At 42.0% G+C, this 72,089-nt stretch overlaps 1 protein-coding gene and 1 long non-coding RNA gene across 2 annotated transcripts in view; one reads left to right on the top strand and one right to left on the bottom strand.

Moving 5' to 3' along the window:
- Positions 1–1,300: 1,300 nt before the first annotated feature.
- On the bottom strand, positions 1,301–17,406 carry LOC121233410. Its single transcript, XR_005932755.1, has 4 exons — positions 16,826–17,406; positions 15,409–15,488; positions 14,370–14,443; positions 1,301–5,109 (listed from the first exon to the last, which is right to left on the bottom strand). It is a non-coding gene; the product is annotated as an uncharacterized LOC121233410 (long non-coding RNA).
- Positions 17,407–71,394: 53,988 nt separating this feature from the next.
- The window catches only part of TTC34 (tetratricopeptide repeat domain 34), a 20,905-nt gene continuing 20,210 nt past the window's right edge, over positions 71,395–72,089 (top strand). The window contains exon 1 of the mRNA XM_041124460.1: positions 71,395–72,089. This exon is cut by the window's right edge and continues 1,641 nt beyond it. The gene's annotated coding sequence lies outside the window, so the exon portion shown is untranslated.

The raw sequence follows: 72,089 nt of genomic DNA on the forward strand, positions 1-72,089 counted from the left end.
ACCTGCAACCAAACTCTAAGCACAGCCAGTTCTGGGACTAAGATTTAATGTATCGCTTCTACCTAAACTACCACCCCTCCTGCACTTCCTCCCCATTACATTTCTTTATGCATCTCCCCAGGAGACAGACTCAGTGTCTGACCCATGTTTCAACAGTGCACAGTCCACAAGCAAACAAAAAATAACAAGCAATAAAGAGAGGGACCTGCAGCAGCGTGCAGTCAATAATACATGCCGCCGCTTCGCCCAGCTAAGTGAGGGTGTTTCTCCATTGCATGTGTCAAGGCTCATTTAATTTCCCAAGCAGCTAGTGTCCTGACAGGCGGGTGAGTAACACCTATGTGGTACTTGATGTATTTAATGGGTGTCTATGAGCTGGTGGGAAGCTGGGGTCCTCCCAGAACCGTATGATCTCTGCCAGAAATAAACATCAGTTGGAATGGAAGGGCTCTGATAGGCACAATCTGTTAGCAGCAAATTGAACTGTCACCCTTGTATGTCATGTTCATTTGGCTGATTAAGGAGATATTAATCTACTGTCATTGTTACAGTATCTGTCATCCTGGGGAAAAAAAAAAAAAACAAGGATATGCAGGCAGCTTTTCTGGATATATATACACACAGAGAGGGGAAAGCAGAGGCGTGCAGAATACAAATGAAACTCTAATCTGCTACAAATATTGAACCAACTACAATTGATTACAGATGCACATATAGAGCAAACAATGGGTCCCGCTTCAGGTAATACTGAAGCTGGCTTTTGGCTAGTTTTGACCACCCCTCAAAGGCAGTAAGGCGAATTCTGTGTAGTCATGCTTTGCCTCCTCAGAATACAAACACGTTTAGCCATCTGTATAATGGGTATGATCAGGTGTTGTGGTAAGGAGTTTCTGATACCATGTGTCATTATTTCAGAAGGCAACATCAAATACCTTCAGTGCTATCTTTGGTAAAGAAGTGCAGAGACGCCAATTATTTTCGCTGAGTGGCTTCAAGGTAGGAAGCTCTTGAAATGGTGAGCAAGCCTTGCATTAAAGCCTGTTTTGTCCCTCAGATCCCAGGACCTGTTTCTGAAATATGTGGCACTGAATGCACATAAAACATACCCAGAGCAAACTGCAGCAACACTGCAAAGAACAATCTCAGCTCGTCCGCCAGACAGTTTCTTCCTTTCTTCTACTTTTTTGTGCCTTTCTTGCCTGTTTGTCTGCACGTCCCCCACTGAAGCGACTCCTCCATCCTGTTCTCAGCAGCATCCTTTCCACCATTTTATCTGAAAGAGATCAACACTGAGCTAGATTATTATTTTGAAAGTAAAGGTTTGACTGTACAAAATCTGAAGATGCCACATCTGCTATAGAATAACAGTGCACCAAATGAGGTCTGAGGTTTAAGCATGAAATGCCTCCAATTTAGGGTAATTAAGAATAGTGTTGACTTACGGCAGCACATAGTTAATAAGAGTGAACGCTGACTACAGATCTCCTCAGAGAAAATTATAAAGGAACAAATTCAGGTCTAGAACACATAGATACCACTCCCACTGGCTTTCACTTGAAAACTCTGGTAAATAAGTTGAAACTTCTGGGCAGTTTCAGATGGAGATAGTTCAGGATATCAATGTCAATGCTGGTTAGCAGAATCCTTTAATGAGAGGCAGGCTGCCACAGCTTTTATTTAAGAGCACAGCTGCCATTAAAACAGGATTTTAATGAATACGCACACACAAAATCTCGCCTGCATAGGTTCTTACTCATTTTTGTAGTGGGAACATTAATACAATCTGAAAAGCTCAAGAATACATCATTAAAAATAAGCTGCTTCTTGGATGAGAAAATGTATGCTAAACCTCTCCATCTCCCCTTACTTTTGCAACAGTCTTCATAGTTTATATCTGAATCAATAACTATTTTAATATGGGGAGTTTAGAAAAGTTTGATTCAAATTCCTTTGACACAGTTCCATCAACATCCAGTTATAGAGCCATTCTGCATATGACTCATTAAATATTTAAAAGATTCCTATTATTGAATTAACTATTTATTGATTTATAATTTAAAAGATTTATGCTTGGCCATTAAAAAAAATTCCAAGCTGACTTTCACTTAAAGAGATGTCAGGTGCCATTTGCTGCTAGTGAATGTCTAATGTACCCTTTTCACCCCTAGAGTGAAGAAAGGACAATTACTCAAGGACCTCTGGTTCAATATTCATACTGTTTAGATGCTGAGGTCTGTGGTTGCTTTTTTTTCCTGCGGCATTAGGTCATGCTCAGCAGCGTCTATCCATCCCACAAAATCTCAGCCTCCATGGAAATGCACAGCTTGTAGTTTCTCTCCTGTTACATTTATTGATTTGCATCCCGGCTGAATTTTGCAAGCCTTATGAGACTTCCCGATTACATTCCTGTGGCAATGATGTTCTTGCTGAGATCATAAATGCAAAAGGCTAAACACACATAGATACATACATGCACAGTTGATCCTTCTCTTCTATCGCTGCTCTTACGGGGACTGATTCAAAAACCTTTTCAGATTGGGAGCCTTACCTGTGGCAAATAAAGGGTCTTTCTAAAATTAAGAATGGATTTAAGAGCTCTGCTGAACTGGGACCACAGAAATTAAAAAATACTCTGAGCACTGTAATATCAACTCCCAACTTTAAATCCAACGTTTATCAGGCTGTTGCTTTGCTCTTTCTATAAGGAGCTGGAGTAAAAAAATATTAATATATTGCCTTTATTTAGCACCTTTAATCTGAGGCTCACAAACTGCTTTAACAACATTAATTATTTAAATCTGGAAGAGCCCCTGAGGGGTGTCTATTATTATAATACTCCTTTTACAAATGAGTAAACTGATGCACAGGAAGGTTAAGTGACTCGCTGAAGGCCACACAAAGAGTCCACACCAGAGCCAGCTATAGTCTTTCAAAGAGAAGAAAAAAGCGGATAGAGCAGAATAAATGCACTGTCTGCCCTAACTGTACAAATTCAAGATATTTCCAAATACAAACAGAAACACTACTTGGATCTAAAGAAAAAAAAGAAACAGAAAACACAGGAATTACTTTTTTCTGTACACAGCTAGTAAGGGTCTGCTTCAGATAATGATCTCTCACTGTTTGTTTTACTTTTGACTTTGGGGACCTAAGTTTTAGTGATACACATTTTTCTACAACCCATTCTTGGCTCTATATCAAAACCACACAGAGTAATTAGCACAGGTCTGTCAGACAAAACTATATGCATTATACTGTAGAAATCGTTGCTCCAGTTTCTCCAATCCGTGAATTATAAATAAAGATCTCTATGACTTGAAAAGGCGGCTTGCTCCAAGTAGTAACTATTTCAAGTCTGCTATATAGCTTTCCTAATGATATTGCTGGGGGTTAGGGATTAACCCTAGGAAAATAATTTTTGGAATATCAGGCACAAAACTGTAATAAACTGAGTTAAAATTGATATAGTAAGGAAAAAAGAGAGTATTATGGAGCCAGAGAAAAGGAAGCTCGCTCCAGTGTGATATGGGAAAATACTTATATATATATATATATATACACACACACACGTATATTTATATGTGTTTGTCTTATCTTTATTCTTCATAAATGGGCACTGGAAAGTAACACTTGGACTCCGGCAAAGGTACAGAAGGTCAGCTCAAATTAGAAAGAAAAAAGGTGAGGCTCAGACAAGTGAACAGCATACTTATTCATTAGCAATGAAATCTAGAGGTGTTATTTCAGTTATAGTTGTTCAGATCAATGCTTTGGGATGCAAGGCGCCATACTCTATCCCCACTCTGCTGCAGAATCCCTGCTGGCCATGGACAAGTCACGGGCGGAACAGACTTTGCCACTCGGATCCCCTTGGATTAGCCTGCAAGGTCCCTGTTGAATCCAGACAAATTCTGTGCAGATCTACCCTTTTCTTTCTCTGCTGCAAAATGGGAATAGCAGTTCCCACCGAGAAGTCCAGTATGACCTTGATTGGTTTATAGATGTGCACTTTCTGTAAATGAAAGGAACCGTATATGCCCAATACATGACTGCACAAAATAGTTCCTGACTGGCCACAGCTGTCGGATTTTTGCTTCCTTTTTTCTTTCATGGGTGATGGATACAGAGCAATGCTGTCTGCTGCGGCATTTCTTTCCCAAGCAGTGGGTCAGAGCTGTTCACAACACAGGCTTACAAGTCTTCTTCTGACCCACTCAGAAAATGATAGGCAGTGATTTATTTTAAGCACCGACATTCCCACTTGGGAAGAGGTTTGTTTTAGAGCTGCCATTGCCTATGAAGTGGCTAGGAGGGGCATGTGGGAGAGGGCTTGGCAGGGCTGGGATGCTGTGATCCAGCTCCCAGCGGAGTTCTTCCTCACCTGGTGCCCAGCATGATCCAAAAAAGCATGAGCAGACAGTCCTGGTATGAGTACAGGAGGGGATGAAGATTCACCCCTCCGGGGACACCACTGACAGACAGGCTTTTTATCAGCTATGTCACTTGTAATGGACTGGAAACTGAAAAGCCCACAACAAGGAGTCAAAACGAGTGTCTGCCTCTCTCTGCAGAGCAGGAACTCTCAGGCAGCCAAAGATAAACCATCTGCCCTGCCAGCCCTGATTAGGAGCTGCACGCTCACAACTTGTTGGCTGTCCAAGGCAGGAGAATGCACAGTGAACGGATTCCCACTGGAATTTCCATAAACCCTTGGCCATTTAGTCAGTTCCACTGGCTGTCAGACTACCTTGTCCTCCAGAGCCATACATCAAGCAGCCTGGCCAATGAATCCACCAACACTGAGCAAAAGTTTTTAAATGTGAATGATACATATTCTAGAGCCAGACCAGAGCTACGTGCAGTTTAGATGTCCGTGCAAATTTCAGATGCTTCTCAGAACTTCTCTGACAAATCTGATCCGATCAGGAAACAGGCTCCTTCCCTCTGCTTTTCAGATGAACCTGTTACAAATGTTCTTGAGCTGCAGGCATGTTATCAATGATGCTCAGGCAATTTCAGTGCTGTCCATACCCCTCAGGGAATGCCATCCCTAAAGGCAAGTGCCTCCTCCTGCTCATAGGCTTTGCTTGACCTAGGATCCAGAAGTCACTGCCAAGGTAAAGGTAAGATAAAGTTGTGAGTATGTAACCTGATCTTTGGCAATATACATCACTGCACAAAACTTACATCTGAACATTGAATAGCCCAAAATACTTGTTCTGTAATTTATAGCCAGGCCGAAATGATTTGCCCTCAATTGCAAGTTTTTTTAATATTAATTCTAGATAGCCATCACAGCAGCAAATACAATGTGTCATGTTTCATCTTAAAATCAAATCCTGAATTTTATGGTACAGTATACAATGCTTACTTATACATATGCAATCACACAGAATAGTCAGGAACATATGCAGGGAGTAGTAGCTATATTGCTTTGATATTTAAGTACCTGCGAATTACAACATTGCTATGTAAATACATGCATGCACAGAGACAGGCAGACTGGAAAGGATACATACATGAATAGGCTAATTCAAAATGAGTGGAGGCAAAATGAATTATTCACTCAAGGTTTTTTATCTGCATTATTCACAGGATGCATTGGAACACAATTATCCACTTGGTCAGTAGACCTCTGCCCAAAGTTTACTATGTTGGACTTGCTGAAGAGACAAAACAAGGTTATTTCACAAATTGAGGTTCAACCCAGCTCTGCATTTAACAGTAATCACTGCACACCAAGATTAATAGAACATCATTCAGTGACTGAGAAAGCAAGTTATGATGAAGAAGCTGTTGAAACAGGAAACAGTTGATTTCCCACGAGTCCCGTAAATCCACCTCTGATGTCCTTTCAAATTCTCTGTTATTGCTGCAAAAATTTTAAACACCGGTAAGAAGGTGAAACGGCTGACATACTCATTTACCACGAGAAGAATTGTGTTCTGGGTCTGCCTTTGGAAACTGGTTCAATGTGCTTAGCAGATACATCAAAAAAGAGAGACCTCCTCGGAGGGGCTTTGGAATGCGTGATGGTACCCTGGGATCAGCCGCAGTTCAGCACCTCCCTGCCTTTTTTTTGCCTCACCGTTACCACTTAGCACCCTCTTGCTCTCCCGCAGCATTCTTCCCCTTCAGCATCTTATTTTGGGGTCTCCAAACTTTCACATGCCTATAATGTCGTGAGCCGGGAAGACCCTGGTAAAGGGCTTGCTAGGCACTTCTGCACTGTACATTCCTTCTAACATTCTAGCGACAGCATGCCGTAAATCTCTGCTAGGCATGCAGCAATCCAGCCAAGAGAACTCTAATACCATAGGATTTATTTTATTTTATTCTGTTTATTTTAAGTCAACTAATTTTATACTAAATTAGGTCTGATGCTGTTCTGGGTATTTTGCCAACTTTTAAATTGAGCCACCCAAGAAGGGAAGGCCAGGTACCATCTCACAGTGAGATGCCAGCTTCGTTTAGCTGCAAATCAGTTAAAGGCAGATCCAGAAACAGAAGATAATACTACATAGAGTTATTTTTTTGTTTAAAAGTCTACTGATTCTCCGCACGTTTCGTCATCCATAATTAAGAGCCACTGCAGCTGTCATCAGCATAGTAGCCCATCAAAACACTCAGGAAAATATGATTTTCACAATTCAGACCCTACATTCCCTCAGTGTAGGGAATCTGGGTTCAATTTTCAGCTCCGTTACAGATGCACCACCTTTCTGTAGACAAGTCACTCTCTCTGTGACTTGGTTCACCACTTGCCAATGATGTGTGCACAGCTTGCTTTGTTGGCCATGTAACTTATTTAGACTGCAAGGTAACACCACGGCAACTATTTTCCACAATAAGGATCTCTTGACATAAATGCCTCACCATGACATTAAAAATGACAGTGTTGAGAAACTGATAACCAGCATGTGATTCTTGAAGAGTCACAGAAAGTGGAGGGTGCAGTGTCCACACATGGACTTTGTTTGCTATTGTGCTGAGAAACTAATTTTTCAATATCAAAAGTTGCCTTTTCTTCATGTGTGTTGAAGCATTATTAATTTTTCACTGCATTCTTTACTTTTTCGCTAAACAAGAAAGAACAAAAACCAGATTTAAATCCACAGTTGTCTCAACATTTTTGTTTACATGCTTTCCTCCCTATATGTCACTTTTACTGAAATATTTTTGTGCATGAAAAAGGGCACTGTGCTGTTTTCCGTAACAGTATCAGCAAGTCAAAAGCACTACTCATCAAGGACTAAACTCCCTTTCCATGCATCAGACTAATATGCTTCCTGAGAGGATGACAAGCACCTACTGTATTTCTCTGCTTGGGAAAGAGACACTTTTAAAACCAGCTTTCACAGCCAATGCTTTAGATTCAGTAAATCCGAGTGAACAAGAAAAATGCTTTTTGCCCTTTCCATTTTATTGTCATTTGATGGAGATGCCATCAGTTCTCCGTATTCAGTGGTCCTTGAGCGCGGCATGAAATCTGGTCCCGGAGCCAGCTGCTTCTGCCATTAAACACAGCCAGGCTCCATCCTTATTGCTGGAGTTTAAGAACGCAAAACACATTTTAACCAACAGGTCACATTTACCAAATCCTAGCCATGCATGACTTTACTATGTGAACAGCCCATTCTTATGTTTCTTCATCAAGGAGTTTTTCTTCCTGCTTTCTCAGCTGTACAGTGTCTCTGAATTTTTTTCTTGGCTTGAGGTCTCTGCCTAATTATCTGTAACCTTCTGTTCGAAGATCGCTGTCCTGGCCTGATAAAAACCAGTAACTTTGAAAACAAACTGGGTCTTAATTTTCCTTGACAGCCCTTCTTTAAACATGTGGGCAAAGCCCTGGCTTAATTAAATGCACATTCGTATTCCAAACAAATTAAGTACAATTAAGGACTCTGAGTTATGGGTATCTATCACTCGGCGATGTTTTTGTAAAAATTACCACATTTAGATCAAACACAGAGGACCCTTTGCTTAATTGCTTCATTAGGGCCCGATGCAATAGGCTTCATAAATACAGGGTCTGATGTCTCTTTGGGAATTGCCCAGAAGACGGCTCTTAAAGTAATTGCTTCCACATTTCTCCCCGTGCAACGTTCATGTGCTCACTGATGAAAATGGGATGGCTCTCAGACATGTAAGTGAATGCGGGTCCCGTCTTGTCTTCCAGCATCATGACTCTTGCACAGCTCGCGGAGGCAGATAGGTTTGGGCCCCTGGTTATTACCTGTTCAGTTTCTATGAGGAGTTTGACAATTCAGACAGGATAAGGCTGTCTGCAGTATGCTGGTAGCACAGTGCTTTTCTCTATATATCACCTATAGATCCCACAGACTGAGGTAAACAGGATGCTTTGGGATTTATTTTTCCAGAAGTTGCTCTGCAACACTAATGAACTCACAGAAAACATCAGATAGATAAGTCTTCAGGTCTTCTACTAGTTTTATCCCTTTAGTTCTTACAAATGCAGTTATTGTGACCCTTTAAAAAGAAAATCTATTTACAATGATTGCTTTAGCTGACCACAACCTACTTTTGATTAAATTAAACCTTCCTTCAAACACACCTAGACTAAGGAATCCAGTTAGAGGGAGTCCAGATTTAACCCTTGCTCAGATTAATGCTGTTCAGTGCATATGTATAATGTGGATGCAGAAAGGGATCAGGGCACAGGTTTTTTTCTCACGAGATGTAGAAAGAGCAGCAAAAGAAGATACACCATTCTTTCCTTTTTTGCATTTGTTTTCTGGCTTACTTGACAGACTTAGGAGTTCTGCGTTTTCACTGTGGAAGCCAAAATAACTAACTGGTGTGCACCCAGAAGCAACAATAATGATTGCAGCAGAGCTAAGAGGTAGTGGGAGCTACCTTGACAGAACAATGAGAAATGGCATGTCATTCTCAAATCAAATGTTTGCAGCATTTTTGTATTTTTGTTCAAATATTCCTGTTCTTTACCAAGAAAAAAGTGTAACTAAAAGGTCTTCCTCTCCAATTCTTTCTCTTCTAGCTCCCTTTGTAACTATCCTCTTTTTTTTTTTCTTTTTCATTTGCTCTTGAAAAAAGACAGGGAGCAGAAAAATGGAAAGAAATAAAAGGGAAAAGGAAATCCATCTTCCCCAAAGAAAATGCTTCCAAGTTTTTATCTCGTGCTAAAAATACACAGAAAGACATTGTTTCTTTGATGAAATATTTTAGTTTCTAGAAAACTGCAGTTTTTCCTTTGAGATCATCACTAGTTGCACAGAACTGCTAGCAATTTAAATCTGTGCAAGTGAAAATGGTTGTACAGGGGTTGAGCTGTTTCATTTATGAATAATATTAGTTCAGCATGTTAACGTAATTTCATCATGGCCACACTGACAAGATCAGTGTTGACAAAACTGGAGACAGATGCAGCAGAAAAAGTAGAAAACAGGCAACAAAACTATTAGCGCTGCTGCTGTAGCGATAGGAGTTCTCCAAACATCAAGATAAGATAAGGTACCTCTCCCATATTGCCCTGCTGAAAGTAATTTAAAATCATACAGAACACAGTTTTCCATGGCCCATTCTCTCCAGCTGTCTCAATCAGCTGACGAAATTTTGGGTGGGAGATACCCCTCTCCCACAAACAAGGTGGAGACACCCTTGCCCCTGACATTTCATTAAGCATCCAGAGGTTGGCAGCTCAGCCGTCTAACACCACTGCACCGCCATCATTGACCTAACCGTAACATGGTGTCTGACCATCAATCCTTTGAGCCACCTAAGCCTCTAGATCTGCAGAATTTGCAGATTTATCCTGCAGATAACAGCAGGATAAAGAACTTAGAAGTCATAAAGAATGCACTAACAGCTCTTCTGTAAAACAGAAGTCAGCCTGATTTCCACAAGTTATAAACGTCCATCAACCTCCAGTGGCCAAAGAAACATAGCTACTTATTTTCTGACTGCTTTATTCTCCAGACCAATTTTCCTCAATGCTAAAGCAAAAAAATGAACGGCAGATTGTCCAGTTCATGACTGGATGGCTGGCAACAGAAATCCTATTTCCAAACTGACCCCTGCTTTCCAGCATGGCATTCATTAATTCCACAGTCTCACATTTCTAGGAAGATGTCAGTCATGTATGTGATTTTTCTATCAGCTATTAATGCCAGATCACAAGGTGAGAAAGCAGGGGTTTTAATCTCAAGACCCTCAGGAGATGGAGCTGCATACATTTGGTGTGAGCCATGTGTCTGGAAATGTCAAGGACAAATATTTTTAAAGTAAGGAGTGTTCATATCCATGTGTAATCTTAAGTACTACAGAAGTGATCCAAAACACAGCCCTTTTCTCCTTGTTACGATTGTTCCGCTGTAGCAAGCCTACAGCTGCTACTTCCCAGGAATTAGGTTTAGATCATCTAATTAGGCACCTATGCATTTAGGAATTTGCGTATTTAAACTGAGCGACATTTTAAGGCTCTCCTAAAGGCTTTGCCCAGGGCAGAGTGTTTCGTTTTCTACATGTAGAAAGGAAAAGTTTTACTGTAGGAACAATAAGAATTCCGTATCTGTCTCCAAAAATTGTTTGTTCCTTCATTCTAAATTGAGATTAGTTCCTCGCCTCTGTATTTTTTGTCATTCCCCATTAGGTTATTTTCCCATGGTCTGCAAAATCAGGCACTGAATTTATTACAAAGTCCCTGATTTTAGACCTAATTACAGATTCCACCTTCCTAGGAAATGCACAAAATCCCCTTTTCTTTCCGTCCTTAGCTCAACTAAATGATAACTTTGAGTCCCATTATAATCTAGGTGTCAGACAGCATACAAATATGCTACTACTGCCAGAACAGAAGTAAATTACTGAGAAATATACATAAACCCTCTTAAAATGCCATTTATGTACATATATTTCTAACATAACACACAAAGAACTAGCACTGTGCTTTACCTTTTCTCCTACAAGTTCCACTGAAAAATCTAACACTGTGAAAGGTTCCCTCAAAACTGTGATGTCAGAAAAGTAGAAAAAAAGACCAAATTTCTCCAAATTTTTTGTAAATTATGGACTTGCTGGTTACCAGTTCAAGAAATGCCACAGTCGAGGGTAGGAACAGAACCTTACTCTAGCAGATGAACTCTTGCCAGCAGGGCGTACTGATGCCTGCCACAGGATGGCTACAATGGTAGACTGCAGCGTTAACACCCCTGTGAATCTTAGTGGGAACACAAGTGAACTGGGAGAAACAACAGTTCCGTCCAACAACAGAAAATCCTCTGCCTCACCAGCCCATAGCGTCATCAACAGTTGAAGAAAACATTCGCATGACACCTATTTCACATGCCATTGCCCATTGCTGCAACCAAGGAATGTTATTTAACTAACAAAGAGTGTTGCAAATAGTTACTCATTTGCCCTTCACATGCTGTCACCAATTTTCTTTCTATGGGCCTACTTACTTATAATCATTCAAGTTCAAGACTAAAGGGTGTAAAAATTGTCAGCCTTCCTATTGATGTGAACCACGTGTGGGCATTTGTGTGTTACCATGTAAAAAGTGAGAAAGAAAGAGAAATCTCTGAAGAAACATTGATGGCGTGCACCCTTTTGAAATCTTTTCCTAGATAGCTGCTCTATTGCTTGAAATACAGCTCTGAGTCTGCTTTTAGCTGCTAACTGCGATATAACATATTATCCTACTTATTGCATACAGTTACAAACATCTTGTATCTGGAAGCAACACGGGAGAAGGCTCCTTTATCAAGTCAATCTCAAATCCCATTATGTTCCTCTACAACAGTTTCCGTAAACATTCAGCAATTTTCAGTGTCTGAGTTGCGTCGCTGAAGAGGTGCATAAACAGGCTCCACTGAAATGTGAAGATGACTGATAATGTACTAACATTGAGACCCCTTGCTGTGATTATTACCCCCTGAGTGCTCCTTACAGAATGTGCCTCTTATCTCACACTGACAACGCTAATAGAATATGCATAGCCCTATTAGCATACAAGATAATAGCACCCTGGAGGGGACAGAGCCATAAAACTTTAAGTAGAAATCAAAACAGGAGGAGGAAGAAAAAGGGAACATTGTCACAAGCCAAAAAGAAAAAAAAAAGGGAGCCTGAGGGCAAATTTTGCTGCAGAAAACACACATAGTCATAATTCTTGTGCTAGTCACCATGCAAATGGTAATAGTCTTTAGTCCCATGAATACTATCAGTGCCATGTTTGCTGTGAAACATTAATTGAGATAATGTGCCCCTTTCGGATGCAGCAGGGAGTCGTATGTCAAATTGTACCACAACAAAATTATGGCAACATCTGCAAGAAATATACAACAGCAATTGGGGTACCTTGCATTGGATAAGTCCAACTGGGTCTTTGCCTTTGCAGATGGAGTCTGTGGAAGAGCTAGAGCCTGCAAGGGGAGGCAAGCAGCTGTTACTTCAGACGACATGTGTGTATACCTGTAGCTTACTACTTTTCAGCTGCTGCCCAGTTAAAAGCTTTGCAGGTTAGACGTGTTATCTCTTGACCCTACTGCAGTCACCGGATTAAACCTCAAGCAGTTCTTTGAATGCCAAAGCCTTTCTTTAGTCACGTCTGCCCACTGCATTCACATTTGTTCCATGTAACCGTCCATTGTACCAGACCTTTCACTGCTCACCCATAGCTGGCAGACAGCCATGCATTCATATGCTTTCCATCTTACAGCAATAGCCAAAGTAAATCTTTCAGTGCTTGGCACAAGAGTGTGAATTCAATAAAAAAGGCTTCAAACAAGTTTGAGATGGCTTGTCTCTAAACAAACGAAGAACAGTGAGCTTTTTTAATGCACATTGTGGTTCAGTTCCTGCCTACAGCTAAATCCAGATAACCCCCAGCAGCAGTGACAACCCTGTCTGGTAAAATAGCCACCTGTCAAGTGGGCATGAAAATATCCACACATCTAGGCTCAGAGGGGTTGGAGGGAAGTGACCTGCTTCTTACCAGGAGCTTCAACAGGGACAATCAAAGGTCCTTGTTGTCGTCTTTGTGAGATCTGAAACTTTCCAATATTAGTGCTGAATGCATAGGACCCCAGGGTAATCGCTCCACAGAGCACTGTATGCTTTTTCCTTTACAGAAAGATGGTGTCAGGAGGTAACAAGCACGGGATCCCTGTGGTGCATTTTGAAGCATCATGCAAAGTTTTCTGGGATTCCTCCTAGCATTCACTGTGGTTTCTATAGAGCTAAACTCTTTGTAAAGTGGCTTTGTGTTGCAAAATTTTGCAGCTTGCGGGAGTCTGCCTCGCTTCATTTTGGTTGATGGTACTTTATGCTGACTGTTTCAGCAATTAGAACACAGCTGGAAAAGACTCCGGTAAAGAAAACCCAGCCATTTTGGAAAAGGAAAGTAGAGTGAAGATTAGAGGAACGATTCCTGAATGTACCTCTGTATGTGTCCATGTGTGTATGTGTGTTTATGCATGCATACACCCTCTGCGTCTGTGTTATCACAGGCAAAACAGCTCATCTCAAAAACATACAGATTTTTAGAGACTGCTGAAGTATTTTTTTTAATGTTCTTCTGCAGTTGATACAAACTCTGGAATAATTCCTCATTTTCTCCGGGAAAGATAACAAAACACCAGCATATGTAGTATAGGAACTAAAGTCACCTCATGTGAATCACAGGTTATCTCCATCCTAATTTTTCAGACTCTGACTCTCTGACTAGTCTTATTATCAGGAATTAAACAAGGAAATGCTACTTCCACAAAAAGGCATCCCAGCATTGGCTAAGGCTAATGAAATGCCTGGGTACCTACACCTGAAGAAACAGCACTTTGTGAACAGCTTCTAAATCTGGGTCCAGATGAGATCTCTGAGGCATGTCTCCAGGAGAGTGATGACTCCTATCACTCAAGCACAGCTGGGAAATCTCACTGAATGTTGGTCAATGCTTGGCATATGTGGGAGGAATATTTTGTACATTGTGTGATTAGCAATTACCTGATTTAAATTGCTTTCTGTACGCAAAAAAAGAAATTCTAAAGATGATAAAAATTTGGCAAAAAAACTTTAGAAATGTTGAACTATGACAATGAGAATAGAGAAAAGTTTGTGCACTTGAGATGAAAGTGAGTTACCTCCATCGCAGCTTCTATCTGTAACTTTTTGCTATTTCTCCTTTCGTATCTTTAGTGAGGCCCAGCCCCTGTATTTGGACCTTGCTGTGCTCACTTACTGAATCACGCCTCAGTTCAGCAGGGCACCTAAACACAGACTTCTTTCTAAAAGTTTAGCCTACAAATGTCAAGGTTTTGCTTGTGGACATTTCCCGGCTAGAACAGTAGACAGCCTCCTAGTAGAAAAATTGTTAGTTGCATATTACTTACATATTCATCCAGAGAAGTATAGGTGCTCCAACACAGCAAGGTTCTGGGTATGAGAAACGCAGAGCATGTGTGCACTTCAGAAAGACAAACAGGGAGAGACAGGATTATCAGCCAGCTCATTTCAACAGCAGCAACAGCAGTCATTTAATGCACAAGTAATTATTCCAGAATAAATAAGTATCTATTTTCCCCATACTAAGGCATAACTTTTATTTAGCAGACATTATCTCCAAGGATCCTTAGCAGCTCAGGACACAGCAAAGTAATACAGTGCAGTCTGGATGTTGTTATGTATTTATTAAGTTGTATCAGGGCCCATTTAGTAGCAGCTCTGCAGTTTATCACGTAAATATCGAATGCCAAATACAAAAGAGAAGAAAATAGCAACATAAAAAATTTATCTTTGCGGGGAGGAGAGGGAGAAAGGGAGAGAGAATGGTGCTGATAATGTGATTGTGCCTTCAGCAATAGTGGCTAATATCCTTTTGCAAGGGGCGCGGTGTAAAAATATTCCAGAGCTGGGGGAGGAGAAGTGAAGAGAGGGGAGCCTAGCTGTTGTTTGTTTGTTTTAAAGTGTATTCTGGTTGCAGGCTAGGTCAGCGGGTGGCCAGACTGAGAAAATGAGTCCCCCGGGCTGTAATAATTGTAACTGTCAGGGAAAAAAAGTCAAGGTCTTAGATAGCAGTGGTCTGCTCTGACTTCTGACCATGGAGAAATATATATGAAAACTATTGCCTGGGGCACTATGGGAAGAAACCAAGAGGTTTTAACTCATGGTGGCTTGCGCTTATGAATTGGAAAACTCATTTTGCACCTTGGTGGTTTGTATCTTTATGATTATTTTCATCTGCAGTATAAATGAAGCTAGAGGTATTCCTTTTCCTTATGCCCAAATTTGTGATGCAATGAACCCTTGCTAGACTAGCTTTGCATTTCTGAGTCCCAAACAGCATAGAGCATTATAACTGATCTTTTAACAGTGGATATTCACAAGGAGAGTCTGAATTTGATTATCTCTTGCAATGCGCTCATCATTTACCTGAGTGGTCCATAGCTGCCTTCAGTGGATTAATCCAGAATTATGCACAGGTAACTTCACTGACTTCACCAGAAATATTCCTAGTATAAAAGCAGTGCAAGAGAGGGAGAAGAGGTTGAAGAATTTAAACCACACAAGATTAAACCTTGCAAACGGGGCAGGGGTGAGGAGGGTGGGGAGAACCCATAAACCTGGTTTCTTTTTTCTTTTTTTTTTTTTTTTATTATACAGCCATGGACTAGCTAGCTACTGGTCAGGCTTTTTGTGAATCAGCAATTTGCCCCTTTATTTAAGGAAGTATGGGAGCTCTAATGAAAAGTTTGCTAACAAACCTGAGCCCACAGGGTAACGTTTTGGTTGTCTACTATGCAGTAGCAGGCTGGGAGCCTGGATGCATCCTTCCTCTCTCATTTTGCATCTTTGCACTCCAAACCAAAGGGAGGAGAGACAAAGCTGCAAACCTAGATCTGCTGGTGAAAACAAACTGACATGCATTTCTTTGAATATTCCCTCCCCACCATGCTCTCAGATTCCCATGCACCTTTGTTGCATTGGCCCTAACTTTATATCATCCATGGGGACTGAGTAAGAAAGATATAGTCAAAAGCAAATGTTGGACAGTCAACCAGCTCATTTGGCAGGTATATGCACAGAGCAGAGGGACATTTCTGAGAAGCACCTTTGCCTGCACATCTCCTCAACGTTCCTGAATGCGTTTCTTACGTACCATAAAGACAACTGTCCAAAGTGGAAAAAATTATGCGGAATCAATCGTATTCGTTACTTATGCTGTGAGGTAGGCAAGAATGTAGCCCAGACGCTTTCCTTCTTTTGGCAGGGGTCATCTGAACACAAGAACAGCTGGAAAGCAATACTGTGACACAGCATTGAAAGGTTTCTTGATCCTGGACACTGTTTCTATTTGCATGGGGTGAAAACAAAACCATCTGAACAGTTGCAAAATTAAAGTGTGTCAGGTCATCTGTCCTGGAGCTTTCAGTGTGTCCCTTTGTCTTTGGCTGGAGAATAAACTCTGATGCTGAGAAGCTTCCTCATCAAAATCCATGTCCCTCTGCAAAATGTTCTGGCTTCAATTAAATGTTATTTTTTTCACTGTAAAATGCTTTGTTCAAACATCCCAGCTTCTCTGATAGCCTTCTAATATGTGTTAATTAGTAAATATAATTCCTTTAATATGAATTAATAAGGGGAATTGAAAATATTTATATACGTAGTGAGACCCAAATAAACTCTATAAACATCAAACGGCAATTAATCCCAGTTTGAGGGTGACAACAGCATGTAAGGTTTTGCTGGTAAAAGAGGATAATTATTCCCGGAATGTGATTTACTTGTTGAAAGTCACCGTAATAGTGAGCTGGATAACTTTTACGGGCCCCATCTGTACTTCACTCACCTTCCTTACGGCCTGTCTGTGTCTTGTGAGGGAAGTACAGCGTGTGTAATGGAGAAAGAGAGAGCAGTAATGTTAGTAAGGAACGAAGTCCAGTGGAGCAAATAGGCATACATATGAGGAAAGAATATAACAATGGTACTCATGTGTTTCAGCATTACATAAATAGCTCCCCTGCTTTGTCTCCCAGTAGCCCCAAATCTCAGTAATTCACATTTCATTGTTCATTGCATTTTACAGAGGCAGCAGAAATAAGAGACATGGCTTGTGAAAAGAGGGACACTAATTTAGGACCCTCTTAAAAGTTCCTTTTCCTCTGTAACAAGGCAGTGCTGAGAAGAGCGTAGCAGAAGCAGAGACTCAAATACCAAAAAGAAACACCAGCTCCTCTGGCCTGACCAGAATAAGAGAGCCCAGACACTTTCTCCCTCTTACCCTGCACTAAACCTAGCAAGTTATGTTTAGAAAAAAGTATATTTTCCAAAATGGCATCCAGTCTCAATTTAAAGATTTCAGGCACAGAAAACCTACCATTTCCATTTGATAGTTGTTTCAGCAGCTAAGGACTTCCAGTGATAAGAATAATTTACCTTATTTGAATTTGTCCTCTCACCAGTGATCTTTTTTTCTGCCAATGTGAGGACTTCTTCAGGACTTAAGTCTTCTCTACCTGTGAAGATACTGATACATGGTAACCATATTGCCCCTGGATCTTCATTTTAGCGATAAATATTGGTTCATATGGGCCAGCCCAAGTCCTGGAACGAGGAATGTGGTCACTGGGTAAGCAAAATGCACTAGTGCAACTGGAACACCTGCAATACCTAAAGCTTCCTGCTTTGAAGATAGGAGCAGGAAGCCAGAGTGGAAATCTCGGCTCCTGAGGGACTTTCCTGATTTTGAATCTTGTTGAGCCTTCGCTTACTGATGAGCTCACCCTGAAGACAGGCACAGGAATTGATGGGGCTCCCCTCTTCTGAGCTTTTCAGAAATGCCGGCTGGCTGCACTGTTACGTTTGCAGGAAGGAGACAAAGGTCCAGCTGCACTACCTGTGCAGTGGGCTCTCTTCACACTTGGGGGGTTACAAGCAAGAGGGGTTACAGCAGCTCTACCTGTAGCTTGCTAATGCAGCTTGTGCCCGGACAAGCAAATGATTGTTCAAGCGATTTTCTATTTTAAGGTGAAGGTGGTACATGCGGAAGATCTCAATGTCACTACAAAGCAGGGAGGGAGGCTGTAAGGAGGAGGAAGGCAGAAACCTTCACAACTAATGTCAATTTTCTGCATCAAATATTTTGATAATTAAACAAAGCTGATCAAGAGAGGAAAACAGCATGTCTCCAGAGCTCCGGAAGCAGAGGCCCATTAAATAGAAGAGTCAGAAAGTGCCAGAGGCGGCAGCCTCAGATTAATGGCACTCCAGTAATAGATTTTCCCAGGCACAGTCACACAGGAGACAACTACTGTGTAGCCAGAGCAGCGACGAGGCCGTTAAAGCAACAGTAACATTAAATCACCTGGTACCACGGGGTGAGGGGATGGATGGGAGCGCATCGGCTTCGGCACTGCAGAAGGTGTAAAGCTCAATCTGCTTTCAGGCAGAGGGACTGGATCCCGCTGGTCATTTACAGCAGGGAAAGCAGGCAGCTCAGGTGTAGGACGCATATAAAAACAGATAAACAGTAGTTCCAGAAGGCTGGCAAGCTGAGCACAAATATCTCTTCCTGAAATGGAGAGGTAGGCATTAAACATCAGAGCTTTTGGTTTTGCTGAGACCGACCATGTCTGTTTTGGTTCGGTTGCTCTTTTTTTCTTAATCAATTATCAAGTACTGGTTTTATCTCTAGTGTTTCTCCACTGATTTTCAGGGTGTTAAAACACCATCTTGATTTGTTTAAATGCAGCTAAACTTCAGGAAGGGAATGGGAGGGATGGTAGCAGGGTGGGAAAGCAGCCCTGTTTTCTTATTATCAAGTCAGTTGTATCTCAGCAGTGTCTGAACTGACCCTCCTTGAAATATCCATCTTGACTAAAGCATTTCTATCCATTTTTATAATACAATAACAACAGAAAAGAGGGCTTCTTCCAAGCCAGGCTGGCATGGATTAGAGTCCACCGCAAGAGTACTTCACTCTCAGCTGGGATGTATGGAAACCAGATGAAGTGGCTGAAAATCGGAAACAACTTTTAGACGTACTTGAATCCTGATACGATCACATCACAGGGATGGGTTAAATTTATGATCTTATCTAGGATTTTTGTTTGTAATCAATCCCAGACCTACTGGCTATCACTCACTATAAGCTTATGATTTCCCAGTACTAACAAGGAAAAGTTGGGACATCAAACTATGAGGGAGTGAAGCCAAGCTATGATATTAGCAGATAGGATCAGAACTGGAATGCAACAACAACAACCACCGCCCCCCAAAAACCCCACACTACAAAACAAAAGAAAAATGATAGCCTCCTGCAGCCTGTAAACTTCAGCCTTTGTCTCTCTTGGCCCATGCTTCATACATAAACTACAGTGTGTGCATAAAACCCCAGTTTCCAGGCAGAAAGATTTGGGGATAAAAGCTAACAAAACAGAAATTAAAACGGAATACCCTGAGATCAAAGTACAGCTTCAGCATGGAATACAGTTGGTATCCTTAATCATGCACATGCAGTGGGACATGCAGCAAAATGCACCGATTTGCTAGTCTCCTTCTGAGGTTATAGTAATCTCATCATACAGTGCTACTTATTTCACTGGATTGCCTACCACATTTATCATGGCAAAGCCTGAACCTTTTGCAGGTGGCTTGGACAGCAGATGGCTAAGCGTATCCATCGAGCACCTTCGACCCTGGTGGCTCTCTTTGCTTACTTGAATGCAATTAAAGAGAAGAACTGCAAACCAGGGATGGAGCCCATGGCACAAGGATATAGCCAATTCTAGACAATATTAGGCAGTTTTCTCAATTCCAGGGCCAGCATATGAATAGGGAAGTTGCATATATTTGTGCACAATACTTCTTTGCAACTTCTCCCATTTTGATTCAGAGAGGCCTGTTTTGATATGCTATTAGACCCAGTCTAAGTCAGGGCAGAAGAACTACTCTTCCCTGATTACCACTCCATTTTCCAGGTTGATCACTGTTGAACAAGGTACTATGAAGCACTGAGTCTCTTGCATATTCACCCACAGCAGATGAAACTTGCATTGCTTTGGAGTCTCCCTCATATTCAGCAGTGACAAAGACACACTGGAATTTGGACAACATTTCAGTCTAATTATGTCATCAAAACTTGTTTGTATGTGACCATTCAGATGGTAGGAATGGCAGGGCACCAGGAGTAAATACCCAAGTACACGTGCATTATTTCAACTGTCTCCCTTTCTCAGGTTTCCAGATCTATTAAGAGCTCTTTGCACGCCTTTTCCCGAGGATCCTGGCATCAGTGGCACATTCTGGTACTCCATTTATCTGCGATGGGTTGAAGAGAAACAGACTTACAGGCCAGATACCCCTCACAGGTTAAATGTAGAAGTTAAAGTACATGCTCTACAACAGTCGTCTTATGTAGATGCAGCAGATTTCCCCAATAGGTGACTATCCAGCTGCAAATAAGCATCTCAGATAGTTTAGAAGGCATCAGGAACATCCCTGCTCAGCATTCTGAACAGCCCTTCACACAGTGAGGAGCTTCCAAATCCACACTGAATTGCTTTCTTCTCAACTTTGCATGGATTAGCTCTGAGACTAACACTGTGACAAATCTGTTAATGTTTCAACAGGCAGGTCTTAATTTTGTACATACCCTTCAGTCATTTTCCATATGGAAATGGAAATTTTTTTTTTCCACAGTCTGTTAATATTTTCAATATAGCCATAAAAAGATTGTTCAAAATGAAAAACTTTCAACTGGAGGCATTTGGATTGCTTCAAAAATTAGAATTCTTGAGCAGTACCTATGGGTTTTGTAAAAAAACATTTTATCTACTGTATAAATGGAATAGATAGGCTTAGAGCAGAAGAGGTTTAGCAGCTTGCCTAGGATCACTCCAAGTTGGAATGTAACCTATGAATCCCAAGCTCCAAACCCAATCCAAAGGGGACTTCTCATAAATACTAGAGCATATTCAAACCTGCATTGGGTTCACGAGCTCACAGTCAACCCTATGCAAGCAGCAGCCTACAGTATAATTAGTCCCCCAAAGCAAACAGAACTGTAACAGGGAAACAGTTAGGGCCAGGCTCTTTTACTGTGTATAAATCAGATCTATAATTCAGGAATGACTCAGCTGAAGTTACTGGTGTCGCTCGCCTTTGGAATGAATGGATCAGAATCTGGTCCACACATTTCACTCATTTCTGAGAATCAACATTTCTAACTGTATCGGTAGCCTGGAATGTCTCCTAATTGGCACCAAATGTGAAACAGCTCATTACCTGGGCAAGGCAAATAGCAGGAGAGAGATGTCAGAGACTGAATGTAAAGTACAAGTAGAAACATAAAGAGCAAATAAGTTCCACGCACAGATAGGAATTGAGGTGTAAAAAGCATTAAATAATAGCTGTAAAATTTTATGCGTATACATGAATTACAATGTTATTTCTTCCAAACTGATGCTCACAGTAGAGGTGTGGGATGTCTTCCTCTCTCTCTGATGTAAAAAGGACTCCTAAAATTAGTATGTAACAGTATTTGTGTTGTGTAAATATCTTGCAAATTTGTACTAGTGTATATTGGTGACACTGAGATTTATGCGCATGTAGAGTCTTTTGAACCTACTTGACTGGAAATGGCTTACAAACCAGCTGTAGAAATATTGTGTAACCCATGAGCTTAGTAACTCACCAATACAGGTGTACACTTTGGGGTTGATGTCCCTTGTGCTACCTAATAAAAGATACAGGTTGGGATCTGTAAAGGAACTTGAAGAGAAAGACACCCATAATGTGCTGAAATTGCAGCATCAGACAATCAGGTTGCTTGTTAATCTTCAAAAAAGAAAGTGCTCAAGGATCCTGATGTTTAGTCAAGCAAACAAACTTAATAAATCCTGTTAAAGTGTTACTAAGTTTTGCTGCTCTGCTTGAGATTTGTACCCTCAAGTCTGAATGCTGACTGAGGAAAGGAAGTGCTATTAACTAATGCAGAAAATAAATCCTGCTTTATTTGCAACAAATGTAACTTCTTGACATTCCCGACAACAACAAACCATAAGTTTGAATGATGCCGTAACAACAAGGCTAGCACAGAGATGTTCACTTTCTACTGGCAGAATGCTTTGGATCAGGCTCGTTATTAAAAGCAGCAATTAAATGGTAATAACTACCTGTCGGCATCTTCCTTTCTGAATTAACCTAGTCCCTAGAGGCATTTTGAAAAGCGCATCCTGAGATTAATTACACATGTCCAACCACTGGTCTTTGCCTGACGATCAAATCATGGTGCTTCCTCCAGTGGATGTCCTGGATTCCACCCTTTTCTTCAAGATATCTCCTTTTCTCACACTCCTACCTTTTCTAAACTGAGGAATGGAAGCTGACACTCTTTCTGGAAAGCGAAGGCACCCTCGTCTCAGAAATCGATCCCATGGAGGCAGCAAGAACTGCAGCGCAGTCACGAACCTGAAAAGCTTCCCCCTCACCCCAACCTCTGAGGCTAATTCCTTGGGACGCGGGCGGGGGTGAAGTCGGTCACAGGCGCGGCAAAGAAAGTTATGATTTGGGTTTTTGTTTGCCGCGAGTAGGTAACCCCAGCCGGCGTGCAATACAACAAGATCTACTTAAAACACAGACAAGGTCAAAAGCTGACCTTTCCAAACTGGTCAGCCATGTTGCCTCGCAATGAGCATTAGTACCACATCATTATGTTCTGATAAAACTCAGTTACTCTTCAGCAAAACCCCATAAATCACAAGGCTTCACCCAATCAGGGTTCTGTCACTGTAACTAAACAGTGACTCAGAAAACACTATATTTCTATTGGCTGTGACAGGGGGATATAAATCTGCCCCTGGCCAATCCACTGCAGGCAACAGGGCATGTCAGGAAGGGTGACAGCCAATCAAGGATTCAGCACAGGAGAGATCAGAATCACCCCTTCTGCTTGATAAGGGGGAAACTCACAACACTTGTAGTAGTTGCTGAAGTGTCTCTAATTTTACAATATGGTGAAATGTTATTTCAGTTATCACTACCGAGAAAGGTCAATTTGTGCTTTGAAAGGTTGTGTGTCACAGCGAGCGCACGCTGGGAAACAGATTTCCTCCTTGCCAGCCTCGCAGGTACTGAAATCCTGGGGATTTAGTGGGTATTTTGTTGGGAAATCTTAAAATGGGCATCGTTCTTTGTGCAGCAGCCTCTGCATGTGGTCCCACGGGATGGTTTTAGGAGCAGCTGCACGCAGCCCCCCCCCATCGCCCCCCGCCATGCTTCATGTGGCATCAGCATCACAGGCAGAAACTGGGGTGTGCAAGCTGGCAGCCTCCTGAGCCTGGCTGCAGTAGAGACTTTATCAGCTCTGTTTGGGGCACATCTGGACCCTGCCAGGGGTGGACACAGATGAGCTGTGGCTATGGCATGAGGCTGGCAGTAAGGCCACCTGAGGTCAAATTCCCACGAAGGAAAGAGGCACGAAGGGCTGGATAAAGCTTTTCAAGCATAAGGCGTCACCTGGATTGTATTTTTCTCCAGTTTCAGCGGTGTGGGAGAAACTCATTTCTTGAGATAATTCCTAGTCCCACTGTCAAAATCACAACATAACCTGAGCTTGGAAATCCCCTCTGCTGAAAGATAAAGGCTTCGCCGTGTGCTCCACAGAGCAATCCTTCATAATGCACAAATGTGTGCTCTTACTCTCATCTAACACCTTTGCAATTGCCTCAGATTTATACCATGCCAGTGACTTGCTGTGCACACTGAAAATCACCGCTGTGCCTCAAAGGGTCACACTCGCGTTTGCTCACCCATCAGTCAGATTTGAATCTGCCAGAATATCAACTCTTCTCAGCACGCTGGTTCTCACCCCCTGCCCCTAGTGAGCTCTACCCAGACAGAAGGGCATTGCCGGGCCCCAGCTGTCCCCCAGCCTCTCCCATTCCCCATACCCCGTAAGGAATTTGAACTGCCACACAAAACCATAGGCTTTCTCTTCCCCTTTCATGCCTTTTTGAGCCTCTGTTTCCGTATCAGTGGAAGGGACCTGCCTTTCCCCGCCAGTGCACGGGAGCAGCTACCTGCAGCTCCCACCTGAACAACTTCATCAAGTCGCCTTCTTTTCAGTAAGGGAACTACTGGAACTCCAGCTACTTAGCTTATCCCTCCTCCTCCTCCCCAGCTTGTCACCCATAAACCAACATTGCTAAGACAGCATTCGATCTCCTGAGCTTTTGTAGACAGGCAAACTGAGGCACAAAGAGAGGAGAATGATCCTTTTCCCCAAGAAAATTAAAAAAAAAGAGAGCAGAGTGGGCTCTGGAGATCTCAATTCACAATATCCAGTTCGTTGCTCTCGGGCAAATGGCTGTCTCGGGGTTTCTCTCCTGAAAGCTCTCATGGAGAGGCTAATGCCTGAGAGGGAGTCTCCGAGATGAATAAGCTGCACCCACTGAGAATCACTACTTACAAAGGGAGGCAAATGCCCTAACTAGGCATTTTGCTTTTGGAGATGGGCAGCTCTGCTTCAAGGGGAAAACTACTGTGCGAATTGGCCCTAAAATTTAATTTGCTCTTTAAAAAAATGCCTGCGTTGGCATTTTAAGCAGGACCTTAGTGATTTACAACATGGAGTGACATTTCAAAAAAAGATAATGTGGGTAATGAATTATTTGCTGATCCAAACGAACAATTGGACATACCTACTTTTCGTGGATTTAATCTTTGCCGAGGCGTTAGCTAGCAAGCATGAAATATCACTTTTCGGAGGCATTCTGTTGCATTTATGCAGTGTACAATTACATTAGGCAGCTTTATGACACATTGACTCGGTCGAGTGTGATGCAATGTAATACAACCAAAGTAATACGAGCTTTTAAATGCAACATGATGGCAAAAATCCATCTCAGATCTGATCTTTGTTTCATTTCAGATGCCAACTGTCATAATTCAGAGAGAGCCAAATCCTTCTGGTTTTGCTCACGTGAGCAGCTCTATCAAAGCCAGTGGGATGTACCCATATCAGCAAGGAAGCAGCGTTCGATCAAACAGAGGTGAAAGCATGCGAGTAAATTAGTTGCATTAGCAAGTATGCATCCTTTAAACTGGAACCCAAAGAGCTATAGATCAGCTGCAATTCACACAGGGTTAAAAATTGGCACATTCAAAACTAGCACAAAAGGGTACAGTATTTCTGAATTCTATTTTGCTAGCCAGGAGTTTGCTCCCCTCACTATCTTTTGCCTGCATAGAGGAGGCAGTTGTGACTCCACTGGCTTTTGCAAGGAACTAAGCTGGCATTCCCTGACCTATTGCTGCTGAAGAAGCTCATAAGAGAAGATTTTATCCAAATCTTGATAACAAGCAACACAAGATAACACTTTTCAGTGATTTCCTATAAGCAATACCCTGTTACTTGAATGGAAACGGTCCAAGCAAACACAGACAGAGGGATAGGATATGAGCTTGTTTCTTTATCCTGTCTCTCTGCATTTGCGTCTTGTGAGGTATTTCAGCTCTGCACTTCTGCATGACCGGACCACGCTGTCAGGATCGGACAGTAGACAGAAATGTGTCCATTTCAATTTTGATTCTGATCCTGGGATATTTCTAACTCTCTCCATATCCTTGATAGATAATGGTTTAATAAGCGATCTGTTTTTTATTTAAAGGGTCGGTAGTAAAACCCAGATCACATTTCTCACTTGGTGGGTTAAAAAACCGCTTACGCTCATTTCTGCAATGTAAAACGACACTATATCAAATCAAACATTTCCAGATGTGGCCAGCTTGTGTATGTAAGTGCAAGAGGAGCGCATTTATAGACAAGGTTTCCCAGGTTTTTTTAACAGGATTGGAACCCCACCTACTGGCAAAGATTGTTATAGTAATGTCAAGACAAGAACCCATACAGGGTTCATTTCTTGACTAGAAACTACATGGCTGGAGTGAGGTTCCTAAGTATGTAGTCTGATACAAGCCGAGTGTCACTGAAGTCAATACGGGCACCTCAGTGCTTGGCACTTAAAAATCATAGTCTTCGGAGTGTCCTAAAGGTCAGTTGCACTGACAGACACAAGGAAAAGCACAAATATCACTTAAGAGCTGACTTGTGCTTCCAACACATATTGTACTTTAGAAAATTTCAGCTTTAGTAAAAGTAATCTTGGCCCTAATTGTGATAACCTAGCTCAAATCAGTCTTACACAGCCCTTGTTTAGTTAATGATCCCAAAAGTCTGAAGTATCATATTCTAGTAGGGCACAATGATGAAATAAGTGATACCCCTCTATGTTATGCCACTTACGGCAGATGAAAAATTAAGACAGTTAGAAATTAGACAGGATGGAAATATATCATTCTAAACGCCCACACCTGAATTAGACAACTTTGAAAGGAAGAGTTCTTACATTTCACTTAGAATTCACTAAAAAACACCCCATCACTTCCTGTGTTACAGGTTTCTCATGAAAACAAAAATGAAGACACCCATCTCACAGACAATTTATGCAATCTTAGGTCTTGTTAAAATAGTCCAATTAGCAATATAAAAAGTTGAATTCAAACATGTTTCAAAGCCAGGTAAGTTTAAAAAAAGAAGAAATTTACAAAAAAAACAATTATCTAGCACTGGAAATCAATGTTTTAACATTCCCAAATGAGATACTTTCCACTTGCAGCCAGAACAACAGAGACCATTCCAAAGACAGAAAGCCTACACCTCGTATTGCTCCATCACTGCCATTTTATTAGCATCAACCCGGAATGTCCCAGGTTTGATTTAACCACAGAACAAAGTGTTGCAACATGTTCTCTCAGGAAATCACAAGCAGGGACTGAGGAGAGAGCAAGAAGATGGTGCTACAGAAAAACTTTCAGCCCATTTCCAAAGGGACTCATAGCTTCAGGAAAACCACACTGACTCTCCAGCAGCCACTGTGCATAATCACACTATTTCACACTTTTTTTTGAGTGCAATACAGTAGACAGATTTTAAGAGCTACGGGCATCCTTGGAGATGTGCACAGATCTGTGCAGAGACCAATACAATTTGCGACAACAGAGTGACAATCCCCTGAAGAAAAGTCCTAGGGACAGAAGCAACTGGAAGTTGGGGCATGCCCAATGTGAATATATTGAGAAGTGTAAGCTCATGGGGAGGAACTGTGCTGGTTAAATATGGGAATCTATTGTTAGGGAGACAACTCCCCTCTGGTTCTGAAACATACCACCTCCTCTGCCACTTATATCCTTGGTATGGGCTTAAGTCTCGAAAGAAAGAGTTCCCATAATGTTTGCCCTTAAACGCCCATTGCAAAACACAAGAAGGCATCCAGTTCTGAAACAAGCTATGAAGTGGGACCAGCTCCCTGACAGTTCATTCTTTTACTCTTACCCCTTATGTAGCAGAGAATCCAGGTCAAAGACTACCACTGTAATGACACAGAAGGAAAAAGTCCAGAGGCTGCCTAATGAAGAGAGATTGGGCTATTTGTGGTATCTGGCATATGCTATGCACCAGGCATGTCCAAATATGAAGAAAAAAAAAGTCTCTATCCCAGGCCAAAGTATTGAGAAGAAAAAGAGGTTTCCAGGATGCGAGTCAGAGAGTCCTGGAAGGATTTTCCTTGATGAACTAATGATAACAGAAGGGTAAGTTAAAGCATCGAGCTAGCTGTTTAGATAAGGCTGAGGTAGACACACACGTTTCCTGTCTATGAGAAAGGAAACAAGACACGCAAACTCAGAGTGAAGCATGCTAGCTTCCAAGAGTTTCTTCTGCATACGGAGCAAATAACTTTTTAAAAAGTTGCATTTCCAGCACACATGGGCACCAGCATGAAATGGCAAAGAGAGGATTGGTTATACCTGGCCAGAAAGAAGACTCGGCAGGTACCACCTGCCAGAGGGACACTATACGTATGGAGTGCCAGCCCTCCCCCGGCCCCTGCCCCCTATCCTTGCCACCTTCTGGGAGTCCAAGCAGCTGTGCTGAGCTTATGTGGAGGGCATTTTTTTGAATAAAAGTTTGCATCAGCATTGGGTTTGCTTGTTTTGCTATCTTCTGTGATCAAAGAATTGAAACAGCTGCAAGTCCCAGCTCACTGGCAATAAAACCTGCAGTTGATCGGCTTTGTCCTAACCCCACAGCTACAGGGAAAGTGCAACCACAGATTTAAAGAGGAAAAAAAAAGAAAGCGAACACCCAAGCTGTATTTAGCCACACTCTGCATCCTCCTAACCTGCAATCTCTTAAGTGCCACTTACTCAATTAATCCAAGCTCTTCTACTTTAAAAGCAAAGCTGTAACATATTTAAACAGCTTAGAAACTCTACCCAACAGCCATGCTCCCTATCTTATTCATCAGCTGCAGGAGTGACTATGCATTAACTAAGAAAGCACACGATTTGATTAACACTTCCGCTGCCACTTTTCTGCTGCTGTTAATTTCTGCTGAAATTCTGCTAAGGCTGAAATTTCTCAGCTTTTTTTAGTAGGGTGGATCTCATGTCAGTAGGGACTGTCTTTTGGACCAGCTCCTAGAACATCCTTGCAGCAGCTATAGTAACTATTTTTATAGGCAAGTTTTATTAGGAAAGTATTTTAAATGGCCTTTGAATGCAATTTAGCAGCTGGAAATAAGGCAGCATGCCAGCATCATGTGATCAGACAATCTGTGGAGCACCAACAAGTGCTACCAGAGATCATCAGTACTCTATAGACTATGCGTGAAAACCCACCATAGAATACGCTGGGGACATTCAATGAGCCAGAAGGTGCCCTTAAACTGCAAATGCCTTAAAGGCTGAGCCGTGCTATTCCTGGATCCCTTACTAGAAAAGGCCTTACTTTCAGAGACGTAAAGGACATGTTTAGAGCTAAAATAGGTACGGAAATGGTGGGGTTTTTATTATGCAGTGGATGTCACCTTATCATAAATAAGTATAAGGACATAAGTACTACAACTTGCATTTCTGTGGTGACCAGTGACTGTGTAAAAGAAGTACGAGTTAGATGCTTAAGAGGTTGGTCCTGGATGAATGATCTAGGGTATAAAATTAAGTAGCCCAAACACACAGGGCCAAAGATATTAATCTTCTGCCACATATCCAAATGAAGCAGGAAATGATCTGCTTGCTTCTCCATTTTGACTGGGGCTGAGTTTGATTCTGGACAAAGGCCTTTTTATCCTCCACTTCCATTCAAGTGTTCCTCTGAGCATGCACAGGACTCTGTGTTGTCAGACCTAATGAGACCTCTCTTTCTAAATGCTTTTCATGCCTTCTGTACAGCAAACACCTCCCCCAAGAACTAACACAGCACTGCAGTAATGCTTAACGTAAGTAATGAAAGCCTGATGGACAGACTGGGAACCTGTCCTGGAAAGGCAGGAGATGAGAGTGCTCCCTGGTATACCAGGCAGACAGGCTTCAGCCCTGTGACATGGGAGAAGCAATTCTCCGTTGACTCTATATGGAAGATGGGCTCCATTATCTGAGCAGCTGAAGCAGGTGCCTCCACCAGATGGTTAGAAAACCCCTGAAAGATAGTTACCCATAGCAAAGAGCTGTCACAAGCTCCTCACACCACAATGTTTACTGTTTTTTAACAGAGCACAGCATGCAACATTTAGTAGCACAGATCTGGATTTTGAAAAGTGCTGAGCACACACTAGGTCTTGTTGCTGCAGCCAGACTCTTCTGTGCGGCTACAGCAAGTAACCAGACTGGCAACGCTATGCTCAATCAGATGACTAAGAAAGTAAAAACAAAGCTTGAAATAGCTGAAGACCCAATTCTAATCTCAAGCCATACTGGCACAGTCACATGTGGAGTTACTGTGGTTTAAACTCATGCAAATGAGAGTGGAAACTGGCCTCCAGTACAAGTGCATGCTGAAGCAAAAGACAGCTTTCCTTTTAGACATGACTCCAATTGTACAGTCTGAGATTCAATTAAGTTTTGCTTTCCTGACATCTTCCAAATAAAGGCTCAGTCTTTGTGCTTGGCATTTTTAAAAATAAAATAAAACAAAATCATACGTTTGGCAGGACCCGGGCATTCCTGCTACTAAATTGTTCTGTACTTTATGCAAAATTTCAATGTATTAAAGAGAAGGGGAGTAGCCTCTTTGACCATTGTCCAACTGTTTAGAACTGTTAAATGTGAGTTTTTGCCCATGTTTACATGTGGAATGGAACACAGCCATTCAACCACAAAATGTTCCCAAAGCAAACATCCAAAACCTGGTTGCTGGCAAGGTACACTGACAGAATCGCCTGAAACCAGTCATTCACAGAATGCCAAAACAACAGATTACCATTGGTAAAAAGTACGCAAGGTTATTTTCTTACCTCCTGGGAAGAGGCCATTGCAAGTGACAGGAAACAGCGACTGGCAAACCAGAATGTAGGCTCAGGTTTTTTTCATTTGGAGGAATAAGGAAGATTGGTGTTATTTCAGATGCGCAGAATAGCATTCCATTAACACAATAAAGCTAGCACATGTTGCCAATAGCACATATGAACCACCTGAATTAGAGTATACATATTCTGCTAAGTCAAGACTAGCTAAGCAACACAGAAATAAAGCAAGAGAGGTACAGGCAAACAAAGACAAAGTAACTCAAGCAGGACACAGCAGCTCCAGACATTTGTCAGAGGGAAAGGTGAGATCAGGAGGTGACCTGTGTTCCTTCAAACCGAGGCCTACATTTTTGTGACACTCCATATTTTTCTAATCCTGGATCGTGTCACTGTGGCTCTCTGCTTATTCAGAGAAATGAAAATACATACTTGAAGTTGGCACGCAATAGAAAGAACATAACAACATGCTGATGTCACCCTTCGGGATGTTGCGAGAAGGGAGAAATCTATGAAATAGGGCAAGAAATTACATCCCTGAAAAAAAAAATGTAAGTAATAGCTCAGGACACAGCTGGGAAAGATCCTTCCTAAGGAGCGTAAGTTTTAGAGTGACTTCTAGAGAGTCCACTCCGTTTCATATAGTGCTAAGAGATCCACCCCTCTTGCATTTTCAAAACTTTTTCCAGAAGTGACTGTTCCTTGTTCTTCTGTCCTTTGGCAAACAGACATGCCCATTCACATCCCCTTCTCTGTCATGTCCTATGAAAGCCAAGCCAGTGTCCATAGATTGGATCTGTTTTCAGCATTTGCCTGCAATGTTATTTGTATTTATCAAAACACTGCGTCCCAGAGGATCCAGGTTCCCTGGTACACCTCCCAGTAGCAGCCATGTGTTGGCTCTGGCAGGGGAGCTTGGGCATAGGGGTGAGAGGCTGGGCATTAGGCATTGCCCACCCCCAGTCAGTATGGGAGAGGCAGGCTTAGTTCCCAGGGAAGGCCTTAGCAAGGGAACACACTTGGAAGGGAAGCTGAATCAGGAGCTTTTACCTAGCTCTACTCTATCACAGCAGAGCATGCTCATGTTCAAAGCAGAGTCCCTGCAAGGATAGGTTTCCTTGAACCCTATTAGCCAACCATTAGATGTTTCTGAGGGCTTGACAGCAGTCCACCTGTGCTTTCCAAGGAGAAGGAGCCTGGAACTTACATCCTCTCACCAACCCTTGGAGCGGGTCTCATAACTGTAATGCCCTTTTAAAGAGTGCTTGTATTTAGACCCGCATAACCTATGTGAAATGGCAGCCCTCTCCTGTTTCACAAAAGACGGTCACGACCACTTTCTGCCACCGTGAACTTTACACTGTCCTCATGCTATGCACCTCTCAGCTTTCCAGCCAGCAGCAGAAGCCATCGGTGTTGCCCGCCTTGCCACGTTTAATCTCTTGCCCTGCTTCTTTCACATCTCTGAGAATTATGCAATTGCTAACTAACCAACAAATAACAATTTTTCACCATAAAGTTTTCTTTTCTTCCGCATGTTAACACCTCCCCACCAGCTGAGTGATCCCTGTACACACCAAATTCTTGTTATTATTCTGCCTGTGCATTGACACCTTGTTGTATGAGCCGTGTTGATCGATTGCAGGTGCCCCTCACTATGAAACTAGCCAACAACCCACTCACAAATTTGCTCCACTTGTTAATATTAAAATCATATGGCCAATGCCTTCCTAAATTGGTTCAGGCTTGAGGTACTGCTGCTTCACAGTAGGAAGAGTGTTGCAACAGGCTTTCTGCAGGCCCTGCTATTTATGGTAAACACTCCACTCTGTTGAAATAACATAAAATTTTGAGATAAACCTATTCTAGCAAAGGAAACATTAAAGTGCCACCGTCTCTGCTTTACAGCATTAAAATAAGTTGCATTGCAGCTGCCTCGCGTGGTACATAGTTAAACGCAGAGGGCCGTTGAAGACCTGAGGACCACATGTTCTCTGCTTTGATGAAAATGGTAAGGAAAAGATTTGAAGTGCTTCTATCGGTTTGATGATCTTTGCTTTGTGAGTACACAGCAGAGTTAGAATACAATGAGATTTCTTTTTTTGTAGCTTTATCTGGTTACAAAGTTGTCTAGACAGTGTCAGGCAGGGTTCTGCCTCTGATGTTTGTGTCAATGTGAACTCTGCTGATCTGAGACTGCAAAGAGACTGCAAAGAGTAGTGGAAATTTTGCAAGGTAAAGACCAGCTTTGGTTCTCAAGATTCACTGCTTACCGAACCTGGAAGGATGCATGAGAATAGTTGCTGGTGCTCTTCATTTATTAAGCAAAAGAGAGAGGGAAACTCTCTTTAAACTCTCAGTCACAAAACTTTGGGCTGATTTTTTTTATACGGATTGGCTGAAGAAAGAGTGAAACTGGTTTTCACCTTCCCGCACAATTGATTTCATTCTGTGGCATCTGTTTGCGGGTCCTAATACGATCTCTTGGGAGTTCAGCCGTGATCAAAATAAAATCAAAGCACCTTAAAAGCCTTCAAACATAACACGTTATCCCAAATACTTATGATGTGCATGTACTCCTTTCATACTTTGTTGTCTGAAAAATATTTTAACAGGTGGATTGGCAATGATGTTTAACAGTGATTTGAACCCATAACTTTATTGGTATTTCCAGAGATAAGCACCAAGCTGTGTTTCATTTGCCTGCAGTGACACGGAGAACTGGAGTTGTTATAGAAACTAACACACTTGCCAGAGAACCAGGCAGGAAACATGGTTACTGTATGGTGCCAGAGCATTCAGCCAGACCTGAGGAATTTGCCTATTTTCTGCCAACTCCTCTCATGGAACAGAAAAACAAAGTAGCATGAAACATGTCCCTTGGTGCTGGCACAGTCCTAGCAAGAATCCCTTGCCAGCCAAGGCTGTTTCCTTCCTTTAAAAAGGTGACCACCCTATTTTCTATCGTTTAAAACCATAGCTTTATTATATAGACTGATTAGCAGATTCTTAGCTATTCCAGTTGTACTCGGATGACACAGTGACAAAGGTATTAAAGAGACCATACAGAATGAGAGCATTTTTTTCCTGACACTTGTAATGCACTGCCGAGCAAAGTAGATTGGCTATCATAAATGATCCCATCTTGCTCTGACATTAAGCCTTTGAGTTAAACTGCTTAGTGTAAGAAAGTTTGAGATTGGACGGCAAATAGAAATGGTGGAAATACCATTGTTCTAAGACACTAACAATTCAAATGAGCAAAGGTCTAGGCAAATAGTCTATGGAATAGTGTTCAGCTGGCCTCAGAACACCACTTATGATCTGCCACGGCTACTGTAAATCCAATTGGAGTAATTTTATGGTTGTGAATGTAACACATCAGGAATCTACGAGATTTTCCTGGAAATCCCTTTTACACGTCAAAAATAAGAAAAACTAGGAAGAGTGTGTGATTCTGCAACTAATACTTACTTTAAAAAGAGAAGTTTACATGCCACCATTATACGTTTATTAAAAAATTTCCAAGGAATGTGCTTCAAAGAATGAGTGATATTGCATGCTCCAGGATACCCTGTTAATCCTTCGCAGAAAAAACTGTGGCTTCCCTCCACAGATACTTACTTCAAAGCTTTGACTGAGATTCCTTCCATCTACTTCTAAGATATTCAAGTTACAAGCATATGTATTTAAATGTTCTGAATTTACTCTTTGCAGGAACCAGAGTTAGGTATCTCATTTAGGACAAATTCAGACCTGGATTCAGATAGTTATTTGAACTCTAGATGCCAGACAGAAAAGCAAAGGGAGAATTTGAGGAGGCATGCAGACACAGAATCATTATCAGAACAAATCAGTTGAATGCTGAGAGCTGCTAACAACGTCGTAAAACAAATGTATGCATCTTCCAGGGGGATTTTCCCAGAATAATTGCATGCTCTTGCCTAGTATTGCTTGAGAAGGCCACCCCAGAAGTTGATGGTTTACGGTAGTTGAAGTGGGATTAGCCTTCATGAAAGACTCAGGAATACTTTTTCTCAGTGAAAGTTTACAATAATATTTTAAAGACTCTCAACCAACACCCATACTTAAGCTTTGAAAACAGATAATGCATTTTTAATGGGATTGCACATCTGACAAGGAATTTGACTAATTCCTCTGATAGCAGACAGCTTCCTCCCCATAATTCATCTCAAAAGGATCAAAAATCAAAACACTCCCTACCATCTTTGGAATGGCCCCCTCCGCCCCCAGCCGCCTGGAAAGGATCAGATCAATTCCAGCAATTCAATGGCAAGAAAATAGAGCGTCAGATACCTGACCTCCCCACAGTCTGTTCTACCAAAATAAGGGCTTGAGTCAAGAAGGGAAACAGGCAAAAGCCTTCAGGACAAGGGCCCATTGGGCTGCTGACACTGAGTCCATTGTTTCACAGACACATTTGGCAACCAGTGTTTTAGCTCTCTGAGTGTTAAGCGTAGCTACCAAAATCTTCAAAGTTGAGTCGGATAATGTCTTTGCTCTGGTGAACTAACAGTTGTGAAGCATGGGGACATGTCTGTATTTGAGGTGTTTTAAGAGGAAAAGCATGAGAGTCTTCACTAGCTTTTTTATTATTTGCCCTAATGAGGATTTCCTACTCATAACCGTATGTTTTGCCATACACTAAAGCCCTTCTCCAAAGGAGGAGACAAGTCAGTACTCTCCATAATCACATGGCTGTGCCTTTAATGCCACTCGCAGCATAATCCTTTGTAGATGATCCACAGCACAAAACCTAGCAAGGTCTGTCAAGGCATTTTTAGCATTTGTTCTGTTAAAAAACAAGAAAAAAACCCTGAGGTATTAGGGTGCACTAATCTTTAGAAAGGTTAATTTATTCATAGAGATTTTGACAGAGATGTATGGCTAGGCTAGAGTCCCAGGCACTTCTTCCCATGGGGAACTGCTAGTGCAGAGACGGCTTTCCTGACATAAGAAGAGAGGCTTCAGAAACAGACTCAAACTGCATTAACTTGGGGGCTCCCATGCATTTAGAGCACTTCTACTTTGTGACCAGCAATTGAAGCTTCCCCCACTCCAACCAAACTTTAGCTGCCTGTTGATAAAGCAGGGAGGAGCCCTGTCATCCTAGAAGCCATGGTCCCATATGAACTGCAGACAGCAAAAGCATTGCTATCTCTTACAAAAATAATAGGTAATGAATCTCTTTCCTCTTTTACAGCAGGCACCTCCCCTGTAAGCAAATCGAGAGCATGCTGCAAAACCATTTCAGAGTGGTGCAAGATGATGTTAGCATGGGATGGACAGCACATGATGCTGTCTTGATGAAAGAGAGATCAGTTCTTTCAGCTGTGTCTATTCAGGCAGACCATGCTTCTGTTTGATTCTTCAGAATAATGTTTTGGATTTCTAGACAACATCTTGGATACTTGTTCTCAGACCAAAGTTTAGTGATACTAAATGAAATTTATTTTTCTGGATATTTTGGAACCTCTTTTTCAAAATGCCAGAAGATAAATCCATGGATGCTCTAACAGGAGACGTCATGTTGAAATAAATCGTATCCTTGAAATAAAACACATTAGAAAGGAAGGGGGGCATAATTTTAAGATATTTGATCATTCCTATTTTTTCCACTGGGAACAGTCTGCTCCATAACTGCACAAAGATCACTTACAGATTAGATTTTTTTTTTTTTCTTTTTACCTTTTTAAACTTGGGCAGAGAGGATGTGGCAGAAACCAGCCAAATCTCATCTCTGCAGAGGCCTCTGGGACCTGTCAGGACACTATAGGAAGCCAGCCTGATAACTGATTTGGTTGCTTCTTTTTAATTTGCTTGGGGTCTGGGCAATTAAAACTAAAGTTTCCACCAGCTGTAGAAGGATAGAGCTAATTTGTGACTGCCCTCCAATTTCTGCAGCAATTCTTCAATGTCAGGAATACCTGCACTGTTTCTTTCAAGCTCTTGACCCACAAAGCAACTTAATCCTGCTAGTAGTTAGGTAAACCACATCCCAGGCTGTACTAGTAAGAATGCAGCCAGCAGGTCCAGGAAAGCTATCCTTTCCCACTATTCCTATTGTGTCTGGAGCACTGTGTCCAGTTTGGGGCTCACCAGTTTAGGAAACACATTGACAGACTGGAGCAAAGCCAGCCCCAAGCCACCAAAATGATAGGGGCTGGAGCACCTGACATACAGGGAGAACCTGAGAGAGGTGAGTCTGTTCAGCATAAAGAGAAAGCAAAGGGGAGACCTCACTGCTGATTACAACTACCTGATCAGAGGATACAGAGAAGATGGGGCCAGGCTTTTCTTGGAGGTGCATGGCAATAGGATGGGGGCAACAGACAAAAGTTGGAAGATGGAAAATTCCAAGTATATATAAGGAAACCTTTCTTTACCATGAGGATAGTCAAATATTAGAATAGGTTGCCCAGAGAGGTTCTGGACTCTCTGTTCTCGGAGGTATTCAAGACTCAACTCGATGTGGCCCCGAGCAACCTGATCTAACTAGACCTGCTTTGAACAGCAGGTTGGAACAGACTACCTCCAGAGATCCATTCCAACCAGTGTTCTGTAATTCTATGATTTCTTTCAGTGGATGTCCAGTTAAGAGAGTCTCCAACATGCTGGACACATGCTACAAGAAATGACTCCCCACATAGCATTGCAAGTCAAGCACAGCTGGGAATTCTGCATATTTTTCTTGAACTGCAGAGAAGCAACCATTTGTTCCTATAAAGAAAGAGAGGGTTTTGCCTGAGCTGTCTGTGCACAGCACTTGGCTGGACAAGGATCTCAAACTACCAGAGCACAAACCACACCTGAAGGAAGAGCTCGTCTACTCTTAAAGAATCCATCTCTCTCCTCTTAGTCATAGGCATGCAGACTACTTTTTCCATCAGTATCTCATTTCCACTCATAACATTTCATAACATCTTCCCCAGTGCTAAAATTAGAAATGGCTCATCGGCAGCTCGCCTTGTTTGGTCTCCTTGTTTTCACCTGCATCTCTAGCACTGCAAAGGACAAGGGACCAGCTTAGCTAGCATGAGCCAAAAGCAATAAGGCTCTGCTGACCATAGCTAGTTAACTGCTAGTTTAGATTATTAACCTCTTGCACTTAATGAGAGTCCTGAGGCTGCTTAAGCCACAAGACTAAATTTCTCCTAACCACAAACATGGAATCCTCATTAATATGAATCTGAGACACTTTCCCAGCAAGAAATAATTTGTAGAATGTAGAATCTACCCAGAAGCAAACGACGCTGGATTTAGAAGTATGTTTGAAACTTCTGCAGTTCAGTTTAATTTGTCCCCAAGGAGAGGGAGGAAGGTCTGGATCAAGAAATGGATTTTTATTTTTAATTGCCAGGTGTCACCAGACCTTAACAAGAAAGTTTTCTGATGTTTTCCCCAACACCCCCAAATACTTGTAATTATTTTCTGGGGAATTTTACTTGAAAAATGATCTATTTCTAACTGAATTTAAGCCTGTGTTATGCAAACAGTAAACCAGCTTGTTTGAAAGTAATCTGTACCCAAGGGCTAGCAGAGGAATAAAAATAAATAAAGTATGAGAGGTTTTACAAAACCACAGACACCACCAGGTTTTCCAGGTCTGGAGGAAGAAAATCTCATTCTGCAGACTCCCTTTTATATTTTTGTAAGTTAAATTTTTTAAGATGCATTACAATTGATATATGGATCAAGTTTCCCAACAATCAGCACCTGCTGCCTCCGAAGTGGAATGTGGCAGTGTCTAGCAGCATATAGCAAACTAGTTGAGAACAGGAAGCAAAATTTATTGCATTAATTTGAAACTACAGAAGGTAAGGGTTTAGCAACACATGACTACTCATTTCCAGCTCAATTGTTGATCTTACTACTCAGCGCAAAGCCAGCGTTCCAGGATTTCCTTCATGGCCACAAGTGATCAAGGCCTCTATAATTACACTGGATCCCCAAAATAACACAGCTTGTAATGCAGCTCTGGGTATGCTCTCTCATCTCGGGATCATCGACCCCATTCACCTGGTACCTGAGCTTCAGCAGTGGTTCCCCAGGCAAACCCTGGCCAGACCCCTTGTGACTGAGCCTGTGAAACAGCGCAGGATGTGAGCAGGGATTGACAGGTGGCACATCTCCTCTGTGCGGTGCTTTAATCTCAGCAGGGTGTTCTAACGTGCAATGGCTTTGAAGTAACAACTGAGCCTTTCTCCCAGGTGGGATTATGCTGTAACAGAAAGAGGGGGTTGCTTTCCCAATTGTTCTGTCCATTGTCTGAAATATGAATCCCCTGCCTCTAACCTCAAAGTGCAGCGGTGCTAGGTGAAACCTGAAGACTACAGGAAGGTGGAGGCATTTCTCTGAATTAAGACTGGATCTTAACCTTGTACTGCCAAGATAACACCCTGTGGGAAACCATGGTTCAGAAACTCACATCCTCCGATAGAAACAACCCACCACAACTGCTTTAGAATCAACATCCTGGAAAGCATCAGTGTGTAATGCATTATCCCCTGGTGTCTGAGCTACTGTGCTGGCAAAAGCATTTCATAATGACAATCACATACCACCACCCCCACACACACACTGGTTTGCATTACAGAAAACATGGTACAACAGAAAGCCAATTTCTTTGTGCTGCAATTGGGTTTGGACTTATTCCAAGTAGTCGCTATCTAACAATCTCCTTCCAGGAGTTCCCACTCGCTTCTCCTGTATCAATCTACTTTCATGTTGGTATCTTGTTTTAATCTTTTCTTTCACATGGATGCAAGTGCAATACCAAGAGCAGATGTGACTCATTTATACGTAGAGCAAGTCTCAGTCATAATACATTTAAAGAGCTTTCTCAGGTATGTTTGTTTGGCTTCTGTAACATGTACACAGTGTTTTTCATTAGATTTATTTCTGGCAGGTTTGGTTAAAATTTGAAGGATCGGTGGGCAATTTTTCCTCTCTCTAATTTAGCATCCTTTTTTGCAGTTTTAGTAGCAAAGGGATATTTGTCAGATCTTCAACATTCATGTGAAAATATATTTCTTCTGTAAGAAATGACTTTTTGACCAAAACAGGTACTTTAATTTTGATTTGCAAAATAATTATTTCATTATTGCTTAGCTTGGGGTTGTGTTGGAATTCCCCAAAATATAGGAACAAAAAATTTCTGCCAGCTCTACCCACAGGGTCTCTTTTCATCTTAGGTACAGCAGAGATGGCCCTACCAGGTCAAATCTGAGCCGAGGAAGGCATAGACATAGCATGTGCTACTGCCACCCGCACTGTACTACCTGTTCCGTGCATATGCAGAAAATGTTATTCTGCAGTCTGTCAATAAGGAGCATTCCACCAGCATGAAGTTCACTTCAAACCACACATCGCGCAGCAGTGAATTTAAATGAGAACCGCATCACAACGGCAAGTAATAATGGACTATGCAGGTTTCATTCCTGATGGTCATCACTAGCTCAAGTGACAAATAAATTCCACAGGCTTCCACCTCTTCCTGAAATACAAGAGCTTTCAGGGATCAGCAAGGATCAAGACGAGCCATCGAGTACTGCGAAGGCATCTCAGCAATGGGAGCTGCTCAGCTTTCCTCCACTTCTGTGGACCACAAAGTACTGTCACCCTTACAGCCAGTTATCTTATTTAAACTGCTGCTGTATTTTTAAATGTCCTGCTGCAATTGTCATTTTAGTGTAAGTTAACCTCTTATAGTGGAACTATGTCAGACTCTCCCTCATTTATCAAATGGCAAAAGCTACTTCGTCATTTAAAATAAGTAGTTTTCACTAGCAAGGCATAAAATCCCCTTAGCGCAGTTCAGAATCTACGAGTACCTTAGTATGCAAATAATCACAAGCACGACGCAACCCCCCTTCTGATCATTCAGATATTAGAGGGCCCAAAGACTGATTTTTACAGCATTTTCCCTTCCTTTTAACCTTCTCTTGCTGATGTATCTGATCAGTTACATCAAGAAAAGACTGTCTCCTATTGCCTCGTAAACGATTCGCTTCCGTGAGCATGAAACAACCATTTCTTCCACAGGTTCCTTCTACCCATGCATAATATTGATTTTGAAGTTATCTGTTAAAGAGCTCCGTTTTGTGTAGAAGACAAGTTGATGATATTTTTGTTACTTTTGAAAACATACATAAAACCTACAAAGAAACATCAGAGGAAGACAACAGACACAGCCTACTGCAATATGCTTAGCAATTTTACATCTCAGTCAGTCTACCACTTCCTGCCAGAGATTACAGGGTATGAACAACCACTACTCACAACATTTAACAAATTCCACTGAACATACCGTGGCCTGACTCCCAGCCGACATGGGCTCTGATACCACGTTCTGATCTTTTTTCTCTCAGAATTGCATAGACAATGATGTCGGGGGCTCATTTTGGGGTGTGTCTGAAAAACAATTCTGATACCTCTATGGTTTTTGCTAGGTTGTTTTTTTGGTGTTTGGGGCGGGGGGGGGGTTGACATTTTACACAGGACAGATGTTGTCACCGAGGCTGCTCTTGTAAACAAGATATGGAGATGGTCTGGATTGGGTTACCTTGGTAAAATAGTTTAAAATAAATATAAGGATGGTTGGTCTCTCTCGGATGAATTAGCTTGATTGGAACTGTCAGATTAAAAAGGCCTAAATAAACAGAGTTGTGCATCTACCCTTAATGGAGTTAAGGGCCCAGGACAAGTAGTAAAGATACACAAAATGAAAGCCTAGATGACAGAATTCATCCCTGCGCAGACACTGCTGATACGTATGTAAGCATCTCCTAAAGCCAGTCTAAAGAGGGTTTTGGATTTACAGAGACCATAGATTTAGTTCACAACACCCACTAAAAGCTGTGCTGATTCTTTTTCCCCTGGTAATAAATAATTTCATAAAAACACGAGCCAAGGACATCTAGAGATGAGGGAGACCATCACTGCTTCTGGTAATTTCAGAGCTCCTGGCCCAGGGTAAGATGGGACATTGCTCCACAAACCGTGCTTTGGATTGGTTAATTTAAGCCCTTAAAAATCAAAACTAGTACACTACTCTGTCTCCTTCCACAGGATTACCTATGTACTAGTCCATTTACAGTGGTCTTGCATAGGCTCTCCCTTCCACCTCTGTGCTGTAACGAATTCTTCACTGGTGATCTGAACTGCTGAGTCATTTTTGATATCGCATAGCAGACAAGTCCGGCCATGGAGGCATACGAATGTCAGCGACAGATGAGTCCTCCGGTATAAAACTTTCTCATAATGTTGCATAGTCATTTCAGGATGAAAGATATGTAAGTGTAGATGTTTACAGCTTTTCAGAAGGAAATGTAAAATTCAACAGAGCATTATCCTCCAACTCCTACTGTTGCATTTAAAAGACCCATAGTAACTGTGTGTCACTGTGGTGCAATACCAAAACACAGACAATTAAAGACTCTGACTCTTTACAGTAGTAGCCTTTTTTACATTTACCACCTTGTTCAGACTGAAATTTTTGAAGTTTATCTCAGACTGAGTTTTTCCCCCCAAAAGTAATCTAACATAGCTCATCTGTGCGTTGGTCTGTTTGTACACAAATAAAATGTAAAGAAAAGCATATTGTTTTGCCATGCTAAATATCATCTATAAATGGCATGGTCGAAAACATCCAGGAGGTTTAGATTTCAAGTTATTAGAAATTACTGGATACTGTGACTCTTTCCCAGTTAACAGCTATGAATACAGCACAGAAACAGAGGTACCTACACAAAGAATTTGGCCCACAGCAAACATATATTATTGTAAAGTTGTCTAGAAAATAGATGCTGTTCAGACCAGAAATTACCTTAAATGACTGTTGAGTTGACTGGGTTACAATATTTTAAGGATCATAAAAATAAATATAGTTGTCCAAACAGTGAGATGCAGTGTATTGCCAAGTAAAACACCACTGCATGAAGGGGTGCTTACCCTGTGTAGCACTGGGCTGCCTGTAAACTACAAGAACCAGGATGAAGTGACTCTTTGTTCGGTCTGTGTGTTTAAAAATTGACGAGTGCTCCGTGGTATCAATCATGCCTGTCAGACAGCACAAGTGCAGATCTGTTACACTTAAAGGGTTGTCAAACGAGACATGATTTAATTTGTCATTTTTTTCTCTCTCTCTTAGTGCAGCATGCACGTGCTCTTCATTACTCTTCATCATCAGGAAAATGAATACATTTTTTGTATAATTTTTTTTTTCGCCAAGAGGGTGGAGGGATGGTTGTTTACCAATGACCCAGCACTTGTGAAGAGATCATAAGCAGCTGTTCCCTACATGCCCTCACGATCCGAGAATTTAGCTGAAGCCGTGGGAGGAGTGGGATAAGAGAAGGGGCTATTTGGTCCATTTTTTCAATAGACAAAGGCCCCAGTCCCACACAGCTCTGCAAAGAGACTGCAGGAACAGTCTTTGGAGCTTGTCCTGCATTCTGTTTCTTCATTAAATTTTCCTCTTCAAAATTCTCTAAAAAATTTTAACATGGTATCTTCACGTTATGTTTTTGGGAGCACAATTGTCAGGGAGTTTTGCCCACTTCAGGACTGCAAGATTTAATTAAAAAACTTTCTGATTTCTATAACTCTGTGAGCGTGGTTTATTTTATTCTTGGGAGAAGCTTCACCTGTTGTCATAATCCAGGAAGCAAAACAGATATATAAAACATCAGAATGTTGTGGAAAAAGATTAACTTGTTTGTTTCACAGTTCATGTGGGATTTTTTCCATTTAAGATAAACAATGAATGATAAAGGAGAAAAGAAACAATATAAGGAGAAATATATTACAATAGGAGAAAGAAATATTACTTATTGATCAGCATACTTTTCAAATTGGTGGGAAACCTGAAGCTACATCCCCAACAGAGCTTTTAGATACCGTGAGTGCAGTTACACATTTTCCCTTCAAAACCAAGTCTAAACTAATAAAAGTGTTCTTAACTCTGGGCAGAATTCCAATACTTCTTGAACCAGGTAAATCCCTGCTGCTCTCAGTGGGAGCTGATGTCCCAGAATTGTCCAAGGATGCCACAGTTTGGCCTAATACATAATAATGCTTTCACAGGATAAAGCTTTATTTTATCCAAAGTTGAGAACCTTCTAAAAAGCACTCAGCAGAACGAAGGCTGTGTAATGCTTGTCTTCAGGCACCTCATAGAGATAGGTGTTTCCCCTGTTTATAGATGAGAAAACTAGAACATCTCTAGAATAAGTTAATGTCACAGGTCACTTGTCCAATCTGTGAAATGGACTAAAACTCTGGAACGACACTGCCAGAGTAAATAAATCTACTCCAGACGACACCAGCACACCCTGATCCCAGCATATAAGCCATTGCCTAAGCTTGGGATTGCAGGAATTCAGGTGAGATCCAGCTGCATCTTTCAGTTAACATTTCATTCATCACAAGAAGTTGGATAGGAAAGTCTAAAAAACAGGTCTTTTTTACTTTTAATGACACCTCTCCTTCTCTGCCATAAACAATGTGACTGCCTTCTGCAAACACGTTTCTCATGCAGCCAGGACTAGGCCAGCTCAAAAGTAGATGTCATGAGAAACTCCTTCCAAACACAACAATGACAGTCCTGTCTCACATGAAGCAGAGTCCAAACTTAAGTCTTACTTATTCTAGCATTTCCTATGGAAAGATTTTACAGGTCCCCAATGAAAGTGAGCTTGAATTAAGTACAGTGCTAAACTGGTAAATCTCTGCCATGTTCCACCATGGTATATTAGCAAGGTCATTTTCTGAAATACTTCTAACACATGAACCTAGCGATACAGCATTGGAAATTATAAATTAGCAACTGACAACATATTATAACCCGGCGATCCTTACGTAGCACTTAGGTCCACAAAGCAGTAGATGCCACCCGTAATTTAATGCAGAACTCGGGGACAGAAATTACATAGTGAGGAGCAGAGTGAGTCATCTAAACTTTACAGAATGCCCATGCACTGATGCATGCTTTGAGTACCTGGAAGTTTTAAAGAACAGTCTTGGTTCAATGCCAGCCTTAGTGGCAATGGGTACTGTTAGGACAGAAACACTTGAAACGATTAGGGTCAAAATCAGAGCTTTGAAGGCGAAAAGGCACCTTTTACAATCCGGAGAAAAGGTATCCAAGTGGAGGGGCCTGGGCAGAATATGATATGTAGTTTGGCTGAAGCGAAAAAGTGGAATAGAAGGAGGTAAGACATAAGCAGAACTAAAGCATATATACCACATCAGAAGGGAACACCACAAATACTGAGCTTCACCCTAGGTTTTCAACCCAGAACTAAAAAAACATAACTCAAAATTCAGCATCTTGAAACATGTTCTCAATTTGTTTAAAAGAACAATTAAAACATGAAGAAAACAGAAATTGTAAGGAGCACTATTTTTTTACATAAGAACATTTCTCCCATAGAAAATAAACATAAGATTTGGAAAAAAAAAAAAAAAAAAGGAATTTGAAAAATTGAAGAAGGATATTTTCAAGACTTCCTTGAAGACCTCTGCTCATTTTTGTCCTAACAACAATTGAAATGCAAGGGAAAAACCATTCTTCAAAAACAGTAGAAAGCACTTGAGTATATTAAAGTGTTTCTCTCCCAGTTCGTTTAAAGAAAACAGCAAGGTTTGACAGATTTCCCATTCTGGCACAAGATGAGCTATTGTTCCTTTAAAACGTATTTAAGCTACTCTTTACTTCTCTTGAACGTATTGCAAGGTGAATGAAAATCTTTTAAAGACAAACATCTAAATAACTACAATGAAATCTAAGGTACTTATTCTGATCCTCCTGCGATCCACAGTGATCTGAAGTGATCACTGTGCACTGTGCAAAAGAAATCCTTTCTGCAGAGCACACAATTAACCTGTAGATTTTTTTCCTTGCCAAATAACTTTCGTGTCAGAGACACAGGTAGATTTAGTCAACGATTAGGCATGTTCAGTAAGCGTTACCTAGTTAGACTGTATTCCTGTTAGCAGTGCATTAAGAGACTCAAATTCCTAATAGCTAAGAAAGCCAGAGACTGAGAAGGTATTTTTGTACCTGCATGATATTGATATCATATATTGGTTCAAAGGACCATTTAATACTGTAGGGTGGCCAAAATGTCTTCATACAAATATCCCACTTGGAAATCCAGTCAGAATCCTGGACCTTGAAGGATGGGAATAGGAGTGAGAGATGAAGAGTTGCCTTATTGCATAGTAATGTTGCTTTTCTTTCTTTCATCCTGTCACACTTGAGGCATACGTATTTTTCTCCTACAGCCCTTTTGGCGTCTATCACAATGCTGTCTCAGGTGGTTTTTCCAGACTGTATTTTAATACCAAAAAACATAACCAGGATGTGAGGGGACCAGGTAGGATAATTGTATCCCTCACTGTAAAGGAACCTATATAATACACATTAAGCTTATGTAAGTCAAATAGCAGCAATCCCAAGTCTTTTCCTATGCCACAAGCCACAGAGCAGCCCCCAATGTCCAAAAACTAACTGGTACTTCTAAAGGACTAGTACTAAAAGAGAGAGCAGGAAAACCAAAGCACACTGCTAACATCTGCAAACAGTACAAATAGCAGGGAATTAATTTGATGACTGTTACAAGTGAAGTATCACCAATCCACAGAGGAAGACAATAACCAAATACAAGAGCAAATCACTCAGCTGTAGCCTTAAATTTGGCCTGAAGACCCTTTCCAAGCATCCCATCTGCAGGAGACCAGATATGTGACTCCACTAACCAACAACCTAGTACAGCATTTCAGAATTGATATTCCTAGAGTAGCCAACAACAGCAGTGGGGAACCAGAAGGACAGTAGGCCTTAAGCACATGCTTGATGGTTTTTCTGAACTGAGTCCCAAATCCTGCTTTACCTATTAACGTGAATAGCCCTATTGAACTCAATTGGACTGCTTATGGGAATACGGATAGAAAACTTTGGCTCTACTTTGGTAAACTAAACTTCAGGAACAGTCTGAGTATACCATAACAAAGACCCTAAAGCCAGCAAGCATCAGGAAAGGAGCTTATTTCATTACTAAATCAATTTATAAGTATAAACATGGAGTTATCTGACTAAAATATGGATATTGCCTATTTGAAATACTGCACCTCAAACTTACTAAATGTCACCAATAGGCATCCCTTAAGGAAGCAAGCAGCTTGCTGCCTTTGGATGCCCCAACTATAAATCAAGAGATTTCCTGAAGTCTGCCTGGAATAGTGGAGAGTAGCCAAAATTACATGAAGTGCTATTTGTGTGCTATTAGTTGTGGGGTGGGAGGGGGAGGAGTGTGGGAAGGAAAAAGGGGAAGAAGGAAAACCACTTTCTTAATAGTTCCTACAATGTTTGGAAAACATTCATTCATAGCATCCATTTATCAGGCTTCCATGTAATAACTTCAGGCCAAAAAAAAAAAAAAAATCCTGAAGGAAGGTAGGTGGGGAGAGGAAATCAGGGATACTAGGTTTTAACAGGGAAAAATTGGAATGTTGTCAATGTTTCCATTTAAAAGAAATATCCCAATTACAAAGCAATGTTTGTGTCTAGGTGCCATTCAGAAGTAGCAGATGATGTCAGTTTGTTCTGCTCAGCGGTTTTATATCTGAACTTAGAACTTTTAAGATTTTAAATTCAGTCGACTGCAGCCTCCCACACCCCAGATGCATTCGTATTCACTTTAAAAAAGTCCATGGTGTCGTTCTGATAGCTGGAAAAACCTGGCAGGCATGACGGCCAGGTCCTGTGGCAGCTGTGGCACAGCAAAGCACAGGACCCTTGGAGACACCTCCAAGCTGCAGCTGGAGTGCTCCAGGTTCTGTGCTAAGCAACACCGTTCTAAGGAAGGGATGCCATGACATGTTGATATGACATGTGTATTAAACAAGGGGTATTTATGAAAGAAAACTGCAAACACGATGTTCACCACAGTCCGAGTTCCAGCTCTGTAGCTTGCTCTCACTAGTGACAGAAACATCACACAGTCATCTAGTGGCCAGGTGAGATCCTACAGGGGAGTGTTTCCATTTTCTAACATGAAAAATGAAAAGGTACTGAGCAATTAGCCCCCAGTATCTAATTTCATCGTGGATTTGAAAAATGCAGCAGGAACCAAGAAATAATGTGCATATGTGAAGCCGAAGACAGAGGATGGTAGCAAGCCATTATTAGAGCATTAGAGCTGTCATGAATGACGTCCCCTGCTGAGTATTGATATTAGCTTAAATGCAAAAATTTTGCATCAACTGTCATCTGCAAGAAAGACAGATCTCAATGCAGCTAGAGCACAAATTCTTTTTCTCATATTTTAGCAGATCACGTTCGTGGTTGTCTTTTGATGTTTCTAGCTGAGAGAACATTTTCATAAAACAAAACAAAACAAAAAAATCTCTTTGGGAATCCCTGTTGGTGCGATGTTTTTGATTAGTGCTAATGTTTTTCTGGCCGGCTGTGAAAATGCATTTAACTATAATTGACTAGGCATTGTAATTCCAAAGCTTTATGAAACAAAAATCCACAGAGTGACAATCTGATACAGAAATCTGGCAAAAGATGATGTATCTTGCCCCTCAGAGACAAGTTTAATGGAATAAAAATATTGATCTAATATAGAAAGATTGGATATACATTTTCCTATAGCTTTAGTATTATCAAGGGGGTAAGGGAGAAAATTCTTAACATGGAAACCTATTCATATTTGGAATAGTTTCCTCTTAAAGGAAATGGTGTAATTGTAATTTCAGCGCTCACTGCACTGAAAACCAGACAAAGCACTGAAGACTATACCACAGAGAGGAACTTTGCACTGGCTGACAACACGAGCCCATCTTCCCCAATTCTAACTTCTATGATTCCATTATTTCCTTTTTTCACTGAAACTGGAAGCAGGGGAGAGAGAGGCAGGAGGAGAAAAGCAACGGAATTTCCTCACTAGGATCACAATTACACTAGTGCTGTATTCAGCCAGTCAGAGATGGACTAAAATACTGTTTGCCGTTTCCTGAAGAGCTCCTTTTTACGGTAGGCATAAGGAAACCATGTGTTTTCTCTACTCAACCTCAGAACTGGAAAATGCAAGCCTGGTTGATTCTCATACTGTGCATTTCAGAGAGTACTTTTAAATAATGCTCTAAATTGGATCTTCTTGTGGGAAAAACAAATCTGTCAAGAGAACAGACTTTTTAATTTGTGAAACAAGGAGCTCAGCTGTATGGTAGTAACAATGACACCATCAATTTGGTTCTAATAGTTGATACTAAACTGAAAGGGGATCACAGACATGGAACATAGCACTGACTAGAAGGCACCAGGTGACTGTCCACTGCTCTCCCTTCTGCTTCATTTTAACCACAGCAAAAATTGTGGATGATTTCTTCCTCTTTAGGTTTTGAAAGGGAAAGAAAAAAAAAAAAAAAGACCGAAAAAAAGAACAACCCAAAAGAACACTGCGGATAAAGAAAAAAATCGCAGCATCGAATCAATTAATGCAAGTTCTTCCTAACTTCCATGCAAGCTTTGCCTTCAATTAGCATGATCTCACTGAACCCTCTTGTGTAGGCCTGGAGCAAAAGCAATGGAAACTTTCTCCCTTCTTGTTTTAATCTTTCACCAAGTCCTGACTTTCGCCTCCAGCCCGTCTAATTGAAACTAATCTTCGCGGGCGAGGCCTGTCTCTTTCCCTTAATCCCTCTCTAAGGAAGCTCACATGGTCCCAATTACAGCCACACCGGCCCCTTTTATTCCCCTCCTCGTCTCCTTCTGCCAGTTTCATTTTTTGAAAGTTTGCATTATTAACTCCATGCTTGCGAGTTCCTGTCTGTCACGGGGGCCTAGAGATGTTATCACTGGTTGCCGATGTATAAGGTTACCATGAAAGCATTTTATGGATTACATTTTGCAAAAAGGCGATAGAGGGCATGATAGCTAGCACAGTGGCGAGCTTTATAGGAGTTTATATCTGCAATAAATGAGAGGCCAAGGAAGTGTTTATCTTGGACTTAAGTGTATACCTGCTTAGTTATCTGGAGGCAGAGACAATAACAGCTAAGAAGGGATCGCTAACATTTACTACAAGGGTTTCACAGAGATGCTTATGAGATGGGCTGCTACCCTGGGAGGAAAGCAGGCCACAGAGACACAACCAAGGAGCCCAGCTGAAGAATGTGTTTAACATTACAGAGTTAATGAGGTTATATGAAGGCAAAGATAGCACTCGCTGGTTCCCAAGCTGGCTTCTAATCCCAAGTCAAAGCCTAGCCCACTAATACTGAAGCTCAAACAATTTATGAAAAATAGACAATTTTCTTTCTCTTCCTTTTTTTTTTTTTAATACTTCCTTCTCATAACTTGCCGAGTCCCAGGCAATAGCTTCTGTGTTCCTCCAGTGCCATGATTTATTGCTTGCTTATACAGTTTCTGGTTCAAAGCTAGGTGCATAAATCAATCACCGTGGTTGCTCCCTGAATACATTCATTTGAACTTCTCCATTGTAGCTCTGAGAAAGGCTGCTCAGCACCACCACAGTGACCTCCCTCCTTTCCATCCCCAAAGTTCACTCTGGATTTCTTTGAGCACTACTACACACATCCCAGAATGACCCTCCCAACTTCATTTTCCTTTTTAAGGAGGACAGCAGTCATACACTAGAAGATAGTCTTCCTCCATTGCACTGGCAGTGCAGACGGCATCAGTTCTGAGCGAGCTGACGACAGGCAAATGAAGGGAAGACAGGCGCGATCACATTAAACAGTAGCTATGGTCTTAATAATCACCAGTGGTTCTACAATTTAGGCTATAAGCAACCAAAACCACCCATCGCTGCCAGTAACCGGAAACTGGAGCAGATATTCACGTCACCAAAATATAGCTCAACTCTGGAACCACAAACCTGCCCAATTCTCATTCAAGGTGGATAGCAGTTGAAGTCTCACCTTTTTGTAGTGGAAGAAAGCAGCACCGCAACCATCTAGGTAGGATATTCAGTTGCCTAAATAAAGTAGTATTTCCTCATACCGTTTCCTTTCTCTTTGGAGAGGAAGGAAAAGCGAGGGGAAGAATCACACGTGGCAGATGCAAATGACACCTCTTCAAGGGGAGGTTATACCACAGCTTTAGGTACCCAGCTCAGCTGTTTTAGCCCATACATCCCCCTGGGATTCTTCCACATCTTGTAGAAAAGAGAGGCTCCTTTTCCTTGTTCTCAGCCATCCGAGTTAGGGTACTTAAATTACAAAACACTTTATATGATCCTGGAAAGGGTGAATGCTGCAAGAGTTCTGGATTTTAGCTCTACAAATGAGATATTTTTTTTTTTCCCCAAGAAAATCTCAAAACATGGAAAACACTGATCCGACTAAATGTGCTAAAAAACTAGAGATCTGGAAATTCCTGAAGTAAACACTTGAAAAAACCTTATCACTTCTGTCAATCAAAATGTCTTTTCTATATTGCAAAGCATTTCATTTTTGAACATTTTGAACACTTTTTAAAGTATCTTTACTTCAGTTCACTAAAGTTTGAAAGCAAAAAGTCATTTAAACCAGAAAGATGACAACTGCATTTTTTAAAATGTCAAAATAACATATTTTGACAAACTAAAAGCATTTTTCCAAAACACAATCCAAGTCAAGAATTTGTCAGAAACCTTTCCCACAAGGAAAACTGGCATTTTTAGGAAGAAATAATAACTTGCACATCTGGATAATGAATTTTTGGCCAACATTAACTCATGAACTGTGGTCTAGTTAGCAGCAGTTCCACCTGTAGAACTGTAGCAGACTCATAGTTAGATCCTCAAGGAATCAGCCACAGAGTAGACACTACAGCTATTTCAGTTACTCTTGAGTGAAGCCTGCTCACACTTTGGCTTTAAGTGCTCCTAATCTTTCTTTATAATGGAAATACAGTATGTGCTTTTCTCCAGTGTTCTTTTCAGTATGGAAATCTTCATGACTCATTTGTCATTATTTCAGTGTCTTTCATAAGACACTTTTAATAAATGCCTGAAAATCTCACCCTTCATTAACAAAAATGTTTCTGCCTTCTACAGTTGAGAATCAAGCTTGAAAATCCCTCCCCCTCCAAGTTTAGAATGATAAGTTGATAAAATAATGAAATCATCAAGCTTGTTTTAAGTCTGGCTGCTAGACACAATGAGGTAGAGTAGCCTGGTACAGTATTTTTAAAGTTTGCACTACTAATACAGATTTTATAAAGAGAAAATTCATCAATACACACTTACGTGGGTATGCATGCATGTGATCCTTGCTGCCTCTTTTCTTTCTCCTGGAAGATTATACTGTCTTTGAATACATTTATGCCCACCTCCTTTTTGGCCTAGAAAGCACAGTCAGCAAGAAACTTCACATTGCAACTTCTGGTTTGCTGCTGAATTTTTCACATGTGAGCTGAGAAGTAAAAACTCATAGCACAACATCATACATTTTATGGCACAGCAAGAATAGGTCATTCTTTTCCTTTCCCTGTGATATTTATGAGGACTTAGAGAATGATTAACTGAGGGGGATGGTGGAAATGAATCCTTCTAAACAGTGAAGCTTTGGATTCTCCAACCAAACGAATGGCTTTTATTCCAGATTTATGATCTTCTCACAGCCTGGCTGTGATGAGTAATGACCTATCTTCACACTATTAAAAATTTATTATGACTATTTATCACCAAAGTAACATAACAAGATTTGAGGAGGTACAGAATAATGCTAGGAGACCAGCCAACATTGTCTTAGCTGTTAACTTGCCCAAATACCGTACAGCTAAAGTGGGACTAGCAAAGGAGGGTGTCTGTTTCTGGGCACATGCTCAGAGGGGAAAGTAGTATGGGAGAGTGTGCGGCTGGGTAGGAGAAAGTCCAGAGTCCAAAGAGGTAAGCATACAAGAGGAATATCTCCAAGGGAAGGAGGGACAGAGAATATAATTGTGTGCACATACACATCTGTTTTTCTCTCTTTCTTCCAGGCTTAATGATGGGAAGGGACATAGATCTACAAGATGATATCTAAGTATGTAGGCTAACGAGGCTATTTCCAATGGAGAATGAAGCCCTCTAATGGCTGAGCGAATGAGACCCTAGGGATGTTGCCCACAGCAGAAAGAACTTTTAGAAAACAGAAACAGTGACACTGAGTGAATAGTGAGTTTCTGGATCTGAGGGATGCTCTCCGAGGATGTCCTAGGAGCCATACAACATTCTTCATACCACTAACTTTGAATTCTCCAGTTTTCAGTTGTAAAACTGTCAGAATTACAGCTACCTTTGAGACTTTTCAGCTTGGTAATGTAGCTTGAGCCCAGCACAAAAGATAAAAATCCACAGAATCTCTGCCCCTTTGCTAGCTTTGAACTAAGCACTAACACCCCAGCTGACCTCAGTGCCAGCTACCAGAAAGTCTCGTAGAGGAGTTTCCAAATTTGCTCCATCATATGAGCTAACTGGTGAAAATACTGCTCCTGAAAGAAACATAGTCCAGCAGAGCAAGTCATCTACTTACAAGAGACTACAGCCCCTCCTGTTAGATGAGTTTTCCTCTTTGCAGCGGGTTACATTCTGATGGCAGCTCTACCCATGGAATCAGGAGCAATAACGGATTGCCTCCAGAGTCTTGGCATGTAAGTGAGATCAGGCCATTCCACTTTTGAAGCAGGCTGTCAGTAAATGTCATATTTTATTTTGCTTCCGAAAGACAAATATGGCAACACACACTTTGTTAGCAGGCCAAAAGAATTATAACTGTATTTTGCTGAAAGCAATGTTGATTTGGATTTAGCCTAACACTGCTTGTAAAACTGAATTACATTGAATTCATTCTAAACAGCTGTGACGTTAGGATCTTTACACACACACACACACACACACACACACACACACACACACTCTCTCTCTCTCCCCGCTGGCTATAGTAAAACTGCAATTGATGCTCAGGGAAAAGGCATCTCCTCTCAGAAGCACAGGAAGCCTCTATCCACTCTATCCAGGCCTCAGGAGCCAGTGAAGTAAGTGAGAAGAGAAAATTCATAGGAGATCTGGCTTCCAGATAGCTGTAGGTGATCCAATACCAGGTCAATCCCAGAGACACGGAGCAGAACCTACATGGGTCTCTGGAATCTCATTCAGTCTCTGGCCAACAGACCCCAGAACCAAAACATAACATTGAGTTTCATAACGCTTCCATTCCCCTGACACAAGAACTTAGCACTAATGGCCCACAGGCTTAGAGCACCATACATTCTAGGCAATAAGCCTGCCTGAGTGTGCAAAGCCTGAAGACAGCAGGCACCACTGAAGCAAATACAGTAGTTGGAATTCAAAGAGGAAATCAGCAGGGTCGGGCTAGACTCAAACATCTGACACCACTCGAGAGGCATCCACTTGCCGAAGGCTTATACATTTTTTCCAAGTAAGTGTGACAGCAGAATTGCAAGAAGCAGGTTCAAAGTGTTTGCAGGATGCAAGATGATGCAAAAATGTTTGCATCGCACCCTTCTGCACTGCTATCACAGTGCACCATGGACAAAATGTTACAGACAATTCTGGATTTACTTATTGGCAGGGAACTTCCTCCCAACCGACCTCTTGCATGGATGCTCAGGTGTTTCTAATAACACGGAAGACCTTATGTATAATTAAGGACTAACAAAATAGACAGCCGCAGAACAGGAAAAGATGTATGCATGCCTATGCTTGTCCTCCAGAAAGTAAAGACCTCATAGTGCTCATCACTTTCTGCTAAAAATATCAATGTCACTGTTTTATCCTGTTTTCTTCAGTGAAAATATAGGGCAATGTGTGTATATACCTATTGAAACACTTCCAGAATCATAACACTATTTCATACATTTTCTTTCCCAGAAAAAAAATTACAAACACCTGAAAGATGTTATTGCTGCTCCCTAAACAGACTACAGGAAACCCCTCAAATTCCAAGGAGATGATCAGATAAGCCCACAGAACCGAATACAGCAGAGCAGTGTCCTACCTACTCCTAATTCTACCAACTGATGTCCAAGATTGCTGTACTATGACACCAGTGACAGAAACCGCCTGACCTGTTCTGCTGTACCTGGGTTTTCTAATGATGTGCAGAGACTGGACAACCAGCAGAAAAGGAATGGGAGGCTTCCTCGAGCAAAGGGGAAGGCCGATCCCTTTCTCATTGGCAGAGCGGCTATATGAAACAGACCCTTGTCTTTTCTAGTACTCCAGGTTATGATGTTTACTTCCTCTCTCCATAGAGAGTTCTGTCACAGAGGCAAGGATGGCTTATGATTTAAGGGCTCAGTTCAAAGACTGTTGATAGCTCATGACATTCCGATGGAGTTTAGATCAGGTCTAACATCTCTGAGGCTGTGGTTCCTCTTTTTCCACGATGTATTTTTGTTCCATGATCCAAAGAGTTCCAGGAAACTTCACAGGGTCAAGCCCCAGTCTGAGCCAGAGTCTACTTTCAAGCTAGGATCCCAAGTCTGCCAGCTTTGGGCTTCCTTGGTCACAGTGTCTCAGCTGTTCTCACTACACTGCTGTGTTGACCTCTGATACCTTTCTCCTCTTCTCCAGCAAAACAGCCCTAGTTACTAGGCAGAGCCTGGTCGTGGCAGCTAGTTCTAGTTTAACCACGTAGGTGGATGAGAGGGGTCACTAATAAAACAATGATGGTTTCTGTGTTCCCAGAACACAATCTCAAACCCAATATACTAATGCCAGGCTCCAAGTTCCCAAACCCCATCTGTAGCAATCATTAAATAAACTCTTAACGGTGTCTTCTGTAGCTTTTAATAGACTAGAGTACTTATACTGTCAGCTTTTACTGGGCAAGATGTAATTTTCCAATAAACACGACCTCTTCCAAAAAGCAGCACTTTCTGAACTTTTTCCAGAATCCAAAGGTTTTGGCTGCAGCTGCAGCAATGGGAATCAAATTATAAAAACAAAATCCCTCCTTTCACTCCATGCTTTCAAATGTTTTTCCAGGGCTGAAATGAGAGGCACACTCACTATTTGTTTCTGCTTCTGTTGGCTTTTAAAAGCACAAGAGGGTAAAGGAGCTGGATGGCTGTAACTTTCACAGCTTGCTTATGTACACAGTGCCATAACCTTTGCGTCTTGCTGTGAGCAGCTGCACTGCAATTGTATTAGTCTGACTGACTGTAAACTGTGTGGTAATATGTAAAACATATTGTGAGTGATGATGACTAATTGGAGAACATCTTGCAAGACGCTCTAAACGTGTGTAAAATGTCATCCAGCTGTAAGCTGCATTCTGTCCCGATTGGCTCTGTATTACTTAACACGGCTTCAGAGCTCACCAGCAACTTTACAGATGAATGGCATAAGAAGTACCCCTTGTTTCAACCTCCTTCACCTTTAGTAACTGATAATTGATCAATGAAACTTAGGTATCAAGTTCTGGTTTCCTAGTAGTCATTTAGACCACCCTGGCTAGAGGAGCCTGTTTGTCAGTGAGGAACCTGGATACATCAGCTGCTCTCTCAAAAAAAAAAAACAACAAACCACCAAACAAAAAAACCACAAAAAACAACACAAAAACACCACCAAAAAAATCCTAGAAAACCCCAACACATCATATTCTAAAATCTTCTCCCTGTTTCTAGTGCTTTCACAGAGGGACTGACCTCTACTAGCAAATTGTCATACCCCTGGCATTAGCATTACTGCAAATGCCAGAGACAGAGGGTAATAGCATCTGATTCAAAAAGCCAGCAGATGCTACATTCAAAAGAGAGGTGTTACCTATTGGAAGGAGTGTGTTAGCTGCCTATTACAGGAACCAAGACTTGCACTGGGTGAAATACTAGGTTTGCCCAATTGTCAGACCGTCGGCCAGTCATCCTGGTCTACCTAAAACATTCTCTTCCAGCTCACGTGGCAGCAAGGTATTCCCCATCTCAGAAAGCAATTCAGTATTTATCTGAAAGAGCCTTTCTCTGTAGGTGATAAAGCCAAATAAATTTTGCAGGGGATTTCAAATGAAACCTCTAAAATTTCTTTAAAATTACACATCTCATGCATAAAGGACTAAATGGTATATAGCAGTGAAATGTATCTTTTAATGGACATAGGAAGTAGATCAGGTCTTTTCTTAAATACCATTATGCAACATACTTTGGAAGCAAAGCTGGTCTTACTCTTATGAATAAGAGATTAACTAGACTGACCCAGAACAACTATGCCAGCTTCAATAAGAAGTATGCTTTATTAAAGCATAGCTGCCCTATTGTGCTAATATTCCTTGCCTACGGGACATATGAACAGCAATTGCCATGCAACAAACCCATGACTAGAGTACATAGTAGGTAAAGTATAACAGATTATGATCATTAAAGTGTTACAGCTTTTGTCTAGAGAAGCCCCTAAAGCTGAAGTCATGTAGGATTCCACAGGAAATTGGGAAGTCCTCGTTAAAACAGAGCAATTCGTGTGTAAAGGAGACTCCTCAGGACTGTACAGTAATGCCTCCAGACAGTTACACTGCAGATGCCCTATGCCTTCACAGCATAACATGCACTTAAAAACCTTCAGCAACAGATCCCCAACAATGTCTCCCATTGTTCACTTTAGCTCATACTGGACCAAAACAATAGGTTGGTTGTAGTCCCAATAAGCTGGAACATATCTGCTATCTGGTGTGCAGGCAACAGGGAGGTTAGCTAAGGGTAAAAATAATTCTGTCCTCCTTGGTGCTGAAAACCCTTTCATTTGTACTGATATTCAAGGCCCTAATTTAAACAGGGACCATCTCTTTCTGAACACATCTGACTGGCAGTGCAGGATAGAATTTCAGCCGTATGGTCTAGCTTGTCCATTATGCATTTAAACACTGTCAAGACAATGCTAATAAACCTTACCATGACCACTGCTCCCTAGGGATCAGAACCAGCTCCTCTGAAAGCCACTGCATTTTTGGAGATGACCAATAATTAGCAGTGGAGTTTGGTTTCTTGTACCAGACCACGGGCACAGGCGGGACCCAAGGGAGCCTTTGCAAGAGCTTCATAGGTTGCTGGCTCACCCCTCCGCGCGCACAGTGTGCCTCAGGTGGAGCACACAGACACTGAACACAGCAGCCTGCCAGTGACCTGGTATTCACCTCCACCACTGGTGCTTTAACAGAGCGGTTTTGTTCCTCCCCGTAGTGGAGGACGTCCAAACAGCAAATGTTCAGTGAGGGCAGGAAGAGCGTTTGAAGCAAATTCTTGCAGAAATAAATGTGAATTTACTTAACTTACCATGTCTCCTGCTTTTCCCCTCAGCCCCCCTTTTCCTTCCTACTGCTGTTCCTCAATAGCATCCCTCTACTTTCCAAGTCATCCTTCACACTCACCACTGTGTACCTCTCTCCCTTTTGCCACCCACTGCCTGTTTCTTTATTTTCTTTTTCTGATTTCTTTCCCCTCCCTCCATCTCAGCACAGACTTCTTTCCAGGTGAGAATATTTTACTCAGTGATTCTATTACAAAAACATTGTAAAAGAACTAACTCTTACTGCTTTTAGCTCTTCAGAACACACTCACTTAAACCAGTCACGCAAAAAGGCTGGGACACCCGCAGAATCAAACCTGCACGGAAATATTTGTTTCCTGTGTTCTTTCCTCTAAGTGGATCTGAGGTTTTATGGCTTTGTCAGCCACACAGATTTTGTCATGAGTTTCAGCATTTTGCATTCAGCTGGAGCTTTTGCATGTCTGTGTTTACATGCTAATTGAGTCTTCCTTTATAGCAAATTTCTACATCTCATGTTATGGACCACAGCTTAACACTAGAAATACAAAGCTTCAAAATCCAAAATTTAAAACGGTAACTTTCAACAATAATCTTGTGTTTTTAAGCCAACCTCATCACTTTGAGGCTAAGTCCATTTTTTCAGGCTCCTTGGTGGGTAATCATACTAATGTTTGATGCTCCAATACTACAGAATACCAAACTCTAAAAGCCAGATATCCACATTTCCTAGACACAGCGAAACTCAATGGGTCAGTTCCTGCTCTAAAAGCTTAGGACAGAAAGGTGAAAAGTCAGTCAGCAAACAGCCAGGTGAAGGAAGTACTTTGGTCCTTGTGCTGAACACAGCTGAGGGCACGAGCTTTCTGTGCTAAGGGCTGCACGGTCTCCAGGAAGAGCAAAGCACAAGATCTTGAATATCTCCTCTCTGGAGAAGTGCAGGGGGATGCAGCACACAAGAAAGCTGGCAAAGTGCTTTTCTGTACTTCACAGAGTCCTGCATACAGCATCCACACTCACACATACACAGAGACACAGCCCAGGTGGCAGTCAGGCTAAAAAGACAGTTAACCATGCTGCTCTTTTTTGGAACGATCTGAGCCTCTTCACTCGTTCATCCTCCACCCTGCCATGATTTAAACACATACACCTAATAACAGCCCTCCCTTCATAATGGTTTCACCCTCTCCTTCATCTTGCCAGTCTAAATTTCCCTACTAGAATGGGCTCAGAAGAAACATTTTCTAAAAAAAAAGTGATCCCAGCAGCCAAATGAAGAGGATATATTCCTTGCTTGCAACCTGCCAACACAACTCCCAGCACTGAAATTTGCTCTGTGTGGTAGCAACTAACACCAGGTGCCTTTGCTACCCACTGAGTGCCTGGGAAGAGTTAAATACTCTCCTGTTCAAGCTCACAGAGCTCTTCTGCAGGGCAGCTATGTTCAGAATAATATGCAGGTTGCCATTAAGTATGTTATATTAATACGTGGTATTAAATTTTAATATAGTGATTATAGAGGAGAAAAATTGTATTTCAGATTAGGAAGGTATTAAAGAGTTTGGAAAAAAAAATCTTTATTTTGAAAGAAGCATTTATCAGGTAGTTCGTAGGACATTGTTTATTCTTCATAGCACTTTGGCAGATGTTCGGAATGGGGGAAGTTTCCCCATTAATAAGAATAGGAGATTCAGCAACATCTTCTCTTCACTTTTGTTCATCTCAACAATGTGGACTGGAAGCATGTTTCCAAACCTAAAAAGGCACTTAATTCAAAGGGCCTAGTCCTCCATTCCTCCCAATATATTAACTATCAGTAAAGTACAGTGAGTCTGTTGACTAGGGATTCTCTTTAACTAAACGCATCAATTCAGATACTGATGAAAAATAAACAAAAAAAAAAATCCCAACAACCTTCTTTTGGCAAATCCTTTGCAAGCCCAACACAAGCCAGGGTTCAACTGGATCCCAGAGTCACAGCTTGCTTGCCTCCATAGGGATTTTTGTGGTGTCCAGTTCTCCTCCATGCTACCTGGAAGGCTTCATGTTTTCCAAAGGGAGGAGGAAAATGGTTGCACTGGGACAGCATTGGAACCATTGATCCCAGAGGCCCAGATTCTCCAGCAGCAGAAGGAAACAAAGAAGCTAGTGTTTTCTGGGAATGAGATGGAAGAAAAATAATTTTGGCTGAACCAGCACTTTCTAGTGAAAACGCTTTTTGTCAGAAAATTCCCAACTAAGTCTACTGATGGAAAAAATATAAATACCTTGTCCTATTGCTCTGAGTCACCCTGACTGCCCTGTCCCTACCCAAGACACAGCTGATCAAGGACTATTACAGGGAAGTCCTTTCCCTTGAATGCCTCATGGCATCATCAGCAGAACAGTTTGTAAGCAGCAGCTCTTTTCAAGTAAAGCTAGTTACGAAAACATTTCTTAGAAATATTTCAGTAGAAGCAGAAGGGAAGATTCCAACTGTCTTTTGAAATTACTTCTTTAGTTTTGTATTACACAACGTGAAGAAATAAAGATGAAACTGCAATGAAACAGTTTTCTAGTGTAACGGGATCACAGAAGTATAGACACCTACAGATGGGAGTCAAAATAGTTTTTGTTTCATGGAAAGTTTTCACTGCCTTTTTTCTTTACCCTATTTTCAAACAGAAAAGACTGAGCATTTCCTGAAGTGACAAGTCCAAGCCCTGCTCTGGCTTCCTTATATACACAGGCATTTACAGAAGGCAGAAAATAATGTTTAGTGTTAATTGCCAATAGCTGCCTTGCTGCCTTAACTTCTTGTTTCCTTCAGGTGCACCTTGAAGACATATCAAACAAACACAGAGCCAGCAGAGAGCCTGAATAAGCTAGTGTCTCTGGACTTTCATTAGCAGAAAAGCCACAGTTAATTTCCTACAGAAAAAAGGAAATTGAAGGGTTGGTTTTAATCTTGTCCCGGACTGAGTGAATCCAAGAGTTGGAGCAAATGGTATCCCCGTAAATCTAACAGCAGCCACAGTGAAACATTATCCTGTGCCTTTTTTAGGAAGTACTTAGTGTAAGAAGTAGCAGAAATGGTTAGTGGAAACAGACCCTTGCCTCAGTGCTGCAGCCATTCCTTGATGCTGTGACCCTACCAGATGTGTCCGTTTCAGAGGCAGCACCAGGGCCAGATAAGGACCCTCATCATGGAATTAATCAGTTCCCATTTTCTTAACCCCTCATATGCCTGTGCAGGGGCACTGTGCAGTGTCTAAAGGTTTCTGGGGCCATTCAGGGCTGAGAAAGATGCAGTCAAACGTTACTTGCTCACTGCAGCCCTATTAAGAGACTACAAATCCAACAAACCCACGAGATGTTGGCAACTCTAAGGCGCCCTTGGAGCCTGGGCCCAGAAAGGTGCACCCATGAGCTTAAGGCTGGCGCTTGGAACCGAAGGGCTTTGTAATGACAGCGAAAGGAAAGCCCACTGCCCTGGCCTGCACTTTTCACCAGAGCAATATATTTGCAAAGCACCAATTGGAGTTCAGAGTCCCAGGTCCCCACTATGACTGCGACTTCACACCCTCTCTCTGGGTACTTGTCCTTAGACATACTTTATCTCGCACACTACATCACGAGTAATTCCTGGAGTAGCTCTACATGCACCCCTCCAAGTTGAATTTTGTATCTGGCTTCTCTCAAACTCACATACAGTGATTTCTGGAATTCGGCAACACAGTCTAGCATTGTCCTAGACTCCAGTCAGTTCTCCACACAACCTGCTTGCTTCCTACCTGTTCCTGCTGATCCTGGTAATCCCAGTTGCCTGAACGAGTCAGGAATCATTTGCCTCACAGATGAGTACTGATATCTGACTGCTGTCATCTGTGGAGGGAGAGGGGAAGTTTAAACCTGCAGGAAGAGTCAAGCTTACATGGTTAATGTGGTGGATGACTAAGCTGGAAAACAAAGGGATGCCCTTGAAGTGAAAGAGGGGAAGCCTAAATGAAAGCTTGGGAAGGGCCCTAGGAGAGAAGAAATGCACCTTTTGGGGAGTAAGAGGAAGTACCAGTATCTGAACTCACTAATAACTAGCAGGAAAACTACTGTGCTCTCCCTGCCCACCTGTCCCTGAGCAACATTATTTCAAGCTTCCTCATGTTGTGTTTTTTATTTAATTTTCCAGAGAACACACTCTTTTATCATCCAGAACCGTGAAAGTAAATTAAGAAGAAATGGTTTTCTTTCAATTAGACTCACAGTTGCTTTGAGTAACTGCCTATAATTCTATTTAATGAAAAAATAAAATCATTATTCCAGTTCTCCCTGTGCCCTGTGACAAGCACACAGACGGGCCCCATTAGCAAGCACTGTAGATTTACTTAATTAGAAAAATATTTTGTTTTCTCCAATTTTTAAAAAAGGAGAGAGAGAGAGAAAAAAAAAAGAAGCAAAAAGAAACCTCCAGGCACAATATTAATCTAACCTGTTACCTGGTGCTTAATAACTTATAAACTAAAGGCATCTATCAATCTATAATTTAGTTCTCCCTTTGATCTGTTATAGCATTTGGTTCACGGTCTAGTCAGCAGGCTGGTGCTGTCCTATCCTTTCTGCTTCGCTTCTAAGCACGAGGTCCTACACCCCTGCCTAAGCATTAATGGTCTTCTGGAGACAAGTCCCTGAGGTCGGTGGGTGTAGCAGAGCAGAGCTTATGCCTTGAGCTAGAGGAAACAACAGATCAACAGAAGGGAGCCAACTTCCAAACCTGTATCCCAGCTCAACCCCATCGGCGTTGAATGAGGCCTGGCCTGTCTGCAGAAGCAAAGGCTGTTCAGCGCACGTGGCTCCAGCCGCTTGTTTCAGACACCGCTGCCAGCGCAAGCAGGTTACAGTCTGCGTTCAGACAGGTCCCACCGAAGGGCCAGTTCATCTTGGGGAAATCAGTGAGACTCTTCTACCAATTCCTAACCATTTCACCTCTGGCCCTAAATATCTGACCCTCTATCGCCTGCCTTTAACTCAGCGTAATGCTCTCCTATCCCACTCTCGGCTAACGGACAGGAGACCTTAAGAACATCATCTGCAGTAAGTGACTGCCTTGGCGGTGAGTGTTTTCAGGATCCAGATTTAACAGTTCAAGAACAAATATCCTGCTCTTCAGTTCTTTTGTTGACCTCAGCAGCATCTCCACAGCAGAAAAGCAGAATGTCAAAGGGGCAATTAAATAGCATTGACCAGAAACAATAGCCCCACTGTGCCAAGCACTGTGTACTCTTCGTGCAATGACAGTTCAAATGAGGACACTCTCTGGCAAGGAAGACTAAACACCACATCCTGATGATGACAGATCTCCTTCTGGAGCTTCTGCTGGACTGCTGGTAAAAGAAAGCAGAAAGTCCAGTGGAGATCCTTCAGCATGGCTGCATGCTTGGCACTAGGTGTCAGAGTTTTCCTGGCATTTATGGGTTACTTGAAACAATGCACTTTCATTTTATCTGCATCTTGCTTTTTTATGATGATTATTATTCCACCGTAGCATGAATGCCTCCAAGAAGAGGAAGTTTCAATTAGGATGCCGAAACCCTAAGCTGTAGTTTTATGGCTTTAAATTAACATATAGAGATTCGCTCCAGGTACCGTAACAAAATCAACATCCAGCCATGCTATCTGATTACATGAGCTGATAAAGAATTTATGGAACATAGCACAGGAAGCTCTCTCTTTACTGGCTGCCATTCCGCAGGGCAGTGCCCCTCACGAGGAAATGGTGGGAGCCAGTGGCAGAGGAGATAAAATGCACTAGGCTGGATCCTCAGCTGGCGTAAATCAGCCATGCTTCACTGACTGGGCCATTGCTTGAGCCATGCTGGGCTGTGGAGCTGGCTGGAGTTAGCTCATGCAACAATTCGTTCCCCTTTTGGCATTTACTGTCTTTTCTTTGGTAAAATTACACACTAACCTACAAGGACTGTAGTTTCTCAGCTGTACCCTTCTTCTGCCATCATCATCTCAGTTGGTAAACTACCTGAACAGATGTCTTTTGTATGTGCATTTGTAAAGTATGTGACAATTCTTCTCAAGGTATCTGAGGAAAAGGGACAAATTGCCAGCATGTGATCTCATCTATTAAGAGACTGGGTAAATCAACTAACACTTAATGCAAGCTTCCCCCCTTCTCAGGTGAGCCCTGAACTATATGGACTACTTCTAGCGGTAAGCAGCTAGTTCTGGCTCCAAATGCACTCAGCACTGGGCTTTTGTGGACTGAAAGACGCAACAAGACTGTCAAAATGAGACAAGGATTATCTTCCCGGTTCAACAGACAACTACTTCACAAGGCAGATAGTGTCTTTGGGCTGTTATTTGTTTGGGAACTGAGCACCATGGCTTATTAAGGCACAGCCACAGTTGACTGTAGTTAGTGACAGAACTACCACTTGCTAAGCACAGCTCACTTTGGCTGGGTTCAAAGCTACACAAACAAACTTCCAGAACCAAAAAGACGGTTATACCGTAGTCAGTGGCCAAACTGACTTGAACGGGATTGGAATACAGTGTTCAGCACAGACAGTGATTCGGGGCTGTGTTTCATTTTTGGAAGGTAGGACAGTTGCAGACACAAAACCCAAAGCATTCTGGAGGGCATTCCTCAGAGATGTTCTGCATTATTATAAATCACACAGGCTCTTAAGAAAAATGTTTGGCTAAATTCCTAGTCCTAGTTTGAAAGGAAGCTGCTCCTGCAGTGTAAGATCTCACTCAACTATCATCCAGAGCCAGAGACACAACTCTCCTTAGCTCCACAGAGTTCACTGAATTTCTTCACTCTCTGGTATAGCAACTCAAAGCCTGCCTGAGCTGGGAACTTTCAGATTTTCACCCATCCTTACAAACTGTCTTGAATGAATAAGGGCCAGTGATGTGCCAGCAGATAATTTCAGAAGTCCAAAAATCAAAATCTTTCTGTCTTAAAAAAAAAAAAAAAAAAAAGAGAGAGAGAAAAATAGAAAAAAGAAAAGGTGTTTGAGCCCCTCACCATTAACTCCTCCATTCTGTCTATAACAGCCAGGATTTTGCAAGCAGCCACTTGGGACAAATTCTGTGCACTGAACTCACAACCCTCACAAGGTAGCAGCTTCCTGCTTTTGTGTTAGCCCCAGTTAATCACACAAAATAAAAATAAACAAAAAAAAAATATAAAAAGATTTCCAAAGATGACAATTTCTATCCTTGCAAACAGTGCACTGGTACCCTCTGCTGGTAATGGTTTGTCATGGCAGAAGGATGGACATTGTATACCAATAATGAGAGTTGCATTAAGGTTGTAACCCCTTTAAGTTTAATTTTGTGCAAGCATATATTTCTTTACACATCATAACAATGAGCATCTTTATCATGATGGAGAGAATCCCTAGAGTCCTGTGGAATAAGGAAGCCATCCTGATTTTGGATCAAACCTGCAGTGAAATGAGTTTTGTCAAATTCCAAATCTCCCAGTCAAGCACCACAGACGTTCTGCAGCCACATCACAGAAAACCGTCTGGTTTCAGACCTTAGGTCTACCCTGCTATCCTGGAGCAGGATCAACAGTATCCAAACCATCCCTTACAGCTGTTTATTTAACCCATTCCTAAAATCTCTGGTGACAGACATTCCACAACCTCCGCGGACAATGCGTTCTCATGTTATGACAAAATTCCTATTGCCTTTCATCAAATGATTGATTCTTGATCAAATGAGAAGTGCTCTTGGCAGACTAATGTGGAATAATTCCCAGACTGACATTTTATCCATTGTATAAGCAACAGGGTGAGCTTCATCTGGATAGCTTACCCATCGAGGATCTCAGTCCATGCACAGAAATCCAAACTCCACACAGATCAGTGCCCGTTTACACCGCATGCCTACCATCAGACATACTAGGCAACACCAGCTATAAACCACAGTTTGCATTTCTCCTTCCTATTAAGATTTTCCTTCTTTTAATCGTTATGTCCTTTGTAGTAATAAGACCCAATTCCAGCTCTCCATTTAACTTCTGAATGTAATAAAAAAAGTCTTAAAAGAAAAAAAAAAAAACCCACACCTTCAAAATGCGTGTGAGCTAGCTATTATTTATTGTAATGTATATTGGGGAATGGAAGTATGATAACCTGCAGAAAAAAAAAAATCTCAAATTGTACCTAAATTTTCCATTAAATCATCAGAAAGCTTCTGCCAAAAGTGGGGGGGGGGGGGGGGGGGGGTGAAAAAAAAAGAGAAAAAGCAAATTCTTTTTTCTTATAAACTTCAGAACTGCTTAAGACATTCACAGTTAATGCTATTCGGGAAGACAAGCTCAGCCCTCGACTGTGAGCCTAGCCTGAAATGCAAAAGCCCTACCAGAAGTAACAGCACCATCACCAAGCCTGAACATCTGCTCTTAAACACACACACATGCAGTTAAAGCAGCACCCGCAGCACTGTCCACTGAGCCCACAGCAGTGGCACCCACAGAGCCTAGGCTAGCCAAAATAGTGCCAACACAGTATTGCTTGAAGCAGGAACCGACTGACACTGCACGGACTACAAGTGGAATCAAATCACAGCAAAGGTGGCCTAGAAACAACAGGATTAAATGAGGATTGTTATCAAAACTAGCCTCGTGGCGTTTTGGTTGTTCGTGCTGGAATTTTGGCTTTCCTAGTGTCTTTTTAACATAACTATTTGCTACCAGACATGGAAGAGAAGGGCAGCTCCTCTCAGAACACTGACAGAGCCTTCTGCAGAAACAATGCCTGCTTGTAAAATGAAGCACGGACACCCGAAGCGTAAGTGTGCGCGCACACGTGTGCGCGCGTCTGTGTTATCCACATTGCCCAAGTACAAGCATAGTGCTGCAGCAGGGAATAGCACTGAAAAAACACGCTCATCTGACTTCATTAATCTAACTCTTGCTCATGTATCAAAGTGCAGCACGTTTTCTTGTAAAAATGATTAAGCTGCTAATTAAGCTGTTTATAACTTGTTTCCCTGGTTGCTAATGATAATTAACATGCAAATTAGCTGAGGGAAGAGAGGCACAGGGGTCCTCAGTTCATTACCAAGTTAATTACTGTTTGCATACTTAAACATAACAGTTATAAATGGTGGCATTTAATGTAATGGCCAAGATGATAATTATACCAACGACATTTTGAAAAGTCATTTCACTGTGTGCTATTTTTCTGGGTGATTAATGTTTCCATGGCTGCTTGATAAACTTAGTTCAAACCAATATGAGTTGGAAATAGTGTAACCAAATAAGTTATCCCTTAACAACATTTTCTTATCCCTGTTTATTTGTGAACCAGGGAAGGTATGAGAGGAAATAAAAGCAGTAACTTTCAATATTAACATAGGAGGAATAAAGCGGGCTGGTTAACGCTGTCTGTTTAATTTGAGTTGGCAGCATATCTACTGAGATGTTGTAACACTTCCCCTTTTTATACCTCACAGTTTGTTATTCTTCATGTTACAGCAGTGCCGAGAGATCCCTTCTGAGATTCAGCCCATCGTACTCATCACGCCAAGCACTACCCTTGGCCTCAAAAGCTTATATCCTAAATAAACACGGCAAATAACATATCCCAAAAAAGAAATTTGTTAATGGCCATTTTGCACTGGGAAGAATAGAAACAGAGAGCATGATTTTTTTTTTGGACTGCCACTTGCTTGGCATATCGAGGACATTGTTCAGGCAAACCTGTTCCGATGACTTCCTCACTGGACACAAAGGTGCTGAGCTAGTTGAAAAATCAGCCTGGCTGTCTAACTATTAGGGTGCAAGAGACGTGAAGTCTAGTATGTTGAAATGTTTTGCTATTCAGAGGCTAGTCTTGCTCCCTGATTACACATGGCACAACTGCTACTGATTTCAGCAGTCTCCACCTAGAAAATCTTGTACTTGTAGCCTGGGAAATGCTAGTGAAATAACTCAGAGCAGGAAATTTCGACTAGAAATTTCTACCGTTGAGCCTCTGTATCAGAGGATGTGGCATCAGAGGGGAAGACAGGTGTTGACTCATGAATGTCAGGGTAACACAGATGATACTTCATTAAGGGGTACACTTGGTATGCATGCTCTGGAAGTGGGCCACTGGGCATGATATAACTGCTTTAAGGGAATTTTTCCTTCTCAGGTCTCAGATAATGCAATGTTTGACTTGTCCTATTCAGTTAAGGCAACTGTTTTTCAATTGAACACAAGCTTATTAAAAGGTAATTACCGCTGAGGGTCATACACATCATACCTATGGGATTAGACAAGGAAAACAGAAGCCTTGCAGAAGACTGAACCCCTCACAGGTATTCAAGAACCACATGCAGTTTCTGCAACTAGGAAAGCCCATTACTTTAAAGTTACTATTACTCTTTGGAAATACTCCATTCACATCATGTACCTTTTTGTTCAAAATCAAGCACACCTATCTGTCTGCTAAGCAGATCCACTTTACTACCTCATACAGAGAGCTGCTTCAGGACTCCCAGCACAAGGAGAACCAATTAAATTATGCAACTGCACTGCTGCATCCCACAGTTAAATCATAGACAATAACTGAGACAGCAAAGTATGTGTGTGGTGACCTCTGGGTGTTTTCTGCTGTTACTGCTTTAATCTCTAGAATATAAACAACAGGATTATTTCTTTCTCTAATGGAGCGACAACATTTTTCTTGTAATCTTGCTCAAATGCATCTTAATCCTGCTTTTTGATAAAGAGCCCTGCAATCCTTTGCATTATCATTCTCATTGGGGTGAACATAGATGAAAATAGTCCAGTGCATAGAGAGATCATTTTGGCTTTCTGTGACCGTATACCTTTATGCACTCAGAGAACACTAGGATGTTTCATGTATTAACATATTTATATTTAAGCCTGGCAAAGCCAAGTGAAAAGTTAAGATAGGCATTCCTCAAGGCCTTACTGAGAAACTTGAGCAAAGGGGTAAATTTTGTAATACCTCAACCAGATCCAGAGTAATTGGGCCGGACTATAAAATGACAAGGCTAAAACTTCTTCTCTGACCTATGCCACCTTTCACCCACATGTTTCAGAGCTCTTTACGAACACTGATTTAATCACCTTATAGTGTTCCTAGGATGTGTTACACTTCTGTGATTATCTGGCGTGCAGAAAAGTTTGACCAAACAGCAGTCTACCATATCGTAAAAAGAACAGCATATAAAAGGCTGACTGAGAACTTGAACGTCCTGAAAAGAAATGTTTCACGTATGGTTTCCTGCCAATGTTAGGAAGTAGATCTGTCAGTAACAAAGCTTAGAGGTCTCCATTTGAAACCTGCTGTTCTAACCCAAAGGAATAGCAGCAGCTGCGGTCATGGGGATACAGTACCAGGGGTGCAAATTTCCATCACGAGAGAAGAATATCCTGACTTAGTCTGACAACAGAGTTATCGGCAGTCTAACTCTCCTGTCAGACTGTGGGTGTGCAATTAAATATGCCTAGGGATGAAATTTCATCATGTGGCTTAGCACATCACCAGAGCTTCTCGACTTCAGTGTTGTGGGCATTCAGTCACCAAGCCTGTATAATTCAGTACAGGCCACCTTCGTTCCCTAGCCTGCGTGCTTACACCAGCCTAATGAGAGCAGAATTGGGTGTCTGCTCTCCAACCCAGGTACAGCTCAGAGTGAAGAATGTTAGTCAAATAAATTAAAGATTTTTTTTTTAAGTTACTAATGCCCCACCCCATTAGGCCCCTTTCTATCAAAGAAAGTTCATTCTCTTCTTTTAAGCCAAATTTTCTCTACCAAATGTACATATTACTTGTTTCTCACCCTCAGTCCTAGCTACACCTAGCATTTAAAAGCCTTGAGGGGAGGCACTTGTTACATGCAGGCACTGAGAGCCTTTAAAAGAAATAAGTGCAAGATTTCTCAGCCATGTCTCTTTGAAAAGGGTTATTGCAGACGTGTCAGTGCATCTCCTGCTTTGCAAAGCTCTCCACTTATTGTGCTGTGTTTACTCCCTCTCCACCCACCTCCCTTTAAAAATTTATCAGTAATCAGAGACATCATGAGGAGCAATTGTAGTGTACTTAATATTTAATGAGTGTGTAGCATCCTTAATATTTAATGTTTAGATAAACATTTCCGCACTTCCCCCCTCCCCCCCTGCATTTTTATGATCCTAGAAACAGGGCTTGCCATATCTACCCCACAGGACAAACAGCAAATTGTCTGGTGGCCTGAGAAAAACGTTAGGAGCCTCTAAGTTACATTGCTGATTCCGCCACTTATGACAACGGGTTTTCACACTGCGCTCTATTCATACACCTCAGGTATCATACCAGGCCACAGTCCTTCCCATCAGAAAAATACTCTCTTTTTCCATCAGCATTGAGCTCTTGCAGATACTGTTCCTCTTATTCCTTTGAGGACCAAAGTCAGGAACCTAAATTAACCCAAGCTTAAATCTGAGGCACAACTTAAAATTGGCTGTATTCATACCACCTGCTGTATAAGTCAACAAAGTAATTTCTTCATGTTGCTGCTACCTTTCTGGCCAACCATAGAGGTTGTAACAACATCCCTTAAACCATCCACGTATAGCAGCGAGCACACTGGATTCTTAACTAAACTGGGACTCTTTATGCTAGAAATGATGAATGGAGAATACTGGCATCCTCCACGTTCTTCGTATCTGCAAGGCAAAATGTGGCTGGAAGCAACTTCCACACCACTCAGTCATGCAGCAAAGTCAAATTATGGGTAATGATTTTTGCAGCCTGGACCACAATCCATTGAAGGCACCAGTCTCGTTTTTATTCCCACAAGCTGTGCTTGAACCTCAGTGGAGGGACAGAGGCACACGCGTTTGATCAACCCAGCTCCTTTTAATGTGATTTCTATTTCAGAACTGTTTCTTTTTATGCCCTCAAGTCTTTCTTTGTAATATCACCTGTGGCCTAATGTGACAGCAATACTAAATTATATCTTGATGGCTAATTAGGGTAATTAAAGTGAAAATAATCAAATCAAAGTAATGGGCAAACTCTTAATAAAATGTCAAAAAAATCTCTATTCATCATAGAGGGTTTTTTTTTTCTCTTTTGAATGTCAAAGAACACGGGTAAGGAAAAAGCCGGACTTCAGAAACGGCCCTGGCTTAAAGGAACATCATCAGTCTAAACACTCCTAAAAACATAATGGATCTACCGCTAAAAACATTTTTATTATCAAAAAAAAAAAAAAAAAGTAAGGTTAAGCTGCGCCACAGACGGGAGTTTGCTGCTTGCGGTAACTAATGCACTTCATCTCGCCCCACCGAGGGCCAAGGGACCCGCTTTACTTTTCCTCAGGTGACGGTTTCTTTCCCCGGCCGTGCCCCTCTGCAGCCAGGGCGGCCTCTCAAGGCGAGGGAAAGAAAAGCTCACGCCGAGCCACCGCGGCCCGCCCCGACCCGCACCGCCAGGCCGGAGGGGCCACAGCGGGGGCCGGGGGCCTCCGCTCCGGCCACCCCGAGGCAGAAACGCGCCGTACGAACAACCGCAGGCCCGGCTTCCTCACAGGCCGCCCTCGCCGCGGGGAGGACGGGGCGGGGAGGCGAGCCCCCCGGCCGGGCGGCACGGCTCCCCGCCGCCGCTCAGGCCTACGGCCGGCTGCCCGCTGGCCCTGCCCGCCCCTCGGCAGCGGAGCCGGGGCAGCGTTTGCGGTCTCCAGGCAACAGGGCGCCTGGCTGACCCGTCCCCTGCTCTCCGTCCCGTCCCCGAATGCTTCGCTTCGCCTCACCTCAGCTCGCCTCGCCTCGCCTCGCCTCAGGAGCTTCCCGCCGACGCCCGCTCTCAGGTACTTGCGCCCTCCGCCCTGCGCTGGCCGCGCAGCCGCTTCCCGCCGGGCATGGCCGGCGCTCCTGAGGGCCCCTCAGCGGGAGGGCTAGGCCTCAGGTGGTGCGGGGACGAGCGACCGGCTCTGGAGCTCGGGTCTTCGCGCTAAACCCCATCATTCCCGCTGACTCCCGGGGGGTAGAAAGGTGCGAATCTTCTTCTCCCTTTCCAAGGCTAAGGGGGGGGGGGGGGGGAGGCAAGTGGTGGGCAAAGTATCAAGGTGCTGTTCTGTCTCCTCCTTGTCCGCCGCCAGCACTGACGTGCTGTCTGATGATTAAAAATTTATCAAGCAGATGTCTCAGCCAGGGAGGACAAAGCCCAGTAGGGCCCCCAGCCCCACGTCCTGGACGGTCAACGAGGTAGGGACCGCTGACAAGGCTGTGTGGCGGCTTTCCGGCATGGCTGCGGGCTGAGAACCTCTGCAGTGTTTCTTCTCGTGGCTTTGCTCCCCAGTAAGCCTGTCGATGACAAAACCCCGGCTTTTTGCAGCACCTAGGCTTGCTTATGTCTGTCAGTTGGAAAGCTGCCCCCCCGAGCAAAAACACCTGTGTTCCACAGGCCTTCATGTTGCCGATTTTTTGTTTTACAGGCACTAGCCACGTTAC

The sequence above is a fragment of the Aquila chrysaetos genome, chromosome 6 (assembly GCF_900496995.4).
Source record: "Aquila chrysaetos chrysaetos chromosome 6, bAquChr1.4, whole genome shotgun sequence".
Classification (NCBI taxonomy): domain Eukaryota; kingdom Metazoa; phylum Chordata; class Aves; order Accipitriformes; family Accipitridae; genus Aquila; species Aquila chrysaetos.